Source organism: Ambystoma mexicanum, chromosome 5q, assembly GCF_040938575.1.
Source record: "Ambystoma mexicanum isolate Mex_15411 chromosome 5q, UKY_AmexF1_1, whole genome shotgun sequence".
NCBI classification, from domain to species: Eukaryota; Metazoa; Chordata; class Amphibia; order Caudata; family Ambystomatidae; genus Ambystoma; species Ambystoma mexicanum.
In genome coordinates this window covers 1207663338-1207735426 of record NC_090933.1, presented here as the reverse complement: position 1 = coordinate 1207735426, position 72089 = coordinate 1207663338, and positions in this window count along the sequence as shown.

Sequence of the window (72089 nt, the reverse complement as noted above, 5' to 3'; positions counted from 1 at the left end):
TTGACAGTGACAGTGATGACAATACAACACCAGACAGGATTTCCACCCGGCATGGGGGGAACTTCCTGGTGCACACTTCCTGCCCTTATGGTAAGGAAGATGTGACTTGTGACTTCAGGAGGGATGAGGTGATTTTCCAGGTCCATGAGGGCTGCCTTTCCCACCTGAAGCCTCCAGTCCAAATAAGCACTCTGACCAGGGACTTCTCCACCCAGCTGGAGGAGGTCACTGAGATAGCTAAACCAGAAGTCTTTCCAGGCTTCAGGCAGATGGTGGAAGAGAGAGTCAACCTAGCTGATGCCTGCGTGACTCTGGAACAGAAGCAAAAGTTGAAACAAGTTTTCTTGGATTTCCAAGATCTCTTTGCGGTAGACTCATACAACTGTGGTCGCACCGACATCCACACAACAATTTACACAGACCCTGGCATGACTCCAGTGTTTGTGAAGCAATATCGTTTGCCTCTCGCATCCATGGAGTCCCTTACTGAAATAATTAAGAACCTTGAGTCCCGGGGAATAATCCGTCCAGTACACAGCACCTTCAATAATCCGATGCTGGGAATATTGAAGCCAAACGGCCAGTCGAGACTATGTACCGACCTTAGGGAGCTCAACAAATGGGTCCATACTTCCCGATGGCCTCTGCCCTACATTGACCAAGGGCTGGCCCAGATTCAGAGGTCACAGGTATTCACAGCAATAGACCTGACCAACGGATACTGGACCGTGCCTGTCAGTAGGGAGGACCAATACAAACTGGCTTTTACCTTTGGAGGCCGGCAGTACACATGGACCCGGACTCCCTTCGGATACCTCAACTCCGGCAATGAATTCAACATTTTCCTACATAAGGCCATGCCTGACCTGGGTGCGAGGGGTAACCTGGCTTATGTAGATGATGTCCTCATCAAAAGTTCATCTGTGGAGGAACACATAGCGGAGATCCGTTATGTTCTGACACAGTTGAGGGCCGCCGGAGCAAAACTTTCCTTTCAGAAAGCACAGTGGTGTAGAACACGTGTTAATTTCTTGGGGCATGAGATTACTCCTCAGGGTCTCTGTCCCCAAGAAAAGAAAGTGGAAGCACTCCAGAAATTGAAGGATCCCACAACTCTGCGAGAACTAAGGAGCCTCCTTGGACTGACTAATTACAGCAGAAAGTTCATTGAGGGCTACGCAGAGATCACCAGACCCCTGATTGATCTTTTGAATGGGGGGGGTCAAGTGGGAATGGGGTCCAGAACAATCCGAGGCAGTAAGACAACTCAAAAGAAGCCTCTTACAAGCGCCTTGCCTAGCTTACCCTCTCAGAAACAAGGAGTTCTTCCTGGTGACAGGGTTCTCTAAAACGTGCTTGATGGCAGTATTATACCAAAAGCATGACAAGGGCAATAAAGTAATCTCCTATGCAAGCAAAACTTTATCCTCTGTGGAGGAAAAATTCAACGATTGTGAGAAGGCACTCCTGGCAACGGTGTGGGCATTGAAGAATTACCGCCCGTTTATCCAGGGGGAACACATCATAGTGGAGACTCCACACCAGCCTCTGCAATATCTCCAAAGTGACAGAATCCGGGCCGGAAATGTGAGTGATTCCCGAATTACTTCCTGGATTCTGTCAATGCAAGGCTTTCCTGTGGAGGTCGGATATGGCCAAAACTAGAAGAGTCCCCTCGCGCAAGACCTGGCTGACTTGCATGATTGTGCCAGAGAAAACTGTCTCGAGGACGAAAGTCTAAAAATCAAGGACAACATGGAGGCATACCTTAATTCCTCACACAAAGTCTTTGAAGAAGACAAGTGTGAGGGAATGCCCACTGTCTATGTTGATGGATGCTCGTACCATGTTGACAACAACGGGGAGAAAGAACTGGTGGCCGGCGTAGGGAATGCATGGGTGAAGGAGTTTCCAGAACCCTCCGCTGGGTACAAAATTGGTCACCAAAATAGTCAGGTGGCACAATTGATGGCTGTGCATCAGGCCATCCTCACTGCCGTCCAACATCAACTCCACGAATTGGTCATAATCAGAGATTCAGATTATGTACGGAACGGGTTCGTGGAGCACCTGGTTAACAGGAAAACAAGAGGCATGCTATGTGCTAATAACAAACCTTTGAAACATGGGAAGTTAATTCAAAACATTGATGATCTGGTCACCTCGAATGGGATGACCATCTACTGGAAGAAGATCAAGGGTCATTCCAAAGTAGAGGGACCAGACAAAACTGCAAATGACTTAGCTGATCAGCTGGCCAAAACCTGGGCCATCCAAGGGGATCTAATAGAGATTGAGTCCCTGTTGGGGGAAATCCAGGTCACTGCTATCACTAGGTCCCAGACAAATGCTCACAATGATATTTCAACAGCACAATGGAGTAAGGAGACCCCTGAGGCTGATTTGATTACAGCTCAGAAGGGGGTCCCAATAATTGGTAAGTTTTACCAACACATTGAGGACCCTGAGAACTTTCCCCTGACGGATACCGATTACATTGGGAAAGAGGACCTAAGAGTGTTGATGAAATGTCCAAAAAGCTTCTGAATCCAAGACGGTTTGTTGGTAAGGAAATCCCAAGCTGGCCATGATCAGTGGGTGGTTCCTACCTCATTCCGAAGCCTGATGTTAAGTCACGCCCATGATGCGGCCACCGCCGGTCATAGGGGGTTTCACACAACACTTGAGATCTTAAGAGAGGTTGCATACTGGCCACACATGGGGCAGGACCTCGACCAATATTTGAAGGGGTGTCTGGTGTGTGCACAATTTCATCCAACATCCCTCACACACAGGGCGAATCTCCAAAAGAGGGGGATGACACTGCCATGGTCAGATTTGCAAATCGACTTCGTAGGCCCTGTAATTCGCTCGTCTAGAGGAAACAAGTACATGTTGACCGTCACATGCTTGTTTACCAAGTGGGTGGAATGTCCCCCGGCCCCAAATTGCAAGGCAGATACAGAAGCTGCCCTGATGATTAACCACATCTTTTCCCGTTTTGGTCTACCTCAAAGGATTGAGTCAGACAGAGGTAGCCGTTTCACCAGCGAGGTAATGACAAAGATGTGGGAGATACTGGGGGTTAAAAAGAAGCTATACATTGCTTACAGGCCAGCTTCTTCTGGAGCAGTAGAACGCTACAACCAAACCATTGTGAGCATCTTAAAAAAGTTTGTGGCAGATTCAGGGCCAAGTTGGGATATCCGATTACCTCTGGTCCTAATGGCCATCAGATCTACCCCTTCATCTGCAACTAAAATGTCACCATTTGAGTTGATGACCGGACGCAAGATGGTGCTTCCCCAGCATTTGCTCTACAGGACCCAAGAGAAGACACTGATAAATGCCTCCACATCTCATGAGTAGGTGGAGAATTTAAGGAAACACCTTCAGCAAGCTTTTGCCTATGCTCAGCGGAATCTAGAAAGATCAGCTGATAGCATGAAAACCCACTACGACCTGAAGACCACCAGGAAGGAATATACTGTGGGAGACCGGGTCTATCTATTCAATTTCCAAAGGAACCAGGCCAAACAGCGAACATTTTTGCCTACATGGAAGGGACCATTTGAAATTATAGATAAGATCTCCCCTGTAGCCTATAAGATCCGCATCCCCAAAGGTAGTCTGGCAGAAGGGGAAGACAATTGGGTACATATAAATCAGCTAAAGTGTTGCCATCCCAGGCACACTCTGCAGCAACTGGAGGAGTCCTCTGCAATACCAGAGGGGGCCGCTCCAGATTAATTCAGTTCCACCCTAAAATATCCCACATATAGTCTCTAAAATATTATGATTCTTGTATGCAACTATCTTTGAATTATATCTTGTTTTTAAAAATAAGAATGCTATGTCTCTTGATTTATAAAATGTACATGCCGCCCCACTAGATCAATAGTGGGGGAGAAATGTCTACGAATAGGTATTGCCGCTTTTGCTTTCTCATCCTAGGAGAGATGAAACCATGGAGACTGACCAAGGAGGACGACCGGGGACCGGGAACAGGGATCTGAGTGGCCCGGGGTACTGCCCAATATTCCCATCAGGACCGGCAAGAAGAAACGATCGATCCAACCGGATGAAGGAAAAGATGCTGAACTGTGCCATCTACGGAATTGGAAGAAGATGATGTGGACATACCAGCGTGTGGATCAAAAACATCCTTTGCACCCGACTCCCCCTCGACTCCAATTCAAAGCGCAGTCGGGCGGGGGGGCTTGTCAAGGGTTTTGACCCATGTTTAATCAATAGACTGGGTAGATGTGGGGATGAGCTGTCGCCGCCCATTATTCTATCCCAGAACAAACTAAATCAATAGACTGGGTAGATGTGGGAATGAGCTGTCGCCGCCCACATTCACGCCAGAATCCAGGAGAACCGCGCAGTTTGCGCACACCAAAATGGTCACCTAATCTGCCACCCACCAGTGCAAAGAAAGATGGTTCTGTTCAAAATCCGTTTTTATTGATGTCAAAAAGTTGCTAAAATCATGGGCACAAGACCACTATAAAGATAAAACCTTCTTTTGGGGGGTTCCACATCACCACTCTACTGTAAGGATGCCATCAAAACAATGTTAAGCAAAGATCCTATACTATCAAGCAAGAGACCACTCTATTGAAATGCATTCATTCAAGACAGATCCCAAAAATGGGTGTAGTATCAGCTTTGTCCACAAACCGGCACTAGCGGTCTAAACTCTGACAGAAGAACTGCTACTTCAGAAGCTAATCAGCCTCCTGAGACAGCTGGAAACTTCAAAGACCCGCTGGTTAATTAAAACTCTTAACCACCTGCTGTTCCCAGAGACAATCTGATTGCATTAACAGGCCAAGAGGCTGGGAAACCTTCTCACCTCAGAGACCCACACAACATCCCAGGTGATCACATGGACATGCTAACCAAATGCAGAGTGGCCCCCTGTCCTGCTGACCTCATCTGACACATTAGACCCCTATAATTGAATGGGGTATGTTGATTTTCAGTGTGGACTGTAAACAGAACCCTGCCTGGGAGAGGAGTGACATGTGGTACCCCCAAGTTTCTGGGGGCGGACCCAGACAGTTTTGTGGAATCATATTGCAGCAAATATATGTGTAAGTTAAATGCTTCTAAAATATTGTATTAAGCTCGCAAAATATGCAATTTGGAGAACCTTAATCCAAGAAATGTACCCACAATTCAAGACTTGATTCAAACCCCGCTATTTATTGATATTACAGACACCGGGTTTATGCTAGAAACCTAGTAAATTACCGGAATGTGTGTAGAAGGAGGGTGTACATTTGTGTAATTTTTTTATACAGATTTAACATTGGTAAACCAACTAAAAACGAAATTAAGTTGCCATTTGTGAATGCAAGCCCCCAGGAAGATCAGAATTGAACAAGCATGGACCATGGGTAATCTGTAATATGTACATGTAATTTCAACAAATTGTGTATCTAGGAAATATGTATTTGGATCAGAAATAGATTTGTGTGCACATTGACAAGGGTAGTGTCTGTATGTCATAAAGATGACACCTCATGACTCACTCTGACACACAACTCTGTTCTCCAGTGAGAGCACAGAAAATTCTTCAACCTATCAGAACCCTTTGTGGGTTGGGCATGCAGAATTAGCCGACCCACCCACTTTCTAAACACATAAAAAGAGCCAGATAGGATTTTTCTTTTTCACTTTCTGCAGAGCATTTTGACTTCAGACTTCACATCCAGAGATCCAGACTTCAAATCCATCAATATCCAGAGACCAGAAATTAACTCCAGAATTTGTAGCAGAGAGACCTGAATCCACAAGCTGAATCCTTTTCAGCAGGCCTCCAAATCATTTGCAAACTATTCAACAGTCGGGCGAGCTGTTTGAATTTTTGCCAAGAACTTTTTTCAGAACCAGAGACCAGACCGCCGTGCAGTGCCGAGAACTTTTGTCAGAACCAGAGGTCCAGACCGCTGTGCAGTGCCGCTAGCAGAGCTGACCCAGAAGGTAGAATTATCCAGTGAGCAGAACCAGGCCGAGACCGTCCGTGGCGAGGGAACCGCAGTCCAATCCTGACCTGATCCATGGCAAAGTCGCATTCCTGTCCAAAATATAGTGTGCGTACCGCCAGAACTGTGCAAAACCCAATCTCTTCGTTTAAAATAATCTAATCCAAACTATTTTAACCTATTAGAACTGCCTCCTAGAATCGTGTCATTCTGTCATCTTTAAACCTGAAAACTGTCTTCTGTCATTCTGAGCTTTAAAATTTAAAATCCGAAAAACTACCTTTACTAAATCAGCCGTATCTAAACCCACTTGCTACTCCTCATACTCCCTCGTAATTGTGCTCGACGCATGCGACTAAATTGCCGCGATTTGACATTTTGCACAATTTCAGCCACGTGTAAAAATATTTGTCCTTGCTTTCCTTTGCTGAAATTCGTTTGCAACCTGACAATCATTCATAGAGCATTGCTAAAGTGATCCTGAACTAATACAAAGTATCTATCACCTACCCTGAACCTCCTATAGGGAATTGAAAGCAATTTTAGCAAATTCCCCACTTCATTGTCATCACATTCAAAGCATTTTGGGCCTGTGTTTAAAACTTCTACCTGTTTTCCTCTAAGCTTGCTAGGGGGGAACTGAATTATATTTGATTGCATTCCTGAGAACTGTGTGCTTCCCTCCCATCTCTTTACCTTGCATAAAGGGGGGGGGGTGAATTGTCAAAGAAAAGTGATTACATTGTCTTTTGTTGAAGTCATATCAAGTTTATTTTCTGTACTGCATTTTCATTCATCATTGCATTGTCCTTGAAGCCATAAAATCATTCTCAGCTACTTTATCCTCTCTATATCACTTCTAAGCCATCAAAAAGAATGTACCACTGTAACATTATCCGTTGTTGATCACTATCATCTTCACAAGTGTGCTATCAAATATTAAGTTATTATAAAAGTGTGATCCATATATACATTGTTTAATTTTCAAATAAACCTTTTAATTTACAAAACAAACTTAGTTCTTGGCTCAGTGGGGTCAGGGGGATTCTAAGAGAGGGGTGTTATACAAGGGTTGTCATCCAGAGTAAGCAAACTGGACATAAAAATACATCAATTAGGGCTTCCATCAGCATCCCAGACTAGGCATTGACTTAGCTGTAGTGTTGAATTGAAGTCACTTAAATGTAGTTCATTACCCCATTGGTCAAGCTATCTAAATACAACATTTTACAACATGACCTAATTGTGCTTTCAGCAGAACAGACTGTGATGTGATTGGTCCACTACATTCAGGTACATTGTTGAAACAATGGACTCTGCTTATTGGTCAAGTTTACTTTGGCCAACTCATCATGTGCATACCCCTGTCATGACCCAATCAGAGAGTGAATGGAACCAAGGAGGTAAGCCCAACCTGGAAATGCAATGGCTTCCACGTGAGACCAGACACATTGGCCCTCAATAGCTTCCTCAACCTTGCAGCTTTACTCTTTGGCATCACTGTTTGCTACTCCCGTCTGATAAGGCGTTACTTCCCCAGCACGTCACCTGCCTTATCTTTCTTGGTAACCAGGTGCTTTATCAAAAACACAGTCAAGACAACGCACTTCAGAATTAATTTCTCATATTTATTTGCTCTATTTTCTCAAAAGCCTGTAGTTTAAATAGACTGGCTACATGATTACTACACATCAGGAAATTGCAAATCCAAAAAGATTGAATCGCATAATCCTGTTGTGTAGTGATCACATAAATCTCCACTCCTATGAGTTGCTCGGCCTGGCAGAATTAATGGCTATCTTTGCTGCACGCCCCCTTCTTATATAACCTTGTCTTTCTGTACCCTCGCTGGGGGAAGGATGCATAAACTCTAATTAAATAAGCAGAGAAAAACCTGCAAACTGTGGCCTAATTCTCTAACTACCAGAAGCTCCTATTCCCAACAAGGCCTAATCCAACATGGTGGAACAATTGCTCACGCGGCAAACAGCCCTCAAGTTCCTAGAGCCAACCTGTACCCTGTCTCACTGCTTAAAACCAACACATTCTAAGCTCCCCCTGCTACAACCAGAACACCACTTAAATCACTACTACTACCTACAAAACTATTAAACACACCTCTAAATATATATGCAATGTTATTACATGTGCTGCTACTTCTTTCATTGTGCAAGGCTCTGCGATGCTCTCTAAAAGTGTGTCACCGCCAACTACAAATAACACGTGTTCAGAACTGCCCGGCCACATGCAAAATATTAACACTAAATAGCCAGCTCTTCTTACTAATACAATTTACACAGCCTAAACCTCTTTCTACAATTGGCGCGTTGCATTTGCATCTCGGCAAACCTCTTATTTTATTAATCCCCCCTATATGTCAGAGATTGAAGTGCTGTAGCCAGTGACTTGCGAAATAAATTGATTGGCTTTAAGAAATGAAATACCAGAGCCAGTACTTATCGAAAATAGTTCATCAATTTTTCCACGATGAACAATACTTTACTTGGTGTCCAATATTCCTTTTCTAACAAGTGCACTCACTTTCATCTTCCCACAAGGCTCCAAGTTTCAAAAGAAGCATTACTGTAACCCATACAGGAATGCAGAGGATTTACCCCTGCTCTATATTACACTCTGCACCAAGTTCAGGCCCCAAGCATCATAATCGGCCCAAGTCTACTGCATGCATTTTGACATTCAGTTAGCGGCTACGTTTTAAGTGCAGGCATGAGAGATGTTGTGGACAAAGACTGTGCTTACTGGAAGTTCTCCAGGAACCCCGGTCACCCATGTGTCTTTATTCACACAGCCCACTAATGCCTTCCATACAATTCATATTATTAAATTCAGTACCACAGGTTGTGGGGTTCACCAGATCCTCCACCAAGTGCCTCAGCCTTGCCTAAAAAAGTCAGAGACTGTCGTAAACCTCTGCAATGTATGTGCTTTAGGCACCTCTACAATCAAAAGACATCCTACTCTTGCTTCATTTGGCTCCACCACAGTCCTAGGTACTTCTCTTCTCAACCAATTGGTCCCGCCAGAAGACAGTGACTGCACAACACTTCCACACTTGCACCATGAGTTTGTCCCAAAGATTACAAATCTTCCTCTTGCCCTTTCTCCCAATCTACTTGTCTCATCTGCAGTCAAAAGGCACCACTCACTACATGTAGACAGTAGAGGCAGCTGCCAGTGAATGCAGCACACTTCTGCACTTCCATTTTAATTTCACAAACTCAAAATGCACGCCTCATTCAGAGAGCTTTTGGGGATTTTCACTCAAAGAAGGGTGATGAGGGATATTCTCTATATTCCATGAAAAATAAACTAAAAGAAATTCAGAACCCATACACAGCCAAACAGTTGCAGGTTGACTCAGGATTACCCAGGTCAGTGGAACCATGTTAAACCATTGTTTGAACTTGGAAAACGTTCATCCACTGGACTAGAATGGTGGCCTACACATACCTCTCAACAAGTGTGCATCCCTAAGGAACAGACAGATTAATTTCAAGATTGCAAGTTACAGGCAGCCAAGTTTATAAAAATAAGACTACATATCAGGGTTTCATAACTATTATTATTATTATTATTATTATTGGGGTATTGTTTAACGCAACAGAGAGATTTACAATCATAGGGCAAAGAATACAGCGAAGGAAGCTGAGAAAAATGGAGCAGGTGCATCAATAGCAGAGGGTGGGCAATTGGCAACAAGGGATCTATATGCAACCAGGGGAGGAGACAGTGGGAGCAGATCACTGAGTCTCAGGTAAGGTGGGGAGTGCAGAGTGTATGGATCTCTGTATTAGTGAGGAGCCATTCCTTGAAGAGTAATGTCTTGAGTTCTTTCCTGATCTGTAGAAGTTTGATGTTCAACGTGAGCTGGCTCCAGATTCTTGGAACGTTGACAGAGGAGGCCTGTCTGCTGGTTCTTTCCTTCCTGCAGCTTCAGAGTTCGACTCTGCCCATTTTCTTAATTCTGATGGTTCACAAGCTTCTGGGGATGCTGAGTTTCTCAGTAAGGTTGCTTGGACACAACAGGGTGACAACCTTGTTGATGATGCAACAGGATTTGAAGATGTTAGGGGATTGTAGCGGGAGCCAGTGCAGTTCGATGAGGGTCGGGCGATGTGGTCAAACATGCAGGTTCCTTTAATGAGTCTTCCTACAGCTTGCAGGACACATCTCAGTGTTGTCAGGGTGGTTGTTGGACAGCATTCTAAAAGGGAATTGCCACCATCCAGGTGGGAGAGGACCAAGGATTGTACATCCGATCTGATGTTGCTTTCTAGAAAGGCTTGATTTTCCGCAGGTGAGAAAGTTGGTACCAAGCTGTTTGTGTCTTCCGTGCTATGTCCTGTTTAACTGTGAGGTGTCTGTCATTGTGTAACAAAAGGGACTTGGCACAGGTGGCCAGCAGGGTGTGAAGTCCTTGATGTTCATAGCAGAGAGTCAGGCCTGGATGTTAGGGTGCTCGGTGTTGTTGGTCCTTATTAGGAATTTAGTCTTGAAGGGGTTGCACATCAGGTAAGCACTCGCTACCCAGGACTGGATCAATATGAAGCAGGCCTTGCGCCTGTGGATGCATTTAATGGAGGATAACTTGAGGTAGATCTGCATGACATCTGTGAATTTTTGTATGTGGATTTTGTGCAGAGCGAGAAGGGTTCAGAGGGGTTCCATGTAAAGCTTGAAGATCACAGTGGATAGGATGGATCCTTGTGGGACTCCACATATGATGGGTCGATTTGGTGATCTGGAAGAATCTATTTGCAAGAACTGTTGGTGATTAGCAAGGTAAGATCTGAACCAGCTGAGGACTATGCAGATTGTCGGTGAGTGTCTGGTGGCCTACTGCATCAAATGCTGCTGAGAGGTCAAGGAGAAATAGGCATCATTGATCACCTTGATGGTAGCTGTTTCTGTGCTAATTCTGGTCTGAGGCCAAATTGGTAGGACTGAAGGGGGTTATTGTGTTTGATGTGTTAGAAGAGTTGTGCGGCCACTGCCTTCTCAAGGAATTTACCTAGGAAGGAAAGATGGGTGATGGGGGTTGTAGTTACTGAGATAGTCAGGGTACAGTGTTGGTTTCTCAAGAAGTGGGAGGATTTGTCCAGTCTTGAGGGTCGAGGGGAAGGTGACTTGAGTTAGGGAGCTGTGGATGAGTTTCAGGAAAGGGAAGAGGGCTTCAGTCGGAAGGGTCTTGATTATGAAGGCAGGTAGGATGTCATCTGCATACGATGTGGTCTTGAGGGATGCTAAAATGGCAGTGAAATCTTCCATACTTAGTGGTTTGACAGTTGTCCAAATAGTTTTGGTTTTGTGAGATGAGATGTGTAGTGTGCTGTCAGTTGTGGAGTTGATGTCCCGATGTTGGTAGATCATGTTGATCTTGTTGATGAAGAAAGAGTTGATGGCTGTGGCTTTTTCAATTGTGTGTTCTAAGTGTGGGTTAGGCAGAGGGTTAATGCAGTGCCAGAAGGCTTTGAAGAGGGATCAGCTTTCATTGTTGGCCTTGGCAATGATGTTTTCATAGTAGTTGGCCTTGAAAGTGTTTATCAATCCTCTGCGTGTAGCATGGAGTTCATTGAGCAAGGTGAGATTGAATGCGCTGCCCAATGTTTGCCAATTCTTTTCTTGTTTTCTTGTAGTTCGTTGCATTGAAATAGTCCAGACAGCAAATTTATAATGAACCCCTGGAAATATCACAACAAACCTGACAGTGTAAATATGTTATTAATTGATTAATATGATATATCGCACTTAATACCAGAGACAAGTCTCTAAGCGTGGGACTGGGATTCAAACCTTTGCTGTTCTGCGTGGTCTTTCTTCCAAGACAAATGTTTTCCCCAGAGCTGTCCTCCTAGCGCCTCCTATTGTGTTATGGCACAGAAAGACAAACCATGTGTGCATAATTCTGTAGATTGCATATATCAGAGAAAAATACATTAAATGCATGTGGACTTACATGTGGGAACAGGAAGGGAACAAGGGAGACAGCATTGAGTAGGCTGCTGGACCAGACCGTGCCAATCAGTTGTTCCACCCACCTCCAGTATTCACACCTTCCAAGCCTCTACTAAAGGACTGTAGGCCAGTTCCTGGCAGACAGAATTGAGTAGGCTGCTGGTCACGTGCCCGGGCCCTGCCACTCAGTTGATCAGCAAACTACAGCTATCACGCCTTCAAAGCCTCTACTTAAAGACTTCAGGCCAGCTCCTGGCAGACACCATTGAGTAGGCTGCTGGTCACCTGACCAGACCCTGCCATTGTGTTGCTCTGACCACCTCCAGTTTTCGCACCTTTCAAACCTCTACTGAAGGACTGTAGGCCAGTTTCAGGCAGGCATTACTAGGAAGACTGCTGGTCACGTGACCAGGCCCTGCCACTCAGTTACTCCACCCATCTCCAGTATTCGCACCTTCCAAGCCTCTACAAAAGGACTGTAGGCCAGCTCCAGGTAGACAGCATTGCGTAAGTTGCTAGTCACGTGACCAGGCCCTGCCACTCTGTTGTTCCGCCCACCACCAGTTTTCATGCCTTACAAGCCTCTACTTGGGGACTTTAGGCCGGTTCCAGGCAGACTGCATTAAGTAGGCTGCTGGTCACCTGACCTGACCCTGCCATTTTGTTGCACTGCCCACCTCCAGTTTTCGAAACCTTTCTAACCTCTACTTAAGGACTGTAGGCTGGTTTCAGGCAGGCTTTACTAACTAGACTGCTGGTAACGTGACCAGGCCCAGCCACTCAGTTGCTCCACCCATCTCCAGTATTCGTGCCTCCCAACCCTCTACTTAACCACTGTAGGCCATCTCCAGGTAGAGCATTGAGTATACTGCTAGTAACGTGAGCGGGCCCTGCCCCTCTCTTGTTCCGCCCACCGCCAGTTTTTGCACCTTACAAGCCTCTACTTGAGGACTTTAGGCCAGTTCCAGGCAGACAGCATTAAGTAGGCTGCTGGTCACCTGACCAGACCCTGCTATTTTGTTGCTCTTCCCACCTCCAGTTTTCGCACCTTTCAACCCTCTACTTAAGGACTGTAGGCCATATCCAGGCAAACAGCATTAAGAAGGATGCTGGTCATGTGACCAGGCCCTACCAATCAGTTTCTCAGCCCACCTCCACTTTTCACACCTTACAAGCCTGTACAGACAGCATGGAGTAGGTTGCTGGTCATGTGACCAGGCCCTGCCACTGAGTTACCTTGTGCACCTCCAGTATTTGCACCTTCCAAGCATCTACTTAAGGACTGTAGGCCAGTTACAGGCAAACAGCATTGAGTAGGCTGCTAGTCACATGACCAAGACATTCCACTCTGTTCCTCCACGCACCTCAAATCTTCACGGCTTCCAAACCTCTACTCAAGGACTGTAGGCCAGTTCCAGGCAGATAGCATTGAGTAGATAGCCCTGCCACATGCACAAGCCCTCTCATTTGGATTAATGCCCACTCAGCTGTCGCTCACGCTACAGAGATCGCTGATCCTCATCTCATACAACAACCTTGTTTTCTCTTTCCTCCCCACATGTTTTTGACATCCTCCTACCCCAAGGCTACAGCATCGAATATGCCGACCACCCAGGAAGGGCAGGAGTCGGAGTGGCAATCATCCACAGGAGAGACTGGCCATGCTCCATCATCACCTCTCCCAGAACAAGTTCATTTGAATCACTTGCCGGATCCCTCATCGCACAAGGAATCCATCACCCTGAACCTCATCTACAGACCACCTCACAGGAGTGACTCTTTCATCTCCAACTTACTCTCCTCTGGCAAATTAACACATTAAAATGATGTCTTTCTCTGTGATTTCAATGTCAATGAGTCACAGGCTGACAACCACACTCCAAACACGGTTTTTGCACTGAACACTTCCATGGACCTTAAGTGAATGAAGCTCTCCCCCATGCACATCAAAGGTAACACCCTAGACTTAGTCTTCACATCATCCCCCTGCATCACCTGTGCAGACCCTGTCCCACTTGACTAGTAAGACCACACCACCATTCCATTATCAGTCACCCACTCAACTACGGCTCATTAAGGTCAGGATAAATGCCCCTCACTCAACCTCTTCAAAACCTTCCTGGTCAATGACCCAGAAGCAAACTTTGCAGACTTCACCGCCACAGGAAATGCCTCGGGCCTCCTGGAATTATTCAGCAACTCGGCTATGAACCTGGTGGACACCCATGCCCCCCTAAAATCCAGCCAGACTAACACCACACCATCCGCCCTCGTGTTACACTCCTGAGCTAGTATCCAACGAATGCTCAATCAGAACCCTAGAGAAACGGTGGTGCAAAAACCATAACTCAGGAGACCTCACTAACCTCAACTCTCTGTGTGTAAACCATAGGATTACAGAGGCCAAAGCTGCTTACTACTCCACCTCCATTGCAGCTGCTTATAACAGTAGTAAAGCATTGTACCACACCCTCACCGAAACACGAAGTAGAAACTCCGGAAAATTCTGACAGAATCAACAAACTTTTTATTGAAAAAATAGGCTAAATCCAAGAGACCATCGAATCAACCTCTCACAGCATTAGCATCACCTGCACCCCGGCACGCACACTGCCCCTGCGGACTGAATTCTCTCCTCTCTTTCCCCCAGATCTCCTAAAGATGATTGCCTCCCTCAAACCTACTTCTTACTCTAACGATATAATTTCCGGTCTCCATCATTAAACAATTGATGGGCCAGGCACTCAATGCGTTCCTCAGCATCATTAATGCCTCCCTCACAGAAGGATCCTTCACAGACACCCTAAAGACTGGTCTGATACACCCTCTTTTGAAAAAAAACACAACCCTAGATACAGACCACCTGGCCAACTACAGTCCCATTATGAACCTCCCATTTATTGACAAAATCTTGGCAAAAGTAGTTGTTACACAACTATTCCCCAGAATAAAACAACTTCACCTCTTAAATGTTAGGGTTCTTCCCAAAGTGCAGCATCAAGATCGATACAGCCACCATCCAGGTGGTGGATGATGCTCTGCAAATCCTGGATATGTATGACTCATGACTCTTTATCCTCTTTGACCTCTCGGTTGCATTCAGCACTGTCAACCACTTCATCATTCTCTCCCTCCTTGCTGAAGGGTTGGGATTCTCTGGCATTGTCCTGAATTGGTTTACCTTCTACCTCTCAGGCAGACACCAGGCTGTCCAGATTAACTTGTTGCATTCTAATCAACTCCCGTTTTCCTGGGGAGTCCCCCAAGGCTCCATCCTCTCACCAATCCTTCTTCATCTTTACATGCAGCCTCTAGACACTCTCCTCAGAGATCCCAAGTCATTCACCAATACGCAGACAATACTCAATTGTATATGAGAGCAAATAGTGCATAGGACATAATTCCTCTCCATGATTACCTAGCCATCATCCAGTTGACTGCCTACATCAAAATAAGACCATCCGAGACTGAATTCGTCCTCATCGGGTCACCACCTAAAACCAACCTCTCCAATAATGGCTCAATGATATGCGCCTAGAAGGATTTGATCCACAACTCTCAGACTCAGCCAAATCCTTAGATTTCACCATTGACAGAAATCAGTCCTTCCAGAAACACATAGCCAAGAAGACCCAAATAGCCTCTACCATTTGAAAAATCAAAAAAATCAAATCCTTCATCCCACTGCAGGACTTCAGGACCGTAGTGCAGGCCCTTGTGGTTTCACACATCAATGGAGGAAATGCTCTCCTGAAAGAGCTCCCAGCTGGCTACCCCAAAATCAGTCCACAACTCTGCAGCACACTTTATTACAGGAGCACAGACATTTGACCGAATAACCCCCATCCTACGCAATTCCACTACAATCCAGATACTGCTTGTGGGATGTATTGACCCACTTTTGCTCTGCTACGCTGCATCACTCTGTTATGATGGGGCCAGAAACAGCAAAATGGCCGCAAAACCCTTGTGCGTGCCAAAACCCCTGAAAATCACGCTTTTCAGCGCACAAAAAGATGGCTTCCCAATCTGCCACGCATGTTGTCAGTGTTGGAACAGAGCTCTCACTACTGAAATGTGTCACTGGGCTCCACAACAATGGAAAGTGGAGTGCAGAAGGAAAAAGCAGTGCTTTGCTAAATGAAACTGCAAGATTGCTTGAAATCACCTTTTCTTAGCTGCTGAAACTTCAGAATGCTGGTACAGAACATCTTTCAAATGTTCAAAATTCTCGCTGGATACTACAATTCACTTAGTTTAAGGAATCACTATGAGCTTACAAGGTCCTGAAAGGCTATGAGCATAAAGAGATGTTCACAGCAAAACTGGCCTGTCTGTGGATCTGTAAAAAAATCTCTGTGCAGCAGAGGGCTACTGTGATGACAGCTGTCAGGGGCCTTCCTGCTTATACTTTAACATGTTATAAACTGAAAGTCAAATGTTGCATAATAAGAGGCCTGTTACTGATAGCAACCCATATTATAGTTGTTTTTGATCCCACAGGTTTAAAATCTTGAATGAGAATGCTATTTGTTATTTGATACAAGTTTGTTGTGTTCTAAGGAACAGCCAAAAGAATTTAACAATTAAACTAAACCTGGCTGAAGCTGCAAAACTGGAATAGCAGGTTTTTCTCACAGAAGGTAGGCCTTCCCTCAGCAGGAACTCACGGGGATGTGTTAATTGCTAGGTTGGGACAGAATTTGGTCTACAGAAGGAAAAGGAACAATGACAAGCTGCAACTCAGGAAACTTGAAGTGTGAACAGGGTCGTAAATGGCCTCTGCACGGAACAAACAAGGAGGAGACTGCTCCTGGACTGCAGGGAGACAAAAAATGGCGGACACAAGCAACCATCTATGGCTGAACATTAACAAACACCTTTTAAAAGAATTATAACTTGCTAGTCAAAATGGTGAAAAATACAAAAATTACAGAGTTGTTCATTTAACTTCTTGCTGCACGTTTTAAGAGGCGGCAAAACAGTGTTACATGTTCTGGAAAGCAATGGCAAGAAATGTGATTTTATGCAAAATGCATGACTGTTAGAATTGTGAAAATGTACACACATGTCACCTGATTAAACAAGCATATTTGTGGAAAATTGCAGAAAAATTGGAAAGTGTGTTCATAGTGAAAAGGACGAAATTCTGTGGAAAGCTGAGACAAGATCCCACAGCTACGGGGTTTTGAGGAATAGCTGCTATATAAAATATGGCATCTGTAGGTGTAATTTGTATAAAAGTGACTAATGTAGAAATGTGTGTTTAAGGTAAATCCGATTTTGAGACCAGTGGCTAAAGGGAGGTCTCTGGGGATTGTAAAAGAAAATCATAAACCTGACATCATCCAGCCTTGAGCCAATCACTCAAATTGCAAGGCGGAGATGAAGTATTGACCTTATCCCGGCACAAAGGGGCAAGCTTAGATAAGCCGGCCCACACACCCTCTGTATGATGTCATTTTATAGCATAGATAGAGACAGCTCACCAGACATAGGGAAAGACAGATCCACTCACCATCCTGATGCTGGTGGAGCACCCTGCTGCTGAAATCTACATCTTCCTGTTCCAGATTCCAGAAACTTGGCAAAGCAAGGGCCAATTGCATAGCTAAACCATTCTCAGCTAGGCCCAAATTCTAGGCAGGCCCAAATTTGCCTCCTGAATTGAAAGATCCTCAGAACCAAGAAGGGCAGGTCCCGTCCAGTACTATGCCATGCTGTGACCAGAGCGCCTTGCAGGCCCTGTCCAGTCCTGTGCCGTGCTGTGACCAGAGCGCCTTGCTGACCCTGTCGAGTCCGATGTGCCCAGCCGTCAGTTCCTGATAGGTCCAGAATCCTGATGGTCCCATTTAAAAACGTATCCAGTGAGTATAAATAGGAAGAACTGTGTCATATAGCGTATGTACTTTGCATAGTCTTGTCCCTAGCTTATAACCCTCCTATCTTTCAATTAGAGCCAGTATTGTCAGAACAATTTTTGCATGGACTCTTCTCTCACATGTGTTCCCAAACTCTAACTTCCCATTAATTGATGAAGAAAGTAATTCCCAAACCAAACAGAAAGCAGAGTATCACACCTGAACTGTTATAATCGGCATAAATTACCTTCCGGTGTGGCATTCTACTTTTTGGTAGTCTTTAATATAGTGTAAGCAAACCCATTTGTAATTTTTAAAAGTGCATTTCTGTTTTCAATTCTCGCGCCTATTTCGCAAAAACGACCTCTGTAACTCCCTCCGTTTTTGTGATAGAAACACAATTTCAACTCCTACTTGTATCTAACATCTGTACCTATCCATAAACCCTATGCTTGTGTTTGTATGCAACTATTCAAAGCGGCTCCCATACAAATTTAGAGCAATTTAAGTATTTTAGACCATATTTGGTGTTTTTGCCCAGTCTATTCTAAAGATTTTAAAAGTCATACTGACCGTTGAAAAGCCCACTTTGTTTTCCTCTTTCTGTGTAAAGGGGGAAGGGGGGAGTGAGACACTGTTTGACCTGTACATTCCTGAATACCTGCTCTCCCCTTCTATCTCTTTACATTTACAGAACTGCTAACCATTGTGCCATCTGATCTGAAACCAACACAAAGGTATTATTTTCTGTGCTGCATTTGTTTTGCTTATTACCTATTCCGATTGTACTAAATATATTATTCTGTGTTCTGTCACCCCATTGGTGATTGTTGTGTATCTATTAAAATATAAATTGTGATTCTGATCTTAACTAATTAAATAAATAATACCTTTTACAAACCAGCCTGATTTCTGGTCCAACGTGACCCGGGGTATTCTTAAATAAGGGGTGTGATACAGTGGTACCTCTTTCAAATAATTGAATCTATATCTTAAAAAAAGGTTTTCCATTGTGCTGTACACTAGGCCGGGAGCAGAGTGTATCGCCTGATTGAAATACTTAACATGCTGAAGACTGCATGTATTATCTACAAAGAAGTCAGAAGTAGCATACCAGCTCGCCACATATCTGGTGGCACATGCTCCTCAGTGAATCAACCAAACACCTTGACTCACAACTCTTCCGCAAAGAGAGGACCCGCAAACAATCCTTCTCTTGACATGCACCCATCCTCCGGAACTCGATCCCGGTGTCGGCTTGGAATGCCCCCACATTTCTCCAATTTTTCAAATCTGTCCAAACATGGCTCTTTCAACAACACGTGATAAAGGACTAATTCCAATGGACGCACATACCGACGCACGGTAATGTGCACAGTAATGTGCTACTGTTCAAAGATGTCAGCCCAAATGCTGGCTTCCGAGTTAGGTCCGCGCTTTAAACAATAAAATAAAACAATAACAAAACAAGGGTTCATTCTCCAGTCTGGTTGATGCAGAACATGTCTGACTGCTGTATTTCAGAATAATGTTTGATTTTAAGGATTCAGATAAAAAGTGACATTACTAGAATTCAGTTTTAAAATAAATAAAGACAATTCTGAATAAAGAATGCATGGCTTTATATTTTCATCTGTTTTTATGTGGCATAAACATTGCAAATTAATTAACCATAATTACCCATTCATATGAGGCAGCTGGGTCTGTCAAGTCCAGTTTCGCAAGATGACACTCATGATAAATAGCGTTCCAGTTTGATTGTGTGCAAACTAAAGACGATGCATGAACAGTACCATTGATTTAAAGCTTTTAGACAATTGTGGGTCAACAGTGATGAAGTGCTAAGCGCCGAGATGTCCTATTATTGAAAACATTGGGAATAGTCTTTGGAACACAATAGTTTAAAAAAAAAATGTATGTGTATTAGTTCTGGGAAAATCGATTTAAACACATTACCTCTTTTAAGTTTGTTGTTTTCAGAAATGTCCTTGTAAGTAAGTGTTAGGAAGAAAATATCAAGCAACACAAAAGATCCATGGTGCTGCGACGGTAGCTCTTGCCATAGGGTCACAATACCCAGTTATTCTTCGGATACGCTGCAGGGGAGAAGGTTAAGGAGGTGCTTGTGGACATCACTATATCCCATAGCCACCCACCGATGTGGTAGTAAAACAGAATAGCTCCTCTACACGTCCTCGGCTAGCAACTCGCCCTATAAGTGAAACAGCTGGCACTGAAGTGGTAAACTAATGCATAAGATCACTGCATTTTTCTGAGTCAGACTAATAACAATTATTCAAAAGCCCAAAGGCCAAGATGTAACCTTTTAAAGGTTTTGTAAATAAAGCGGTATTCCCCCATACGGAGATTGACAATAATAAATCATGCAAAAAATACAGATAATGAATGTATTTCCAATCATCCAGTGCCAGAAATGAAATGTATTATTTTTTCCCCTTCCACAATTGTTCATAATCTATGAACATACACAACTTTTATGGCCTGTCCACTTAGCTCATTATCTACAGGAACAGATGGGGTGTGGGGGTGTTGTACAGCTCATTATAATTAGAAAGCTATAAGCTGTGCAACATCCATGGCCAGACCCCCTGCACGTGACGTTGTTAGGCAGAATCACATGCAGTACCCTTTGGGAACACTACATCCAATTAAGACTACAAGTGTCAGTACAATGTCACCATTGGTACAAGCCTGTACTACACAGTAATGTAGTAGCAGTGGCTGAGCAGCCAGACCTATCTCAAGAGTAAAGTGAGCAGTAGAACAAGTTACATTTATTTACAGTACAAGATGTTACACAAAGGGGTAGCAATCACATTGGTTCAAACAAACACTTACTCAAGGCTTCTTGGTAAAAGAATATACATTTATTTACACAGTCAGTTGGAAAACATGCCACTAGCAAGAGCAGCTCAATATCACACACTAGTATACTACAATACACAACCAATAAGTTACTGAACAAGTTCGGCTCCCCTGAAGTGGGACCAAAATGGCAGTTCAGTTACTTTAAAAAGGGGCAAAAAGACAAGGTAATACGAAATGAAACACAAATACTTTCATAGGCAGGGCAAAGGGTTTCAGTTAACTACAACCAGCAATTCAATTCATAGGCCTAGGACAAAGGCAATGGTTCAGAGTCTTTGTATAGCATAGCCCCGTTCTGGTAGTAAAAGGATAAGTCTTTGCCACGGTTTTTAGAAGAATTTGGTCAGGTGAAAAGTTAGACAAATGTTTAGGTAAGGACAAGCCTTCAAAGGGGGGAACATTTCACAAACTTTCACCTTGGCCGAAAAGATTTCCGGACCGCGTTTGCACAATACCTTTAAAATGAAGAAGAGCTGTAGCTGAGGCAGTTGTTTCTGGCAGTTCGAGCAGACCTCGCTGTTCCTGAGCTTCAGTCGTGGGGACAAGAAGGAGGATGTCGGAGGTTCTTGCAATGACCAGGGAAGAGGCCACAAGCTTGGCAAAACGTCGGTTTAAGGTGTGAGTGCCTCAAAGAACACAAACTGGTATCCTTCCCACTGGCTATCCGGTTTTCCACAGGACTCTGCAGAAAATTCGACCAGGAGGGGACGGTGTCCAGGCAGCTTGCGAGTTGGTTGTTCCCACCAAACTCAAAGGAAGAAGTTAACCTTGAAGGGCTTCTCTGTCGATGGAGTTTCAGGCAATTCGGACCCGCAGCTAAGCTTCACCGGTCGTCCAGGAGTTGCAGCAGTCCTCTCCCTTCAGCTCATCTTCGGTTCTTTCGTTCCAGTGGTCGACTCTGCTTTCCAAGTCCCATAGACCTGCTTTTAAACAGTTTTCCCCCATTCATTCCAGCCTGGCTGTACTCACACATAGGTGTGGCTGTCCTTGCTGGACATTCAGCCGGCCAATCACATCAAAGTTCATTCAGGTCTCCTAAGAGACTAAGCACAGGGAGTTTCGGGCACCTCCCTCACATGTTGTCCACCCCAGACACTCAGGCACCAGAGGAATGCTTCAGCACTGAAGCAGGCCAAAGGCCAATGAACAAAGGGACCAAACTTGGTTTGGCACCCAGAGTTAAACACAAGAAGGACCTTTCCTAAAAGAAACGGCAAAAAAAGTCGATCGGAGTCTGCTTTTACCGATAGGTCTAGGGCGCCATATTGAAAAACATGTCTGACACGATTTTTAGCTACCGTTGTTCGCGGTCGGGAAAAATCATGGTAGTTTGATCTAAACCACTGCCACCAGCCATTTAAAGTAGGAAAGGGTAACATTGGACTGTTACATGAGTGTTTTGACTTAGGGGATGCTAGGCAACCCCTCAAGCACTCTATAGGAAGATAGTGTGTGCTGGGTCTGTACATTTAAAGAGGTTAGTAAAATCAATTTAACTTTATATGCTCTGGGAGACAGTAGTCAGTCACAGAGAAGGTATTTAAACCTTCGGAAGTCTGAAAGACACCCCGGTGCCACTTGAAAATGATGATGCCTATGGAGTTGTTTTAAAACTCCATAACCAAAGAACACAAAAATACATGGACGAGTGGGAAAAAAAAGGCTCAGACTCTTCCCAGGTAAGAAATCACATCCTAGAAATCCAGAAAAGTTACTGGGGGTCTCAAAAGGTGAGGGAAATTAGCACATTTTGAGAATTCTCCCTAACAGACGTCATAACATATTTTCATACTTCCAGCCCCAACTGCATTGCATCTTTGAGGCATACAAATAGAGTAACCGCACAGTCAGAGAAGTCTGTCCCTAAAAATCCAAAGGCCAGCACTCAAAGAAATGCCACAAATCCACAGTGTGACCTGAACACCAACATGGAGCAGAACACCAACTTGGCTCCAAACAGGCCCATGACGAAACAGCACTATCTGAGGACTCCTTACCTTTATAAACATTTAGACTTGGTAATGTGAGACACAAGGCAGACAAGACTAATGTCTTCTGCGCTGCCCATATTCTAGCATGACACTCTAGTCTGCATGCAGATTTTTGATGTATAATTCGTTATCCTTCACTTGTTCCAACAACTCTGTACAATACTTGTATATCCTGTCTTTTTCTCTTCATTTAACTGGCTCTCCCCCATTTCATAATTACAGGGTCCTGCTATTTATTGCCCTGATGAAGGCGGAGATACGCAGATCATTATTCTTTTGAAGTCTGTACCGCCGAAACGCATTGTTAACCAGAGGGGATACAAGATCCATCACACAATACTGTGTCATCTAGGATCCTTTCTCATTTGCAACCACCAATTGAAGGACAAGGATACTTTCTCCATAAAGCTCCTTTCATGTCAATCTGTTTTCCTTACTTCATCCTCCTGATGCGTAGGCAGACCCAATCCCAATATATAATAATTTTTTGACTTTGGGATATAAAAACAACTAATTCATTTGTTTTATTACAACTGTACAACAATAAGGGGCATTTGTTTTGCTTATGATTAACTAGCAAGAACACAGTTTACCAGTAATACAATTGTCTTTTCAATTCTATACTTTCACTTTTTAAGACTTTATTTGTAATCCAAAAAGTGACGAAGAACACATTTATGTTAATGTTCCCCACTAAGTGTTCTCATTTTGTTAATGAATCTACACCAAATAATTGTATGTACCATTTATATCACTGATTTTATATGTTTTACATGTTAGACCTCACTATGTATGTTATTTTTGGTTTTCTTTCGACATAAAAGCTTTTACTTTGCATTTTCCATAATGTTTATGTCTCATTTGTGAAGGAATGACTTCTACTTTTTACTGCATGTAATATGTATAAATTACACTAGCTATACAGGTTTTGGACCAGATAAATAATTCTAATTCATTTATACCCTATATGGGCCAACCTTTTGATACACCAGGACCTTGTTTTGTTGTAACCTACAGATGTTCTTTGGCCCCCCTGGTGTGTCACTCCTGGGTCAGACCACTGCTGGTACATGGTGGCACTCTTCTATGTATATCCATGACGAAACAGGCCCATGACGAATAAGTAACATACGATGAGTGAGTATTTGGAAAAGGTCAAATACAATGGGCAGTCTATTCCGGAAAGGAATCTGATTTGATACAGGAAGAGACAGACACAGAGAGATTCTACATTTGGCCACTTGTGCAAATACAATTTGCATGGCCTATAAAAATGCCACATGCATTTAAAGCCACAGTATATGTTCTCCTTCTCCCTACCAAGAAAAGGAAGACCATTTTCAGCAACTAACATTTGTTAGTGACACTGAAAATACACCACAACCATTTGCAAACAATAAATATGATCCCTTCTTCCCTATCACCATTTATTATATGTTTTCCATGCAACCAGTATTTGGCATTGCCATTAAAAATCATCGCACTCAATTACAAACAATGCATATAATGTCCTCCATCCTACCAACAAATAGAAGATGCTTCACTGAAACAACTTTTTTAAATGGCCAATAAAATATATTCACTCATTTATCGCCACTGAAAATACGCTCCTTCTGCCTACTAAGAAATATAGGACTTTTTTCCTGTAAATAGTATTTGGAATTGCCACTAAAAGACACCTCAATAAATTACAGGCAACACATACAATCTCCTCCTCCTGCATAGTTAGCAATAGAAGACTTTTTCACTTCAGCTATTATGTTATGTGGCATAGGCAATAAATTAGGCCATGCTCATCATTTACAGTTACTGAAAATAATCTCCTTCTTCCTAGCAACACATATATGTTAATGTAAGTGGTCTTGTATTGTTCATGTCCGTCACTATTGGTCACTATTGGTGCCACAGCTGTCTGTAAGAGAAAAGGGTGTTTGGGTTCATTAGTGGGACAGTGGGAAAGGCAGATGCAAGAACTGTGCTGTTTATGGGTGTAGGTCAGCAGTACCTGTTTCCTGAGTACCAATCTCCTTTCTATTGGTTTTTCAGAAGAAACTCGGAAGTATGTTATGCATAGAGATCTGATAGACTATAGAATGTAGGGTGTAGTTAGCCGCTGATGTGGGAGAGTGTGACAGGGCTAAAGAGAGCTCTAGTTCTGGTTCAGTTAATGTTAATGTGCTGACAGTTAGGCCTGCAGTGGCCTTCTGTAGGGTTTTTTTTGTCTGTAGTGTAAGGTGCTGGGAGATCTTAGACGGATGCCGGTTAGTCAGGGGAAGGCAGGTGTAGGCCTTACAGTGCAAAAACAACCTGCAAGCCTGCACTCCTACCGCGGCCATTTGCAGACAGGTCCTATTTCTCTAGCACTCAATGTCACCTCTCTCTGCCTCTGACTGTGTCTCAAAAAGATACATTGTACTCTATGAGGAATAAAACAAATATCTATGACTTGGCAGATTAGGGACAGGTTGGTATGGAAACTCAGAAATTACCATAACCTGAGGCTTATGGGAGGCTGGGATGCAAGGTTTAATGGAAAGCAGCTTAAAATGTGAGAACCACAGTCACCCATTTCACCTATCTTAGTATGTTGGTTAGCAGGCTGAGAGATGCCTCAAACCTTAACATAGGCAAGTGGTATGCTATGTGATTTGCTCCGACTTTTGTCATCCAGAACAGGGCCCGTCGAGGCAGGGCAATGTGTTTGTCAGGCGTTCATCAAGGGAATCTTGGCAGGGTCCAGAATCCCTGTTCCTTTTGCCCAGAGGTACTGTCTCACCCATTAATAGCTGTTTACACTACAGAAGAGATGAATGTCAAATATTCATAAATTAATAAATACAAATGTATACAGCATAAGAATTCATTTCATTTCCTTCCATATGGATATTTAACTCTGGTATATTTTTCAGAAATCGAATAGTGCCAATCCTCAGAGGTAAGGATAACCCAGACATAATCATTAACCACAGAATATCCGTGGTTACATCGCTGTGTTCTTTCAGTGGAGGTTTTAAATGAAGTAATCTTTCATTACATAAGGGTTCACATTCTACTAATATATGTCTTAAAGTTTCCACTTGTCTTTCATTTTTACATAATCAGCAGAATGTTCCTTGTGATGGGATGGATGATTCGTATGAACACAAAAATACAACACACTCAGTTGCAGCCACTGAATGCTTTTCCTTGCCAAAAAGGAATTCTAAGATTTTTTAGCAACTTTGCAACGAATTCCTGTTTGGCCTAGCAACAAAAAGATAGCTCACTGGTTTGCAGAAACTGAATGTAATCTTATCTGCTTGCTACATTCAAAGTAGTTTTGGGTGTTTGTATCATTCAAACTCACAAGAAATTTTATTTATGATATGTAAAGCTGTCAATGGCATATGGTAGTCATTAAAATTGACAACAGATGGCGTATGCTGTATTAGTTTTCAATGTATCCTTCAGAGAAATCCTACTTTAATTTTCTACCTGCCCCTGAAAGATGGGTGTTCTGAATAGCATATTTAGTATTCAGCTGAATAGTAAATGTGTTCCCATGTTCTTTATTTCTCTGCCTTTTCATCAACAAATCATATCCTTTAAAGCAGCAAGAAAAGAATAGGTACACAGAAAACGAGATCAGATGTAACAAAGGACATTGCAGAGGTAAAGCCAGAGCAACTCACAGTTGCAGACTTCACAAATGAAAAGTCACAGGATGACAAAAACAACATGGTTATTGTGATGTGTAATCGTCAGTGAGGACTGCACGCATGGCAACCTCTTCCAAGTTTCAAGGTAGTTCACATCATGAGGAAATATGTTAATGTTTTCAGGAGGACGCTTGTGCGCCTCAAAGCATTCAACAGTAACTGTCTGTCCAGAGCAGAAGGCTGGGCCTGCTAGCATTGCAGCCATTATGCCAGTCCATACATCTGTTCCCAGACGGGCTCTCTGATAGTACATACAGAGTACACTTAAGCAATAAGCCCCAAGTGGGGGGGCGAGGGGTGGCATTAACGCTTCAGGTAATGCCCCGGGGCTCATAGTACCAGGCCCGAGCGAAGCTTGATCGGGAGCGGACGCGCTGGGAACTGAAGTGTTCCCAGTGCGTCCGCTCCCGAAAAGGAATCAAAAAGAAGGTAAGTGGGGGAAGAGGGAGGGAAGTAACTGACCTTTACCAAGCCAAAATGGTCTCATCTATCAACCTGTTCTGAAAGCAAGTATCCACGTAGGACTTTCCCATAGGCAATGGTGCCGGTGCTTCCATGTCCCCATTCCCGTGGAGGCCTATGGGCCACGGGAATGGGGACTTACAGTTCCCGCCGCTTGACATCCCAGCCCGCCGCGACTTGTCATCCCCCAGTGGCACCGGGATATCAGCTGGCGGAACTGGTGTTATGAGGTTGGTGGCAACCCACTGGTGGCAGCAGCGGGTTACTGCCTACCTGGTAATGAGGCCCATAAACGTGCGCTCTTTATTTGCGTATTGCTGCATGGAATTCAAATTAGTAGAAGTAGTATTTGGCTGTGGTTGAATACCAAAACACATTATAAGCGCCTAGATGCCTCCGGGTTTGGTGCGCTATATAAGTGTCAAAATAAATAAATAAACAAATAAATAAATAAATACATAATATGGCCATAAACTAATTGTTTTTATCAGCAGGAATTAGATGAATACCTAGTTGAAAATGAAGGGTCTTATTCAAGGAACGAACACGTTCAAATGGGCTTATTTCACAGAGCAGTGCAAAGTGTATTTTGTGGTACAAAAGTACAATAGTACTGTTTGCACCATGCTAAATGGGCCTAAATAAAATAAAACACTAAGTAGCATGAACGTAGTGCTTTTATTATGAATTAGGCCATTTAGAGTCGTGCAAAGAGTACTTTTGCATTGCAAGGTCACTTTGCAGCGCATGATAAAATTTGCACCGCTGTGTAAATTAGGCCCATTCCAACGTGTGTGTTGGCATTGCAAAGTCACTCTGGTGTTTGTTGGTTGGCATTGCAAAGTCACACTGCACCGCACTAAGGCGCTGATTCATGGAACTTTTTGCACTGCCAACCAACAAACTCCCATATTCACGGAGTGATGTAAACTGCGGTGTAAACTGTATTTTTGCAGTGCAACGTCACTGACTGTAAAGAGGTGGATCGGTCTCACACAGGATCATGCACTCATATCGATGGGCTTCTCCAAAGAAAGGGACAGACACTACTGCGGTTCGATCAACACGTCTTTATTCAAACACAACTACTCAGGAACTGCCTGAGTGAGCGTACTTCCCGTCCCTCCCCTTCCCGTTGCCCCGTGTCCTTTCTCACGTGACAAGGGAACAAATGACAACATCACACTGACCTTGCACTGTTAAAACACACTTTTCACCGCTCTGTGAATTAGAGTGTTTTTTGGCAGTGCAAATTGACTTAACCTCGCTAAATATTTCAGTTTTCAACCTGCCCCTTAACTGAAGCTATCTCAATGTTCTACCTCTCCCTCGCCTCAAACCTACTCATTCCCACCACTCCCTTAGCTAAAGCATATTTCCCCTACTGCTCGAGCAATCTCCTGCTTCACCACTCCTAAGAAAGCTGAGGCATGCATGCCTATTTACACTGCTTTCTCCAACACAATTTGAACCACTGTTAATGTTCAGAACAACTTGATTTCTTAAAAAAGGCAACATTTTTGGTTGTTTCGTTTTATGTGCAAATAATTATCTCAAGGCTTGGACACGAGCACAGGAGGAAGTGAGAAACAAATTCCTTGAAGAGGAAAAGCAGTTACAGTAAGAGGCTGAAAGTGTCATGCTGAGTCTCGTCTCTCCTCATTAGTGAATGACGATCAAACAAAACAACGTGCTGCCATTCGAAGGGAAGCAAAGACGTTAAATATTCCACCAGGCAAAGGCAAGCATTATTCTTTGGTAGAAACTCTGCATGAACCAAGAACAATAACCCTAATGGAGCAGTTTAGGAGACAGCTCTCAGTTGCTCGCTACTGCCGCATCCTTACGTTAGTTAGCTTGCAATTGATAAGGAGCTGTCCTTTCCCGAATTATTACCATATAATACTGAAAGGACATCCATAATCCATGTCCAGTATAGACTCAGCAACTACATAACAATTGAGAACACCTGAATTAACATCAGAGGCCGAGACTGATTGCTTACGTAAATAAATATACACAGGAAGGCAGCCAATACAGCTTCATATAATATTGAATGGTCAACGCTGTGTCACTCCTTGTGGGATATGAATGTTCCCAATGGATTAAATTGAAACTCCCAGCGGACTTCCAGGCACAGGCCACAGTACAAGAAGGCACACTTCTGTCATCAAGTAACGTCATCAAGTGAAGCGTTGCTACACCTGAGATGGAAGGCAACCAATGGAACAGTGATGGCAATATATTCCTGGCTTTCTCAATAGAGATTCAGGCATGGAATTTGATGGGGAGCATCTGTTCGGCCCACAGGTAGACTCGGCCCTGGAAATACATTAAAAGGAAAACATGAGAGTTTGATCGCTGGGAGTACATGGGCAACGCACATTGTGCTTGTTTAGGTAATCCAAAAAGTAAGGAGAGTGTATAGAAAACAACCTTCCTCATTGGCCCAGCAGTCTTACACATGCTATTGCCTTCCTGCCAGTAGTTTCCACAACAATCCCAGCAATGCAGACCCATTGAGCGGTAAAGGCAAAGGACAGTTGATCCATCCAGAAACTCGGCCTACACTTATCAGATATTGCTGTTTGTAGACCGGTGACAAGGGACATATTATGAATTTGCTGTTTGATGGAGAGAACATCTTCTGCAACCCACTGGCACGCAAGTCCCTCAAAAGATCTAAAAGGGTAATTGAGACAGTGTGACCTAAGTAGCACAGCATTTGGTAGTGGAGGTCTGCCAACTCTAAGAGACTATAGAAGACAACCTTCTTCAGCTTAGTAACAATCTTTCAGATAATTGCGTAACTGGCATTAGTTTCCCGATCGAATACCAGCAACGCAGGCCCTATAGATTTAGGGGCAGATGATGAGGAGGAAAATGTCCCTCCAGATATTCTGCCTCACTAATGAGCTACTGTCCCTTCCAGCCATCCACACAGAACCCCATAGCTTGCCCACAAATGGTAGAAGACACCATTAGGTTCGGTTGCACACTTCATTACCCAGCATCCCTTAGTGTCGTGAAGAAGAGTATCATTCTGAAGTGGCTGACTTGTGTTATTGCAAGTGTGCTCAGCAAGTGTGTGATAAGGTACAGTGAGCTGAAATGTGGCTGTGGACTCTCCTGAGTGGGAACCATCCGATAGAACAAGCTATTTGGCCATGTCCGTTTTCAGTCCAAGGGCTCCCATATGTTTGCATATTACAGAAATCAGGCTGTTCACAATACCACAGCGGACAAACTCACATGACACTTTCCAAAGACATCACCAATTAAATCCTTCTTACTCAGTTGCCACCTTTGACTGGGACCCAAAGATCCACCAGAACAGCACAGATGAATTGGGACACACCCAACTCCCACAGACTGTACCATTTGGAAGTTTACAATGTAGTGCTCAACACACATTACAATGCAAAATACCACTCAAACTTTGACTCAAGGATTCACTAGAGCATCATCTGCACAAATAAGTAGTAAATAGAGATGAGACTCACACTGGTTAGCCTCACCACGGTGATGCAGATATACAGGCACCTAATGTCTCAAGAACATCAGTTGGGTCGATACCCCAGACTTCCCCCAATCAGACACGAGGCATCAACTCCACTACTACATTCATTATAAAATGGAAGGTGAAGAAGCAGGACCCTCTCATCCTAGTGAATAACATGAAAGTCCCGCCTCTTTCTGCATGATGGCCGATTGAAATCTACTGGCTGAGCGGCGAATATGTGCACACAAACACATATCATCACGTTCGCGAGCAACCTGCACATATGCATATGAACACTTAAAAAAAGAAACAATGTTATCTTTCGAGGGAGTGATCTGCTTCAGTTTTCTCTCCGTTCTCAGGGAGCAGGATGCAGGAAGCCAGGCTGGTTCCAGGGGGCAGATGTAGAAACATGCGCGGGGATGGTCGGGATATGAATTGATTTGCATAGCCGCACATGGGCTCCTGCAAGCAGAGACTGTAATGCGCCACTCTGCTTGCTGGCTCCACCACCTTATGTTAATATGTTAGAAACAAAGCTCGGCATGCAGGGTACGGGGGGTGGGAGGGGCGGAGCACGAGGACATGGAGGAAAGGGCCAAGGGGAACAGCCACCCATGCACTCATTGTGGCTATGTGATTGTCGGTGGCAAATCGTTCTTGTCCTAAACACACAGAATGTGTATGGGTCCATTTTGTTCACCTGCCCAACCCTTTAATTCCATGCATATCTACTTGCACGTGACAGTGCACGTGACAGTGTACTTAGAAAAAGAAACGGTGACCCCTAAATGAATGCATTTTCCTCACTGTACATTTCATCTGTGTTTCACTGACCTTACATCTTATGTGTCGCAAGATGATAAAAAAAGTACTAAAAATTAAACATGAATTGCATGAATGAGAAAGATTTGGCACACATGTTTGTAGTATGGTAGCAATCATCAGACCTCAGCCTTCCCAAAAGGGAGCACATTGCTAGCGCCAGACAAAATGCACATTGGCATCCGGTCAAAGAACAATTCTCTTTAAGACAATATCCATAACACACAAATGCCTGGCACTCACAGCACCCCCTTATCTTGCAGAAGAAAATAACCAGAGCTACATCCTCCAGACCCAGGAGGTCGCACCATGCCGACCAGCTTAAAATTCCCACCTTCAAAAGGGCCAAAGCAGGAGGATCCAGCATCACTTTCCTTGCTCCCAAACATTGGAATTCCCTCCCACAACCCTCCGAAATGAGGCATCTCACCTAGCATTCCGCAAATCTCTCAAAAGTGAGCCGTTCAAATAGCTCACCTGGCCCTTTCCACCCAAACCCTTTGGCTCCTCGGAGAAGATCCTCTGCCTCTCTGGCCTTCTGTTGTTCTCTGAACTATTTTTGACTGTATCTCCTACACTCTGTCGTTGTCAATGTAACTTCACCTGTCTGGTATCTGGCTCAATGTAACTAAGAACCACAGACAGGTGCCTATGTCTTCTCTCTGTAACCAAGTAACTGCGCCACGTTGCCCCAGGGCCGCCTTGCGCGCTATACAAATGTTAAAAAAATATATATATATATATCTGCACTTGTCATTGGGCAATGGTGTTCTAATATGTCGCAGTGTTTTTAGAAATAGGGCAAACTTTTCCCTAGTACTAATACCATACAAGTTTGCACTTGCACCAGTGTAAAGGTTCTGTAATCTGGCCACATGTTTTTTTCACTCCAAGGAATACACTTGTGCCTAACCAGCCTAACCAGCATTGAGCTGGATACAGAAGCAGTGAACGGTATGGATTTGCTAAGAGTCAGAGCGGGCTGCAGGGACTCAAAGAGATCTTCTGTAGTGAAAGCCACCATTGTGTGCTTAAGAGTGATGTCAGTCTTTTTTCTCCATGGTACCCTCGGTTTGCGTGCCTAACACTGCCTATTTGGTTAAATGTCAAGAATCACTTGGAAGGAGCCAGATTGTGTAAGCAAACATGGATGGCTCTTATAGACTGGAAATGGAGGTCATAGAGAATGGGCAAGTATCTGGAACTGTGTCTGCAACCTGCGGTTCCCCACACGTTTGGGACTATGAGTCCCACGATTCTGCAGCATTGACTATGCTTGCTAGGGATGATGGAAGCTGTAGTCCAAAACATCCGGTGAGTTAAAGGTTGCAACTCCCTGCCCCTTCACAGTTACAATGTGGGCATTGTTTTGAGTTAAGGTCCATCATAGGTAAAACTAGAGATTTGTACCGGGGTGTTTATTTGTGTGTGCAATGGAGACAAGCATGTGGATGGCATCCCAGTCATTTGTCACCTCCTAATATTAATGCTGAACTTTACAGTACATTTAACTGCGCTACTGGGCTGTAACCTTTAAAGTGCCCATCTGTTCTTTCCCTTAATGATCACTAGAGATTTTGATGCAGCTATTTAGCAGTTTTTAGGATGGAAAGTGTGTAATTTTCCAATTTGGCACGGTTTGAGGACACCAAGATATTCCAGGCAATGAATGTAATGAATTCTCTTTTTAACAAGACCCAATGACAATTCTGATCCAAATGCATTGCCCTAAATGGCATTGGCATGGCATGCTTTAATTATTTACATAATCATGAAGCAGTTTATAGGCCAAGCTGTATCCCAGCCAAAGTCATTCTGCATTATTCATCATAGTTTTCACTCACTCCCAGCAGGCTTTATTCAGCATTTTTGAGGAATGAACCTGTACCTTTATAGCTGAACATGTGCACATGTCTTTATGATGTAGGTAAACATATTGGCTTAAGAATTTGGCAGGAGCCTGAGAATTACATCTACATATTTACCTGTTACAAACAAACATGTTTTTTTTTTTTTTTTTTAATACAAATGGAAATAATGAATGATATTTATAAAATGCGGTATCGGCATTTTGCTTTTCTCCAACTGTTTTGCATTTCTGATGCATTTGCAGCTTGTCACCTTCATATAATACCCAGTAAAACAAAGGCATCCCTCTCAATATAAAGGTGTGCCTGATTTTGTAACACAGATAAGGCATGTGTGCTAGGTATGTTGCTGTTTGATTATATAAGTGCTACTGTTTGCCTCCTTCGCTGCAGTAGGAACATGTATATATATATATGTCCTAATCAAAGTCTACGATTGTGCCACATACTATGTATATATGCGTCCTAATAGAGAAAGATATGTTACACATTCAGGAAACATTTATATTTCAATTTTTTTACATTGACTTCCCTTGGGACTCCAGAAGCTAAAAGGTTACATTCTGTGAACGAGAAGTGCCACTGGATGTAAGATTCAGCCATCTCACCTGCAAATTGTGTACTTAAAGGAGTGATGACCTATCAGGTTTATGGTCATAAAACCGAAATTAGAAATCTCCAAAAAAAAATCACGAAAAAAAAGCTTGAAAAAAAAAATATCTAATTTTTTTTTATGACTTTTTTTTCGAAATGGGGGGATCCCCCCTCAACCTCCCTTTTTCATTTTTTTTATTTTAACCATTTTTTTTACTTACCTGACCCAAAAAATACATATATATAAAAAAATAATAAATTCAATATTTTTTTTTTCAAGATTTTTGTTATTCGGGATTTTTTTTTCGGCCTTTTGACCGACCATCGACCTTATCACTCATATTAATGATGTCCACCTACCCCGGTATAGTATGGGGGCTAACGCAACTTGAAATGGGCACCTATAGAATAGCATGTTGAAAGCGGATAGTCAAAAATTGGTGGGGCAAGGGAAATTGAGACAGGAGCTGGAAGATATTGTGTGAAAATAAATTGCAAGTTTTGCACAGGTGTTGCAGACTTCTTTGTGATGTCAGGAGCTTGGGGACCGGTAGTGTCAAAAAGACACATGCAGGAATGTCATTGTTTTCAGAAGTGTTAAACTGTAATGTGTTTTGTGCAATAGATCAGGCTATCCCCCAAGCGATCCCTGTAAAAAGGATCAGACTCTTTCCCTGTAAAAAGGATCAGACTCTTAAACGATCCTGTGGGCATAAGTACATGAAAGGTTCCCAAGGCAGACAAAGTCATGAAGCTATAATCAATGATTTACTGCATGTTGGTCACTAGTGATTCTACACTGCCTCAATTACGAATGTGTTCCCTGACAGCTTAATCAGGAAGTGATTCTTGGGACGAACCAAGATTCCACTAATTTATTTACCTACTTTGTGGGCATTTTTAAAAGATCCTCTGGACAGATTAACACCAAATTTGCAAGAGCATGCTTTCACGACCAGGTCACCACTCCTTGCAAATGATTGGAGCAAACATGTCCAGCGGTTCGGGCTGGAACTCTGAACAAATTACTTTCCCATTCAAGTTTTACCTGATTTCAAAAATATTGGGATCTTCTCTAGAACTTTGCCCCCCCCCTTGTGAAATCGCACCAAACTGTCCAGAAGAATTCAGAATGGGCTCTATATTCAATTTGCAAAGTTTCACCCAGATTCGTTGACCGACCCCCAAAGTTATGAGCTGCCAAAAAAGGGCTCTTCCGATGTGAAAACCAACGTATACATAAGTACTGGTTCACTATCAGTGATCCTGAAATATATATGGGCTAGGCATTAGATAATTGTCTTGAAACTGTTAAGTATTGTATACGAAAAATGTAAGTGCTTACTGAAAAAAGGAAAACAGTCCATGATTTCAAAATGTGTGCAAATTCTACTTTGCTACGCTAAGCCCTCTTTCAATCAAGACCAGATATGTGTTGGTATGAATTATTAGTATGTAAATAGATTCCCTGTGAAGGTGAGTATGGATATAATATTGACGGGCCTCATTAAGGGAGTGCAATGATACCATTGAAGTGTTCCAAAGACTCTACCCTCCCTCTTCTCCTTACTTGCAACGATGCACGCCATTCTTCCACTATTGCCCTAGTCTCTGCCAATTTATCTGTTCCTCCATACTCCAAGCCATGCTCACTGCTCCTCGCTCCTGTGCTATCTTCTTTACACTTTCAGCTAATGACTCTCCATACTACGTCCCTTACAATATTTCTAAAATATGGGATATTCTAACCCGCCCATGCTTCTTTTCCTGCATCCTTATGCCCCTTCCTATATATGATCCTACCCTACATCATCTCCACCTGAAATGGTGCCGATCATAAAGTCTGCAAAACCTTCTTGCTCCCTTGTTGACTTGCTTTTTCTGGTGACAGCAACGAAACTTGCCTCTCTTGCCTCCTCTGATACATTTTCTCTCTTTAATTGCTCCCTTTCTCTTGGGATCCATCTGTCCAAATGTATCCTACAGATCCTAAAACAGTCATTGACTGACCCTCACAATGCCACTCACTATCAGCCTGCATCTCTCCTTCCAGAAGGCCTTGTCTTAAATAGGATGTTGACCTGTCATGATACTATTGACCTCTCTGAGCCTCTCCAGTCTGGTTTCTACAGCTATCATTCTACTCAGAAAGCTCTTGTCGATGTCTCCAATTGTCTGATCTCTGCTCACCTTCATACACTCTGTTCAATACTAATCCTTCTAAACGTCTCTGCCACCTCTAACACAGAGGACCAGCCCTCTCTCAGTTGGACCCTCACTGACCTTGTGATGCAATATATCACTCTTGATTGGGCTGCCTCCAAGCTCTCCGTTGTACCTCCACCTCCTTATGGACACTGTCACCTCTTATCTGACCTCCTTCCTCATCAAGCTGTCCCAAAGCTCTATCCTCACCCTTTATTCTTCAACTGTGACAGCTCCTTCCGTAGACAACTCATCTTGCTTTGGACTCTCCTTTTATATCTTTGTGGAGAATATTCTTATGTTTTTTCTTTACTACTCTCACTCATGATCTCTACACACTTGTTTGTTATTGCCTCTAAGCCAACTGTCACTGGATGATATGCTGATCTCTCATGCTAATCACTTATAGATTGAAACTCATCGTCCCGGAAGCCCCCAATGGCCCTATCTATTTCCCTGATCCATCACATAACTCCAACCTGCTCTCCCATTCCACAAGGAATGCAACCTGGGGTTCTTTTTGAAAGTGATATTATTCTCCACCATTTTAATACTATTTCCTGACTGCTGCCATTATAAGCCAACGTAATATCTGAAAGGTAACTATAGGACTCTGGAAAGGAATTGGTTACTCATAGAGAGACAGCTAGCATGTGCACAGTGTTTGAGAGTAGGAGAAGAAGTGGGACATTACATTTTGGTATTTTGTCGTGTAGGGAAGCAGTGGATGGAAGGCCAAAGAAAAGAATAGTGCAGAAGTTAATCTGTACAAGTAGCAGAGATTGCTTTCGAGTTTTGACTGAGAGATAGGTGAGGAGACTGCCAGGCTTTCTGGCATTATTCTGGCTAATTCTGGGAGCAATACAGGAATGGTAGTAACATGGTGGATAATAAGATAACTTTCAAAAAGTGGTGTTCCGCATCGGAAAGGGGGCGATTTAGCCACTGAATTCCACCAGGCACAGGATCCCACCGTGACACTGGGGCGCCAGACAGCATTGGGCAGACAGGGATTTAACCCTTTTACAATTCGACACACCCACTAGACAGTTTGGATTGCTAATTCTACCTATATGAACAGTTCTTATAAGTGCCCAGTTTGAAAAAGACCAGCGTTTAGGTCGAAACATGTTTTACACTAAGGGGCACATCTAATATAAAAACACTTTTTGGATTCACTCAGTCTCAAATTATACCCTTTTGGCTTGGCGGTCCAACCGGTGCCACTTATCACATTTTTGCAAGTTCAAGGTTTGGATGTACTCTTAATGCACCCAGAGCAGTGAAAGGCTATACTGTTACCACAATGGGTATCACAAAGAGGGGCAGAACTACCCCACTTCTACTTCATATTTCAGCTTTCTAAAAGGAACACAAGGTTGCATGCCTAATGGACATTGGCATTCTCCAGATTCTCTGCAGGCTATCAGAGACCTTTTATTTGGGATTGCCAATGCTCCCAGTGAGGTTTTTATCTTGGCTTTTATGGAAGGATATCCCACCTTTTAATCAGGGTCCTTTTCAATCAAATGATATGTATGGCTCTCCAGCCAGGGGTCACCTTTCTCTCTCTCAAGTTCTCCAGAGGGCTTAGTTGGAGGGGTTGACATTCAGGTCCTCCTCTGGTGGCTCAGTGAAGGTGTAGCCAGAATGTCTTTCCATGGTGGGTCTACACATTGTACATGTGGGCCCAGGGAATGGGACCCTGCAACTAAAGGTTGTATTTAATTTTTGGAGTTGTTTCTTTAGCATGCACCCACGATCCAAACCAAACCTGACATTATTCTAGGCCATTGAATACCTTTATCTGGAAAAAAGACACAATTCAACCACATGCTAACGTCCATTGCCCTATAACTTAGTTTAAAATGAGCCTAAATAAATAATCTTGTCTTCCTTCTATAAAGTCACAAGTTTGTAATAAGTGTACCTGCTAGTAGGCATTACTTGATGCGGACATGCAGCTCATTGTTGTATGTGATGAAACATGGCAACTGCTACAAAAAAAGGTAAGGGAGTATACTTTGTGATTTAGTTTGTTGTTTTGGAAGATTAGATTACTCGAAAGGTTGTGTGGGAGCTTTGAGACCCGATGCACCCATTGCACTTTGAATGGCATAAACATTCACACTTAAATAAAAGGAGTGAAGTTCACTGCATTCAAGTGGGCACCAGAAGCCTCACATTTCTTTAAATAACACAATGTAATATTACTAAATTAAACAGTATTCATTTTATCAACTGTGTAAAGATTTTTTTTTAAAATGGTCATGGCAGAATAAGATCAGAGGTATGTGTTTTCTTCCAGTACAGAACAGTGAAATGCATGCAAATTAACATGTCAAATAAGAAAATCCATAAGCCGGCCAAATGTAGAAATGCATGAAAAGCATAATCCAATTTTTTCACCTACCATCATTACTTCATTCCCAGTTCTGTTTCTGAAATATATGCCAGACAGATTCCTCAAATCATGTTCAATGTCATGTTCTATGAGCCCTGGAATGTGCATTGCATGGCATTCTGCATACCTGCACTTATTATAAATGTAGGAGTACATGTTATATATACCAGATTGTAATATGAAGTAACCCTAAAACTCATAACTATTTCACACCTGATTTAGCACAACTTGGGATCTTTTCAAACTACCATACACATGGATGTACTTCCATGAGTCTTACACACAATCTAGAAGTGTCTGTGTGACTGTCACCTGTGTGTAGTCACAGTTTTATACATGTGATTATCTTGGTACTATGAATGATATTCATGCAATTTGTAAGCCTGCAATCAAATGTGATAAATCCCTTGCAACAGATGACCAATCAAGGCCTCTTGTTTTGGTTGGTGATGGGGATATTATAGATGCTACTTTGCTTTAATCTTGTTTACTTTACCAGCAGGGTCTTTCCTTTATTATAGAGGTCTCCATGTGGGCAAACATTTAATATGAATGTGCAGCACCTATGCACACCTGTATATTTTAACATGAACACCCACCACCTTCAGTCAGAGAAAAGACATTTGATTAGGGATTCCGGAGTTCGGTGAATTCCGAACAACTCCAGTAGATTATCCTGTGATTCTTGTTATATATTCCTCAGGGGACTCTGACAATCTCTGTTTGTATATAATGTATTAATTGCCAAGCAGGAGCGGGAATCGAAAATCTTATGTGTTGTCTTGTTTACAAGATGGACGCATTGTGAATGAGCTATCCTTCTAGCCCTGGTTGTGCTGTCTCTATTGGAACTGACATTACTATAACTATAGGAGTATCACATTATTATTATCCACTATTGTCACTGTATGGCAGATGGTCAAATTAACCATATAATCCATCACATCACTGGTGACAGCAGAATTACATGTAGAGGAGGCCCAGTAAAACTTGAGGGCAATTTACACATGTATTTCTCTTTGAAACTGCAATACTATATTCATGCCCCCTTGTTAAAAACATGTTCATGTTCCCCAACAACAGTTTATTTCACAGACAATGCAGTTAATTAGTTAAAACATGACAGATTACATGACTGCACACAATAATAATTACAATAAAAATAATAATAATAATAACCAAAAAGAAAAAGAGTCAAAGGAAAAAAAAACCAAAATCATAAAAACACAGCAACATTATTTCATACTTGATACAATGCACACCAATAAAACTCTTCTAATAAAAGTTCTAACAATATGTCATTGAATGATAGTCACCACATCGGTTGATTAGCCTAGGCGCGTCCATCCATTTTGTGTTTGAATCTAGACCTTATGAGCTTGTGAAAAAGGAATTGCATATGTTAACTGAAATATAACTAACAATTATTGAGAACAGAGGAGGGCAGAAGAATAGTCTCCAAACTGAGACAATGTTTATTGTTCAGACAAAGACACGTGCAACATGATCGAGTACTGTCAAAAGGCCAAAATGCAGCATCATGAGTTCCCTTCTAGTGCATGGTATGACAGCCAGGAGTCTGCAACCTAGACTTTCCATATGTTCTGGACTACAGCTCCTTTCTGCCCTTGCCAGCATAGTCAATGGTGGGGAATCCATAGACTGTCATCTGGAGCCCCTCAAGTTGCAGACCCTTTTTAGAGTCAATTGATCATTTGTTGGATTCACAAGCGCTTAAATGGGAAGGTATAGATAAAATTACCTTTATCCTTTTACTTTACTCACATTATGTTCATAATGTTTGACATTCTCAGCATTTGGGGGGAACGGTGCACAGTTCAGTTTGGTTGTCCAAATGGCAAATGCTATTAAATAGTGGGTTGAAATAGTGGGTTTTCCAGTGTATATTTTTGACAAATTGTGTACAAAAAGCTGCACACTCTATATCAGTTTTGTAGGGGAAAATATGAAATATATTCCCATAGTTGCCAGTTCACCATAGTACACCGGAGCATTTTAAAAACACGCTTTCATGGCTCTTTAAAACGAAAACACATGAGACCTGTCTAAATTCTCTCCAGCAACGTTCCGTGAGACAAACACATTGTCATGGTAGCAGCACCCAAACAATACATTCATATGTGTGTGTTTACACTTGAAAAACAGTTATCTGCGATGTTTTGAAGGGGGCAAACAGGAAAACGCAGCATTTTTGAAAATACTGGAACAACACCTCCCTGAGGAACAAAAAAATAACCCCCTTAAACAGGAAACCATAAATATGACCCATCAGGATTTGTGCTTACCACTGTATCCCGGCTCCATTTGCATTTATGGAAGGCAAAGAAATGGCCAAATTATGTTTTAAAGCCCTGCTGTTGCTGAGTCTATGGTTTTCTCATGATTGTCTGTCTTCTGTTCCCTTTAAGATTATGTCTTACTCTTTGAACTCAGGACCATATGTTGTCTTTTGTATTTGTGGCCTGTGACGCAGACAATTTAGGGACCTCAAAACAAGACTCATCGCAGCCACCTTCACCTCTTTGTTGTAATCACAACCCAGCTTGATATGTTTCCCTAGTGGCAAAAAAATAAGCATGGACGTTCCCTCAAAAGCCACTTACCACTTCATCAATAATGGAATGAAAATAATAAACATTGATTAATTCAGAGTCGACATTAACTGCCCACTATGAGGGTTTGTGTGTTCTAGCATGTGCACAGAAAGACATTTAACAATATCAGACACACAGAAAATATACCAAGTTTAGTATAGATGCAGGACAAAGATCAGTAGCTTTAAGTCAACAGTACATATAACACAGCATGGGTGGAAAACCTGGACTACTAGATTTACAGATTGTGCAATTGCTGAGGCATCGACAAAGGGGACAAGCAGCAACGTTAGGGGCTACAGATTAGAATTACCAGGAAGGCGTGAATAACCAGACATGAACTGAGATTAGAAGACGGGCCATGGTTTTTGAAATAGTGTTGCCATAAGTGTGCCAAGAAACAAATGGTGGTGAAATATTTCAGTGTAAATAATATTACATAGGAAGCATCACTGTAATCAATTAAACTATGAGTTTTGATTATCTGAAGAGGTCACACTGAAAACTAAATAACATTTAGAATTTGGCGTATATTAAGGCACAGCAATTTTGACAATGTGGGCACTGTGATATCAAATTAGTTTCTAGGATCACACGTTTGGCCCAATCTGCAATGTTGGCACTTGACCACACTATTTCCCAATTGTCATACAGCAGGGTGGAATTATTTGCACATTTTTTACTTTCATTGATTAACAATTGATTGATTGATTGATTGATTATTTATAATGTGCATATACACAATATGTTTCGGGGCACAAACAATAACAGTCTGTTTTGTAGAGATGACTTGGAAAGTACACAAATCACATGTTCAAACCAGGACAATATCTGTTTTAATACTCATGTGTAGAAATAGAATCTATGTGATCACTGCACAGCTCATAACTGCACCGATGAAAATGTTGACTCCATTTACGGCACAGTGCAGTGATCAAATTGATCACTTTACCCATCTTCCTGCCCCACATACCCTACCTCACCCGCACCCCACTTAACCTTCACGGAAGCACACTTCAGTGTGCACCGCCAACTCCCTGCTATCGCTGTGGCGTTGGTCCTCCCACTTGCATGGGTCGGAGCTGACATTGCAGGCGCTTTTTCTTTTTTTTTTGTTTACTTTGTAGCCCCCCTTCTTACCACAATGATAAGCGGGAGACACCACTGCAGCTTCCAACTCCCGTTACTGCCCCCAAGGAGAGCATGGGTGGTAGGCAGAATTATATGCAGTACCCTTTGGGAACACCACACACAATTAAGACTACAAGTGACAGTACAAATTCACCTTTAGTACAAGCCTGTACTACAGAGTAAAGTGGTACAATGACTGAGCAGCCAGACTTATCTCAAGAGCAAGTGAGCAGTATCAATAGTTACTCAAAGGTCAGCAATTACTATGATTCAAACAAACACTGACTCAAGGTTTCTGAGTAAATGAATATACATTTATTTACACATCAGTTATTAAACATTTCACTATTATCAAACAGTAGAAAAATCAAGTTACTAATACACTACACCACACCCAATAGATTCTGGACAAGTTAGGCTCAAAATGAAATGTGAGCAAAATGGCACTCCAGCAATTTAAAAGGGAGGGAAAGGTAAAGGTTAGGAAGAAACTGAACAGCACCAACAAGTTAATAGAGCAGGGCAATCTAGAAAAAGGAACTACAATGAGGAAATCAAATTTAAGGGATCTGGCCCAAAGTCAATGGAACAGAGTCTTTGCTCAACATCATATGGTTCAAGGTAGTTTGCGGTTAAGTCTTTGCCAAGATTTCAGAACGAAGTTGGTCACATGAAAAGTGACTTTAAAGAATGGGGAAGGACAAGCCCTCGGATTGGCAAAAGGATTCACACGCTTTCACCGCGGCTGGACGAAACAAACAACCGGATTTGAACAGTACCTTAAATGGAGAAGAAGGCTGTAGCTGAGGCAGACTTTCCTGGAAGGTCCTGAAGGCTCACAGTTCTTTAAGCGACTGTCGGACTGACACAAATTAGTAGGAAGACTGGAGGGTTCTGCATTGCCCGGGGAAGAAACCAGCAGCAGAGCAAAGCAACAAATAAAAGGTGCGCTCCTTAAAACGCAAGCTGGGTCCGCTCCTCCTGGCTATCTGGTTCACTGTAGCTCTGTACAGCAAATTTGACCAGAGAAGGGAGACCTGATGAGCAGTTTGGTGAACTGGTTGTTCCCATCAGCTCAAGGGGAGAAGATTCTTGGAAGATCTTCCCTGTCATTGGATTATGAAGATTTAGACCTGCAGCAGGCCTCACCGGATGGTTCAGTCGTTGTAGGGGTCCTCTTCTGTCAGCTCCTCTTTGATTCTTTCGTTCCAGTGGCGACTCTGACTTCCAATCTCAAGAGACCTGCTTTTTATGCAGTTTTCCCCCATTCACACAACCTGGATGTCAGTCACACAGCAGGGAGGCTGTCCCGTTGGTCACAGCTGGCAAGATCATATTCAAGGGAGAAGCTATGGTCCCATAGTTCTCTATGAAATTCCTGTAATACCCAGTGAGACCTAGGAAGGCTCTCACTTGGGTTTGAGTACTAGGGGTGGCCCAGTTTTGTACAGCTTGTACTTTGCTAGGCAATGGCCTTATTTCACCTCCTCCTACCTCATGACCAAGGTGGACCACTTTGCTCTGACCAATTTGACATTTGCTTTCCTTTATGGTCAGATGGGCCTGTTCAAGAGCCTGCAAAATATACCCTAAGTGATCAATATGTTCTTTCCATGTAGGGCTGAACACTGCAATGTCATCCACGTATGCATTACATAAGTCCTCCATCCCATTCAGAACTTGATTGACCATCCTTTGGAATGTAGCAGGTGCATTTTTTAGTCCAAAAGGCATAGCCTTAAACTGGTAGAGGCCTGCTGAGGTGGAAAATGCAGTTCTCTCCTTGGCATGGTCTGTCATGGCTATTTGCCAATAACCTGACGTCAGATGGTTACCTGAGGTACTTGGCTGAACCAAGTATATCCACCAGTTAATCTGTCCTGGGCAAAGGATGGGCATCAGTCTTAGTGACTGCATTTAGAGCTCTATAGTCCACAGAGAATCTCAACTCCTTGGATCCTGCCTTTGGTACTAAAACAACTGGACTAGACCATGGATTTGTAGATGGCTCTATAACCCCGAGATCAAGCATCTTGTTGACCTCTCCTTTGATGTGGGATCCCACATGTTCTGACATTCTGTAACCACTGCTTTTCACAGGTAGACAGTCACCAGTGAGTATATCATGCTGACCCCAAGGGCTCAAGCCTGGTGCAAGTGAAAACCGGGAGGCCAACTTATTTAACAGAACTTTGCACTCCTCCTGCTGTTCAGATGTCAGTTGAGAAGAGAGATTGACTCCTTCTATTTTCTCATCCAAAGGTTGGCCTCTGAGGAGGTCAGGTAGAGGTTCACTCTCCTCCTCCTCTTGAGCTGAAGCTAGAAGCACAGCTCCCACTTCTGGTGTCGAGACATATGCCTTCAAACGGTTGGTGTGAAAGACTCTGGGAGCCTCCTTAGGTCTGCCTAAGTCCACCAAATAGTTTACATCTCCAAGTTTGCCCACAACCTTGAAGGGTCCTATCCATTTGTCCTGCAAGGCCCTCTGTCTTGTTGGCACCATAACTAGTACAAGCTGGTCTTGAGTAAACTCAACCATGCTGGCCTTCTGGTCATGCCAATGTTTGACCAGAGCCTGACCTGCTTTTAAGTTATCACTTGCATCTGCCATCATGTGGGACATTCTCCTCCGGAGACCTATCACATAATCAGTCACTCTGACTGGCTTGGGGGAAGGACAACTCTCCAACCCCTCCGTAATCAGGGCCAATGGACCTCTGACTGGATGGCCATAGAGAAGTTCAAAGGGACTGTAACCAACTCCCTCCTGAGGGACTTCCCTATAAGCAAAGAGAAGGCATGGCAGTAGAAGGCCCCACTTTCTTTTAAGGGGTTCCTCTAAAGCACCTATAATGCTCTTCATAGTATGATTACAACTCTCTACCAGTCCATTTTTTTGTGGATGGTAGACTGTAGAGAACTTGTAAGTGACACCACAGTTTTTCCACATGGCTTGCATGTAGTGGGACATAAAATTGGATCCCCTGTCGGATATCACTTCCTTAGGAAACCCTACTCTGGTAAAAATATCAAGTAGAGCCTTAGCCACTGCCTGGGCCATAACAGTTCTCACAGGTATGGCTTCTGGGATTCTTGTAGCATGGCCTACTACAACCAGGATAAACCTGTTCCCTGAAGATGTGGGAGGGTTGAGCGAACCATCAACGTCGATGCCCACCCTCTCAAAAGGAACTCCCACCACTGGGAGAGGCACAAGTGGTTCCACATTCTTGGCTCCACTCTTGCCAGAGGTTTGGCAAGTGTGACAGCTCCTACTGAATTTGTCAACTTCTGAACCCATTTTAGGCCAGTAGAAGTATAAGGAGAGCCTTCCCTTGGTTTTTTTGAAACTCAAAAAACCAGCCAAAGGTATCTCGTGGGCCAACTGTAGGAACTGGAGTCTGTTGGCAAGGGGCACTACAATTCTTTTGAATTCTCCAGGGATAGACTCAGTCTGTTCACTGTAGAAGAGGCCATCTTCCCAGCTCAATCTATGCTTTCTAACTTCCTGCCCATCAAGTTGAGAAGCAGTCTGTTGTTGAAGGCTTTCGTGAGTAGGACACTCTCTTTGTCCTCTGCTGAAGTCTGCCCTGTTGGGTCCACCTTCTGCCAGTAAATACTGCAGCTCAGGATGGTCAACATGGTCAAGATCTCCAACCAAAACAGTGTCTTCCTCCAGATCTGATTCTTCAGAAACTGGATAAACCACACAAGGTTATACCTCACACTCTGCCTCAGCAGGTGGAGGAGTCACAGGTGTGACTTTGGACAATCTTGGGGATATGTTTGTTGGTAGCACAGGCATGCCATCTGTCTTTTTCCTTGCGTTCTGGGGTTACCCCTTTGCCTCTTTCTTTCCAGAAATAGAAGTGAGCAACTCCTGTGGAGTGGGAGTGATAGCTTCCTCTATCAACTGCCCTGGAGAGCCTCTGAAGGTCCTCTCCATTGCAGGCCTAGTGAGCTCCTGTCTCCTTTTACTGGGAGGCCTGGGGTGCTTCACACAACTCCAGGAGTTTTCAGGGCATTACCCAACAGGACTCTCCTTAGAATCAGCCAAGTGCTATCTGAGCTCAGGAGAGCAGGCATCATAAATTGACTCCAACATAACAAGATTTCTCATACCTTCATAAGTGTTCACTCTGTAACCCTTAATCCAACCATCTAAGTTTTTCAAACAGTCACATACCCAGGTAGCCCATGGTGTACCATCATGCTTTTTGAGGGTCCTACACCTCTTAAGGTACTGGGAAGGGGTCTTCCCAAATCTAGCAATTAAAGCTAGCTTCACACACTCATAATCCATCCTATCCACCTCCCCCAACTCCATCACAACATCAGATGCAACCGTGGGTAGCCTAGAGAAGAGCCAAGGAAGCAGCTGATTCCCTGTAATGTCTTGAATTCCATGGTCATATTCAAACATTGCCAACCAATCCAAAATATTAAGCTTAACCTCATACATAACCACAATGTCTTTAGGCATATGGGGTCTCTTAGGACTGGATGACCTAGAAGACTCTGGTAGAGAAGCATTCTCAAGAGACAACTTTTTTTAATTTCTAGTGCATGGTTCATCTCCATTTCTCTGAGCTTAAGATCTTGATGCTTTTGTTCAGTTTGAGCATTTAAATGCTTAAATTCCAATTCAAGGCTCATCTTTTCTAGAGCAATGAATTCAGGACTGAGTTTAGGACCTGTAGGGGTCCCAGTGGACAAAGGTTGACGTTGCTGAGCAGGCAGAGGAACAGTGAGGCCTACATTCTGAGACACATCTTCCTCATCTGACTCAACAATAACAGATACATTAACATCCTCATTATTTTCCACATTTGCTGAGGGGTCAGGCATTTCAGACCCACCCTCCAGACTTTGTTTCTCTAACAACCTTTCAGTCAATTCATACTTTTTGCCTTTAACAGAGAGATTCCTTTCTCTACACAGATTTTTCAGATAATCCACAGTGTAATTTAGGAGGGTCTTCTGACTGTAGCTTTCCATATCAGACATGATTATTATTGCTTTTTAGTGATGTTTAGCCTCGTGGTTAGTTGAACAAAGGTAATAGCAGCACTCTAAGTGTAATCGCTGTACTTGATCCTCGCCGCTGTAGACCAGTGTTAGGCAGACTTATATGCAGTACCCTTTGGGAACACCACACACGATTTAGGCTACAAGTGACAGTAGAAATTCACCTTTGGTACAAGCCTGTAGTACACAGTTAAGTGGTAGCGATGGCTGAGAACCAGACTTTTCTCAAGAGCAAGTGAGCAGTATCAATAGTTACACAAAGGACAGCAATTACTATGATTCAAACTAACACTGACTCAAGGTTTCTGAGTAAAAGAATATACATTTACTTACATATCAGTTAAGTAACATTTCACTATTATCAAACAGTAGAAAAATCACGTTACTAATACACTACACCGCACCCAATAGATTCTGGACAAGTTAGGCTCAAAATGAAGTGTGAGCAAAATGGCACTCCAGCAATTTAAAAGGGAGGGAAAGACAAAGGTTAGGCAGAAATTGAGCAGGACCAACAAGTTAACAGAGCAGTGCACTCTAGAAAAAGGAACTACAATGAGAAAATCCAATTCAAGGGGTCTGGCCCAAAGTCAATGGAACATAGTCTTTGCTCAAGATCACACGGTTCAGGGTAGTTTGCGGTTAAGTCTTAGACAAGAGTTCAGAACGAAGTTGGTCAGATGAAAAGTTGCTTTAAAGAATGTAGAAGGACAAGCCCTTGGATTGGCAAAAGGTTTCACACACTTTCACCACGGCTGGACGAAACGAACAACCGGATTTGAAAAGTACCTTAAATGGAGAAGAAGGCTGTAGCTGAGGCGGACGTTCCTGGCAGGTCCTGCAGGCTCACGGTTCCTGAAGCGACTGTCGGACTGACATGAAGTAGGAAGACTGGAGGGTCCTACACTGCCCAGGGAAGAAACCAGCAGCAGAGCAAAGCAACAAATAAAAGGTGCACTCTTTAAAACGCAAGTAGGGTCCGCTCCTCCTGGCTATCTGGTTCACAGTAGCTCTGTACAGCAAATTTGACCAGAGAAGGGAGACCTGGCGAGCAGTTTGGTGAACTGGTTGTTCCCACCAGCTCAAGGGAGAAGATTCTTGGAAGATCTTCCCTGTCATTGGAGTATGAAGATTCGGACCTGCAGCAGGGCTTCACCGGGCGGTACAGTCTTTGTAAGGGTCCTCTTCTGTCAGCTCCTCTTTGGTTCTTTCGTTCCAGAACCATACAGAAATCCATATGGACATGTGGGTTTAAGTTTGAGGCTGCTAAAATATCCTAAAACCCTATCAGGGCTATTTAAGATAACCGCAGTAGGAGATATAGGGTAGTTACCACTGCCGCCAGTCAAGTCTTAATGAAAAGGGAATGAAACAATGTTCCATGAGAAACAGACAAAAAGGGATAACTATTAACCCTTTCCAGGAGTCTATGTAAGATAGCTTATACTGGGTCTGTGAGATTAAAAACTAATAAAGTCAATGGCAACTTTACATGTTTCTGGGAGACAGGAGTCAGGCCCAGAAAATGGAGTCGGAGTTGGGTAGTCTGAACAAGACAACCCTGTGTCACTGCACTGAAAGTGCTGTGTAACACACAGAAAAAAGATGATGCCTATGGAGTAGGTGAAGCTCCACAGTCCGAGAACACATAAAAAATGTAAAACACACACTGCAAAACACATGTAAGAGTGGGAAAAAGGCTCACACTCTTACCAGGTGAAAAAAATAAATCCTAGAAATCCAGAAAAGCTGCTGAGGGACTCAGTAGGTAATGAAAATTAGCCATTCTGGAGAATTCTCCCTAACAAGGAGACACCACTGCAACTCCCGCTCTGCTTGGGAGCAGTATTGGGAGTCAGTATTTTGTGCACCCGCAATTTCGCAGTAACTGCTGGGGCACACAAATGAGGGCGACACTATGGTGTATTTCCCTAGAAAGATGCTCTGAAAAAGGCAACTGACTCCATTTGACCTGTAACTAATGGTTTCTACCTCCATGCATGGCCTGGGACTTTGACGTGACCATTCAAGTTAGTGTGTATTTAGTTTAGTTAGTAGTTTTATTTCACCAGTGTCATTTCTATTGTTGTGAATTCAAAAATACAAATCCATGCGTTGCTACTGGATCCAGTGGAAAACACTTGTAACTGGATTTTCCACGACAAGACCTTGGTTACGAAGGGCTCTTAATGTGCTTGCCACCACCTAGGCACACGCAATAATTCCACACCCATCTGCCCGCCATGTCAACCCCCTGCTGTTGCACCCAAAATGTAGCACATCTCTAGCTCTATCACCGCTATGCTGCGTGACTGTCCCCTGTACATCCTAGTGTTCCACTGCTGCCACAGTATCATGTTGCATCACTCAGTGGGATCTCTGTAAATCCACCACTCCCTCCCCTTATGACCCTTTGCCATTCTGCTGCTGCATGAGCCCATGCCTGATCAACTTTGGAACAGCCGACTCATTTCTCCACTTACTGAATAGATAGTGCCAAGAGGCATGCACTTGTGTGGTAGGTCCTGTACAAATCCTAGCTATAAACAACAATCTTACATCCATAAAGCTCAAGTCTAAACAATGACGTACAAAGGCTCCATGAGTATATTATATATACAAGATACATGTTGACTATGTGAATCATAGTAAGCTACAATGGCTGGATGAGCTCTGGCAATGATCTTATGTGAAGGGCCCTGGCTGGTGCTCAGTTCCTGCTTTTGGGATCTCCCAGCAATGATGTTATGATGAGGGTGCATGCTGGTACTTAGAAGGTGACTTTGGGATCCCCCTGGCAATGTTGTTATGATGAGGGTGCTTGCTGGTGTTTAGAAGGTGACATTGGGATCTACCTGCAATGTTGTTATGATGAGGGTTCTTGTTGGTGCTCAGTACCTGCCTTTGGGATCTCCATGCAATGATGTTATGATGAGGGTCCTTACTGGGGCTCAGAAGGTGACTTTGGGATCTCCCTGCAATGATGTTATGATGAGGGTGCATGCTGGTACATAGAAGGTGTGACTTTGGGATCTCCCTGGCAATGATGTTATGATGAGGGTGCTTGCTGGTGCTCAGAAGGTGACATTGGGATCTACCTGCAATGTAGTTATGATGAGGGCGAATGCCGGTGCTCAGAAGGTGACATTGGGATCTACCTGCAATGTTGTTATGATGAGGGTGCTTGCTGGTGCTCAGAAGGTGACATTGGGATCTACCTGCAATGTAGTTATGATGAGGGCGAATGCCGGTGCTCAGAAGGTGACATTGGGATCTATCTGCAATGTTGTTATGATGAGGGTGAATGCTGGTGCTCAGAAGGTGACATTGGGATCTACCTGCAATGTTGTTATGATGAGGGTGCTTGCTGGTGCTCAAAAGGTGACATTGGGATCTACCTGCAATGTTGTTATGATGAGGGTGAATGCTGGTGCTCAGAAGGTGACTGGGATCTACCTGCAATGTTGTTTTGATGAGGGTGAATGCTGGTGCTCAGAAGGTGACATTGGGATCTACCTGCAATGTTGTTATGATGAAGGTGAATGCTGGTGCTCAGAAGGTGACATTGGGATCTACCTGCAATGTTGTTATGATGAGGGTGAATTCTGGTGCTCAGAAGGTGACATTGGGATCTACCTGCAATGTTGTTATGATGAGGGTGAATGCTGGTGCTCAGAAGGTGACATTGGGATCTACCTGCAATGTTGTTATGATGAGGGTCGTTGCTGGTGCTTAGAAGGTGACTTGCGGATCTCCCTGGCAATTATTTTATGATGGGGCTCCTTGCTGGGGCTCAGTACCTGCCTTTCAGATCTCCCTGTAATGTTGTTATAATGAGGGTGCTTGCAGAGGCTCAGAAGCTGCCTTTGGGATCTCCCAAAGCACAGTGAATAAACAACACTGCATGACAGCAATGATTGCAGGCAGGGTAACAACATTTGCAATAATGTTTCCCAGGTTTCACATTTTCATTAAAGCTATATCAGAACGGTGTGCTTTATGGATCACGAAGCAGGAGATGGAAGAAAAATATTGCTTCAGGGGCGCAAAGGATTCCACAGAGTTCCCATATTTGAAGGGGTTGCATTCCAGCTGCATTACATTAAATCATCCTCCAAACCAGAGGGACATACATGTATGAGCTGTGCTGCCTCCCATGTTCAGCTGAAAACAAACTGCCCCAACTTTCAGTGCTATGTGGATGACACTCAGCTCATTTTCAGGCATCCCTCTGCCACCTCTTCCCCTTCTCTCATCTCAGACTGTCCGTTTGCTACCCAGGAGAGGTGTGCCGCCAACGATCTCTGCCTTAATGCCAGTAAGACAGAGATTCTCCTCATCGGCACACCTGCACCATCCTTTCCTGCCACTCTCTGGCCGGTCTCCCTTATCCCTCTTCCTGCTCCCACCTGTGAGGTTAAGAAACTTAGGGTCATCTTTGACTCTGCACTCTCCCTTTCTCCACACATCTCTGACATATCTAAGAAATCAAACTACCAACTGCACCTCCTCAGAGGTTTTCTTACGTTCCTCTCCTTCCCCCAGAAGCTCACTGTCTCTGGAGCTCTGGTTCTTTCTAGGCTGGACTAATGCAACAGCCTCTTTCTAAATCTGCCTGCTTCTACTCCACGCCCTCTGCAACTCATCCAAAATAGGACTGCAAGACTTGTCCTTGGCCTCAAGCCCTGGGATCGCATTTCTCCAGCCCTGAAATCTCTTTATTGGCTCCCAGTGGCTACACGGATTAAATTCAAGGCCCTTTGCATTGGCCACAAGGCTTTCTGTGGCCTGGGTCAACAATACCTACAGCTCTCCCTCCGTAAATACCTTTCTACTCAAGCTCTTCGCTCCTCCACCTCCAAGTCCCTCGGGGTCAGTTGCTTCTCCAAGCAATGAGTTGGGGTAGATCTTTTTCCTCGGCTGAGGCCTCATTCTAGAACAGCCTCCCTGCCTCTCTGACACTTGAGGTGAACCATTTCCATTTCCGGAAGCTCCTTAAGACCTTCCTCTTTGCTTCTGTCATTGCTCTTCCTCTCCCATGCTGATCTGTTCTGCTTCGGCACTGGGCACCTGATTACCCTCTGATTTTTGGGCCCATGTCCCTGCGCACCCAGCCATACACCCGCACTGCCTCCTGGCAACCCTGCACTGGGGTCTGTATCTGTAACCCCAAAGTCCCCTTACCTGCACTTATCAGACACCCCTTGTTTGCGCCTTAACCTTGCACTTGCCACCTCACTGGCTGCACTACCAGTTGTTGTTTTATCCTTTGCTCAGCACTTTCCACTTCTCCCCTCTCGCTTGATCTTTCCCTCCTTCCCCCCTCACCTGCACTTGTACGTTCTCAATGTCACTGGGCCTAGTAAGATCACTGTTTTGTCCTCCCTTGTTCCCCTCCCTTGCCTCGTCGCACTTTGAAACACTTGCGTATGCGCGCAATACAAATAAAATATCACATCATATCACATGCTTTGTTTTTTCAAGACTGCTGAAGGTTGCATGAAAAAATGATTTGCGCCCATCGAATGTGAAGAATAATCAACATCTATAGGGCCTCATCACGAGTTTGGCAGTAACCCTGAAATGTGGCGGTAACGCTATTAACACCGCATTTAAGGATCCGCCAAGTCACGGGCTTGGTGGATTTACCCCCAGCTGGGGGCCAATCTGCAGCGATTTTGCCAATTTTCGGCGCTATTACCGCCGGTGGTAATACTGCTGGCAGTAATAGCGCCGAGCATTCCCCATTGGGCCCAATGGGGAATGGGAAATTCCCGATTGGGCCCAACGGGGAATGTGGACTTAACGTTCTGCCAAACCCGTGATCTGGCGCTAATAGCGCCGGGGGGTTTGGCGGCAGGGCTAATAGCCTTGGCGTTAATACCACCGGTGTTAGTGCCAAACTCGTGATGAGGCCCTTAGTGTTTACTAACTCATACCCATATGTGATGCAACTAGCTCTTCTTGTAAAGACAAGAGGCAATCTGTGGTCACAACAGCAATCTTAATGAATTATGGCCTCTGCCATCTCTCAAACCAGTACTGGACAAAACGCCCACTCCATTTAAAGGCCAAATTCTAGTTTGTGAAGGGCAGGATAAGCGTGTGCATGATGACGACTGTGGTTACTGCAGTTCTCATAAGCATAATGTTGCAATGTTGCAGTGTGTCTGGTGTTTGTTCGTGTGTGCATGCTACACCAGTGTACAATATTCCCCAATGAACATTAAGAAAAGATCTGGTAGAGAAACTGTGAAGAACCATGCAAAGCAAACCAAAAGGCATGCAGACGGGATGTAGCCACTACAAAAGTGGGAGCACTGACACTGAACACAGAAATCTGTGTGCCACAAAAGAGTAAAGTGTGCACTTAACAGAGCATTCTGAAAAGCTGATTTCAATTTGTAAAACATCCCCAGGCAGGTGCAAGCTGTTCCGATTCCGAGCAGGTGTCAACCTGAAAGGAATGGGCTCACAGGCAACTCCTGCAATTGCATGACCCTGGTAATCCAAGCAGCTGTGAATCTGCACATGCGTCGGGGAAATAGCTTCAAGAAATGGTTTCAAAGTAGCAATGATGATGTATTGGGGGAATCAGCACCCTGAGTGTGATTTAAAATGGCAATCATACTGTTGGCACCAGAATCATGAACATGTTTTAAAGTGGCTATGATGATGTATTAGTCTCATTAGTATCACCAGCATGACTTAAAGGGACAATGTGCCAAATACTGTGGGCATTGATGACATATAGTGTGGCCATCAGCATTAGGACACAGGAAATCAATTTAAGGAGTCAATGTTGGCATATCGACGGCATCAGCAGCATGACTGCAGGATGTAAAGTGGCAATGATGCCATGTACTATGGGTAGAGTATGGCAACCCTTCTCACACCGCGTTTCCTCAGTTCTCAAGATAGTAAAACGAAAAAAAGTAAAATGATAATGATGAGATGATGAAACACAGAAACATTCAAATTAGTTGGAAAGTACTTGATGCCATGGCATTACCACAGAATTAGGTGTGGTGGTCTGGTGGTGTAAAACCACAGCCGGCTCCATGGGGGAATTTTGGGAGATTTACTGCGAGCAGTAACACTCAATGGTAAATCTGCTTATTTTTGGTGTTAAAGATTAGGGAAATGCTCGAGAGAAATCATCATCTTTAACTTAAAACCCAGAATTTGGCAATACAATTGGTGGTAATTTTGCTACCACCAATAATGGTGCAATAACATAATTACATCCAACTTTTCATCAGGCTGCCAAATGCGCAATGAGGCTCTTTGTTTCTTCATCTGGACAACATGTCTATAAAATACTAAACAATACAAATTAAATTATTTACAAAGTATGCTCTATTATAGACTGTATTGTTAAGCAAAAATGCAACAGCAGCCTTTCCGGCCAAGAAAACCAATTTAAGAATCCCCTGCAAGACTGCTCATGTATGTTATTTATCTATATGGAGGTGTTATACGTTGGGCATATGTTGGCTGCACTGGTTCATTTGAAGCAGCGTGACCTTTGACAGCTTGAAAAATTCCCTTCCAGGCAGGCCATTTCTGAAACATGTCGAATGACACTGATTTCAGTGCCAGCCGTGTGCCTGCAAAGACACTGAGCTTCTGATTTAACATCGCATTCCACTGTGTGACATCTTCCTTTTTGTGAAGTCACAAATAATCAAGCACATTTAATGGGATTCCATTCTTTTTCTCGTGCATCTCATCATACACTCTTTGTTTTTCTACAGAGGGAATAAGCACCGTAACAAAACCGTGAACGCAGTCTAATGTATCTCACTCGGTATTAACAGAAGCCACATCCATCGGGAAGGCTTTGCTTTTATTATGAAAATGATCAGAAATACATGCGCTGAAATAGTCTTTGGGGGCGTGAAAAAGACTTGAGAATAACTAACAGAGAATTGCTTTGGTTAGAAATAAGGAGGTCCTGTCTGAAATCAAAGTTCATAAAACTTGAAGAATCCTTACCTGGAAATGGGATTATAGAAACTGACACAGACGATAATGAGCAGTAAAACTGATTTATTCCACTGAGAATTCCCATATGGCAGAACACATTACCATATTAATAAGGGAAACTATTCTCCACAACCCAGAAGTGCATGAATGCTAATGTACATTCTTACAAGTACCAGGGACATAACACGCTGATACATATGGAGATAAGACAGAGAGGCAGACAGGCAAAAAGTCAAAGAGACAGGTGGATTGGGGGAGGGGCAGGCTCTCTAGTAAGACTAAAGATGGCTTGATTTATGGATGGATGGCACTGGTCCAAAAGGTAGGTGGGCACTTTAGGAAGAGCAGGCAAAAAAGATGCATAGGTCTAAAAGAATATAAATTACAATACACAGTAGGTGACATGCATACAAACAAGGGCAAGTTACAGGGGGTGAGCAATACTGTCTTAATGGGTATAAGAAAATAAGAAATAAGGCAGTCGAATTGGAGATGTCAGAATCAATGTTTCGAGTGCGGGTTCAGATCAGATTGGGGTACAGAGACAAGTCAGAGGGGTTGAAATAATGTCCAAAAGGTGATGGGATTATTAGGTGAGAGCCGATTGATACTAACTATGTCAACGTATGTCCCAATGTCTTCATTTGATCACCATCCATGACTTGGGCATGGTCTGGTGTGACACACCTCTTTTCTGCACCGTGAAACTTTCACTGTGGACAGTGAGAATTAAAATACAAGAAAAGGTAGCAGGTGCCCCTCTCTAGATAGAACTGGCATGATAACCTGTTCTCTGTTTTTTCCCCACTTTTTGAGTGTGCAGCCATTGCTTTTTGCTCACTGTACTTTTCACAAAGGAGGAATAGCCATTTGCATATCAGTCTTTGTCCCACCCACAAGGGCAGTCCAGCACCGAAATGCCAGGCAAACCTCCTTTGGGTTAAAATTGTATAGCCATCCATGTGTTTTCTATTGCTTCATTCATTCATGGATGCCATTATTTAGTCAGTCATCCATTCATCCATTAGTTCAAGGGATCACATATCTTTTGTTTAGTCATGCACACCGACATATATGCATTCATTGTTCGCAGTGAGCCATTCACAATGCATTAATTTCTGCAATGCATCCATTTTCATAATTATTTATTATTTAGTAGGCATTTTTATGAAGTGCGAACAAGTCAAGAGCATCAAAGCGCTGTACATCATCCACAGGTAATACAATCAGTTACAATAAAATCAACAATTAATACAAATGTTCAATTAAAGGGATACTAAGGATACGAATAAAATCAAGGTAGGGGTTATCCAATCATGAGTCATCCAATCATGGGTAGGTATGTAGATGGGTGCGTACGATGGGCAGTGGAGCTAAGCTGTTACAGTAACTGGGTTGATAGTACAACAGAAATACATATGGACAGTAAACTGGGCAAACATGTTCAGACATAAATTGAAAGGCCTGAGTAAGTCTCAACCCCCTTCTGTCCTCGATCAGATTCCCTCACTTCATGCTTCCTAGGATTCTCTCCTCCTCGCTGCTAAAAAAAAAGGCAATGGCAATGATTCATGGAATTGTTTGCGTGGGAAATCGGGGATTTGCCTGCCATTCTGCGTGCAAAACCCTGTTTGTCAATTGATGGAATCGGCTGCGCGACACAGTTTCCTAACTTGGGTGGACCTTGACAGGCTCAGCACACCTCTACGAATAGTCGAGTGCCTTGCGCAAGACACCACGCAGAGCGTGGGTGAGGCCTACGCAGGGGGCGGTGTAGGGGGGCGGAACCTGAAAAATGAGGAGAACAAGGGACAAATTAGAGCCTTTCGAGGGACGGGCTGCAGGCAGTCCATAGCACACCCACAAACACGCACGACAAAGCGTAATCATGGATGTGACCGTGCAACCCTGTGACTGAGAAATGCCCACACAAATCCCTCCATGTCTCCACCAACCGAAGGCAGGTGTAAATACACTTGCAAATAGCAATCGCAGCGCGGAGGTGAGTTTACATGGCATATTTAGCGGGCTTGTATGCAGCCGGGGATCTGATTGGATTACGTTGTGTGCATACACAGTGTGGTGTGGAGCATGAACGGTTTATGGGGGTTTGCACATAGAATTTCTGAGTTTTGCCTGAGTTACGATCCATCATATGCATGCTTTTGGGATGCCAATAGTAGTAACAGTGTACCCCCGTGCAGCTTCCTCGAGATGCAGACCCGATTGCGTGGAACCCCACCTACTGTTTGAAGGGTGCATGTATTCGCACCCGGGGAGCACGCGAAGGTAGCTGTACTGGCTGTTTTTGCTTTGCGTGGGGACATGTCGGGGGTGTTCCATCTGCGAATTAAGTATACAGTTACTTTGCGCAAAAGAAATTCCATGAATACGCAGGGCATGCATTTTTTTGTCTCCACACTGTCTTGCTCTCGATGCACGACCCTTGCGGCATGTATGTGCCCTTTTACATGAATCAGGCAGAATATTTTTTTACAAACTCACTCTTTCCTTACACCACCATCCACACGGTCTCTTTCAACTTAATAATGTTCTTTCTCCACATCTTCTCTGGATCCTTCACTCTCCTCCTCCCTATCTTCTTCCAGATTTGCTGACTACATTACATATAAAGTGTCTTCTCTACATTCTGCCTTTCATCCCATCCCCCACCCTCTCCAGTCCCATTGCCCCTCTCCCTTTCCTCTCCATTTCTTCTTCTTTCTGCAGTTTCTCCCGTAATTGATCTAGATACTGCACAATATATTTTGAGTGCCCATACTTCTGCTTCACCTGATGACCCTATCCCATCTTTTCTCATGTCTTCTATCTATCCCATCTCCTTCCCTAACTCGCTTTCCTCTTTCTTCTATCTTTGCTTCAACCTTTAAACATGCCACTGTTATCCTCTGTTGAAAATACCCTCTCTTGACCCCTCACTCCCTTTTAAATTCTGCCCAATTTCCTTTCTTCTGTTTCCTTTTTCATTTTGTTTAAATAATATATATGGTTTACAAAACCTTTATACGTATTATATAAGATCCAACATCGTATTTCATCACAATTCTTATCAAAATACATATCCAAATGTCAGCTATGAAGCCAGACTGATGGTCATGAAGACAACCAACAGATCGGACTTGTCTAGAAACCTTGTCTGTGGAAAACTGGGGAAAGGCATAGAAGGAGGGAGGAGAGGTGGCTGCAGAGGGGCCAGAGGAAGAGCAGGGAGCAGAGGGAGGGAGGGGGTAGGAGGAGAGTGAGGACAGGATGTTCTGAGTTTTAGAGATGAAGTGAGAAGCCAGTGCCATGCAAAGGGCCTGGGAAGGGACAGGGGAGGTAAAGACTGCAGCATGATTGGCTAGTTCCTTGTTGGTTTTAAAGATTTCAGTTGAGTTGTTAGATGCCAAAGAGATGTGGGCTTGGATATGGGCTCTCTTCTTGGTTAGGACAGAGAGCCCCTATTGCCTTTGGAGCAGGCGGCAGACCAGTTTGTCAGAGGATGTACATGAAGCACGCCATTTCCCCTTGGCCACCCAGCACTTGCGTTTTAGGGTGACGAGGTCTGAGTCATACCAGTAGGGCTTCATGTGGATTCTCATGACAGGGACAAGGATACCAACAGTATCAGATATAGCAGAGTGGAGCGTGGAAAGGGCTTTGTCAGGATGAGATTCAGCCAAACGGGGGGGGGGGCTGAGAAGGTGGCGGCGAATGCCTCAACTGATACGCGCTTCATGAGTCGGATGACCGAGAAGGTGGGTGGCAGTGATGGAAGTGGCTTGGCCTGAGGCGTAGGGAGGGTGAGGTGGGATGAGAGGAGAAAGGGATCACTCCAGGAGAGAGGAGTGATGAGAGGCACAGAAAGAGGAAGGTGTGAGGAGACCAGAACATCCAGAGTGTGCCCTGCAGAGTGAGTCGGGCCAGAGGGCAGAATAGTGAGGGAGAGAGAGTCGCAGAGGTCGCAAAAGAGTCCAGAGGGAGGACAGGAGGCATCCAGGTGGATGTTGAAGTCTCCAAGAAGGAGGAGTTGAGTGGTTGAGGCCAGGAGTGAGGAGCGGAGGTCCGCCCACTCAGAGAGGAAGGAGGCGATCTGACCACGTGGCCTATAGATAGTAGCCGCTGTAAGGGAATGGCTAGGGGAGAGAGAGAGCCTGCATGTGAGGCATTTAAAAGAGGAGTAGGCCTGCGTAGGAGTGACAGAGGCAGGAATCCACTCGGGGCAGAAGATCAGAGCTACACCCCCTCCAGAGCAGTTGGACCTGGGTATGGAGAGGATCTTGTAGCCGACAGGTAGGAACGTGTCAAAGCTAGTGACAGAGCTGGCCATGAACCATGTCTCGATGAGACCGAGGACATCGAGGTCAAGTTCTTCCAGAAGGCGGAAGATGTCTGAGGAGTGTTTGACAGCAGAGCGAGAGTTAAGAGTGGCAATATGGAGAAGGTTGCCATCCTTGAAGGACTTCCGGGGATGCAAGAACAGGCACAGATGTATTTCATTTTGCCTTCTTGTACATCTTCTGAGAGACAAACCATGTCATCTGCACTTGTTGCTCTCCTTTTACATGTACATGTAGCTACAGCATCTGAACCTTCTCCTCATGCGTCTCAAAGTAACACAGCACCTTGTATGTGCCCACAATGTGCATTATCACAATCTGGTCTCCAACCCCAAAGTTGATATACCCATTGCTCAGAAACAATCTAGTGCATAATGTTCTCCTCCTGTATCAAGTCACCTTTTTCCCACCAGTCTTATCCAGAGAGATACTCTAGCCCTCGCAAAAGCACTCCATGAACAGGCCCTTCTTCCTCTACATCCACCCCACTGTCTGCTCCTGTCGGGATGGCAAACACGCCCTTGTCTGGCTGCCTACTACTTTGCCTCATTTTTCTATAAAAGTGATATACCATTTATTTTCAGCCCTGACTCCTACATTCTTCAAGAGTTTCTTAGAGAGAGTAAAGATTCCCCAGCAATAAAACAGCATTGCAAGCAGCAGGCAGCCAAAACACTTGCAAACACTTTCCCTTGCGAGGATAGTGATTTCTCTGCTATTTTGTCTGTATTTCCATTTTGCCTATTGGACTTTTGATTATTAAATTTCATGTTGTCCTGAAGGTTATATACAGATGTATTGCCTTTCTGTTTATTTGCCAATGCCACTTCTCTGCCCCTCGTGGTCAGAGCTAACCACTAAGCACAAACTGTTACATACTTGTATTCTCTAGTTACACGTGTGAATTCCACGCTCACCAATGCCAATCGAGGCAAATTGCTCTTATGCTTATTACAAGTCAAAACCGCTTCCACATACCTCCATTTCTCGTTGTTTCACACTTGATGCTTCACAGCTTCCGACACGCTGACCTGCTGTACTCGCCTGGTGCACTCTGTTAGGGGCGTGCACGCAGGTGCACGTGTCTCCACTCTTAATTGCAAATCAGGTGTTGCAGGCAGGGTGGGCAGAACACAATGTCTGAAGCTGCCAAGAAAAGTCCTTCTCTTCTGTGGGAACAGCTGAACAGCACTCGACAGATGCATTATGCTAGGGACTCTGCAAGTAGCGTATGATATCATATGCGTGTGTTTGGGTGGCCTTGACTGTGATTATTTTCCAATGACATGGATACGTACCCAGAGTCCTGGGTGGTTTCTTGTTTCATTGACTTAGTGCAGTTCCTTTCCTGTAGTCTGGTGAAGTTTTTTTTCTAGGTTACTCAGTACATTCTTTGAGGTCCTCATAGATGCCCCCACTTATCTGGCAGGGGGTGCAATACCACGACGGGAGAGATGGGTTTGTCAGGATGCAGTCGGGAAGAGCCAGTTCTGGAGGGCCTTCCGCGAGGCAAGATGATCCTCTAAGTAGCGGATGATAAGGGGGATTGTGTTCCAGATTAGCCCCGTCACCACCTCAGGGGTGTTATCCCATGCAAGCAGCTGCAGTTTACACTAATCCTGAGTATGTGCCACAGACAGCCACGAGACATAGGCCCCCCGCAACCTTTGAATACAAATACAACCCCCAGCAGAAGACACTGCACGTAAACCTATTAGTCATGGAAATGGTGAGCATCGCACAGAGACACTTAGAAACAGTGCTGCAAAGGACAGAGGCAGAGCTTGCATGAGTAAAGCTAGGAAGGGTGGAGGGGCAAAGCGCCAATAGGAACCGATGAATGGAAAGCGGGTGACATCTTATTTAGGATTGATAGCACAGCGATTAGGGATGGGCATGTTGAAAAGAAGGATGACGGATATAAGGATGACGGTATTGAGAGGGATTCTGACAGGTGGGTAGCTTTGATTATGAGTCAATCAAATCAGACGTTGATGTAGGAGCAGCAGAGAAGGAGGAATGGGGCACAAATGATGAGCAGTGAGATGAGATGCCGCCTAGAGTGACACTGAGAGTAGAGAGTTCGTGGGGTCCAAGATTGAGAGAGCAATCAGGTTGTGTGGTGGTGGTGAAGGGGAAGCATGGGGGAAAATGGCACTAGCTAAGCAGGTGGGGACACAGTTTCCGTTGTTAAATAAAGGTCCCGGCAGATCACTGTACATGCCCTGACCACACATGGAACAAAAACATTTGATGAAGGCATTGCCATTGCTTGCAGTAGCAGGCAAAAGGATATATGCACTTGAAAAATAGACAGCTGAAACATGAAAAGCCAATTTGCAGCATTATTAGAAAACCAAGCAGACGATATTTGGAAAACGGCGGGATATCCTGTGATACAAATAGGTGATGACAACCATGATGGGAATCAATTTAACGATTGTTGGGCTAACATATGGGCTGCCTTAGAGCAGCATATCGTGATACACCTGACATACATTTGATATTGGCACAGACTATAAGAGAGGACAAAGACCCAGCACAATATATAATACAGATTCAAGAGATGTGAAGGGCTGGGACATGGAACCATGGAATACGACTATAGCAATATTTCATCTCATGCTAAAGAAGGGAATCCCCAAGGAGGTGGACACAGATTTGGATAAGGTTTTGGGGATGAAAGTTAAGGGATGGGCATAGAATCAGGCAATTATAGTACAAAATTGCAGGCAAAGTCAGGAAAAACAGAAAGAAGTGTGCATAATGCACAGAAGGCTAAAGAGAAGTTAGTACAGAAAAAAATAGCAAAGTTGAGCATTGGAGGAGTGTGATTACCGGCACGCTGGTTGGGCAGGTAGAACCGTGAATGAAACTGGTGAAAATGAGGAGTGGACAGGAGGGTTTGAAGGTTATCCAGACAATGAAGGGTACCAGTTTGGGTATCAGGGATGATATGCAAGAATGAGAGGGGGATTCTGTAAAGGGAGAGTAGGATTTGGAGGAATAGGGTCGAGATTTGTTGGACCAGTACTGTGTTGGTCATGTGGGAGAATGGACTACTATGTGCGAGAGTGTAAGAGCAGACAAATGGCTGTGTATGATCCCTGTGCTGATTCAAGAGGCCCCAGGGCCCCAGTTATATATCAGCAGCCATATGTAATGATGCCTCCAAGTGACCCATATGGCATGGCGCCCACGCAGGTGCCCCAGTAGGTTCAACAGTCCCAGTATCAATATCAAGTGCCAGTACACAACAGATGCAACTTCCAGCGCCCAATACTACGCACGTGTATGCGCAGCAACAGCTGAAAAAGCCTGCATCACATCAGCCAGCACCACAAGTATGAGACAAAAATGCTTTGCTGCATGGCACAGTGGGCCTCATTCCAAGTTGGCTGCTGCGGTATTAACATGCCAGTGATACTATTTCCTGACACGTTACCATACCAGCCAACTATGAATTTGCCAGTAAAGGGAATGATTTACCTCTAGCTAAGTGTTGGAGGTAAGGCAAGCCCCTAACCATCAAAAACTGCCAGTAATACGGGCACTGGTATTACCAGTGCCAGTCATACTGGCAAAATCCCCATGGAGTCCTAATGGACTCAAAGGAATGGGGATGTACCACCCATACTGGCACTTGTAACCTGATGTTAATTCCACCAGAACAAGTGTCTGTACTAGAAATACCATTTGGTGGTATCCCACCAGATTTATCAGCGAGATACCATCAAAAATGCACTGAGGCCCACTGATACTGTATTTAGGGGCAAGTGTGGTGGGTGGTAATACCTTTGTATTCTCAGGGTCGAAGAAATACCCAGATTAGGACAGACCACAGAGAGCTTTGTCATGCCCAGTCCTATCAGTTACTGGCGACTAGGATAATAGTATAAAGTTAGGCAACACATAATTTGATTTTATGGTTGGCACAGATGCAACAAAATCATGCAGAAAGAAGGGTGCTTCCTCTTCTCAGGGAATGTAATGGACATGCAAGGATTCTCTCGGACGATACATTCAGTTTCATTTACAGAACACTTACCCATCAATGTAAGTAACCAAAAGGTGCTAGCACTGTTACTATTTTCAACTGCAACACCAGTGAACTTGTTAGGCAGGGACCTGTTAAGCAAGCTGAATATGACCCATTCTCAGAAGAAGGGGTGGTGTGCTCTATACCAGGTCTTTGTTATGCTAGATTCCTGGCAATAAAACAAGCATTTTACAGTGATTTTGCCATTAGAGGAATACATTTGCACCCGGGAATGTTTATGTATGGAGTCATTGTGTTGTTGTGTTGGGTTCCAGGGATCAGGAACAAAACATGGATCGTGCCCTCTGAATTTTTGTTTAGGCAAGCAGTGCTTCAAGATCATGCTCTGAGTACCATTATTGCACTCGATTTGGAGGGGGTGTTGATTTCAGACTATAAGGTAGTGTTGATAGGGACTGATGAAGAGGGAGATGAGTGGCATATAGTTTTATTTATTGACACGGCTCAACAACTGAGTGCGGTGTCGGATGGGCCATTGTTTGAGGGTGCTGAAAACGAGGGTGATATGATATTGGAGGTTTGTATCCCATGTCAAATAATGATCCAGCACAGGAATGTCCTTTGTCCTATAGTTATTGCTAAATGTATGCCTGCACTGCGACAGGAGGACTTGTTAAAGGTCCCAAGCCCTCTGGACAGAAAACCCCCATGATGTAGGGCTCTTGAGGAGCATAGGAGCAGTGCACATCAAGCTGAAGAAAGAAGCAGTGTTACCCAAAGTGTGACAGAATCCATTGTAATATGCTAATTGAGGACACACATTTTAATGTAATTGATTTGAAAAATGTGTTTTTCTCCATCCCATTGCACTCTGATTCTCAATATCTCACTGGTTTTACCTATTGCTGTAAAGGGTTCCAACATACTAGACTTCCTTAGGGGTACTGTGAGTCCCTCACTACTTTTAACAGAGTATTACACATGGATTTGTCAATATGCATTACCGACTACAGTCATTCAGTATCTAGAGAAACTCTCACTGTGCAGAACAACAGAAGAATCATGTACAGCAGATTCAATTAGACTGCTGACATTGCTTGCGGACAAAGGATACAATGTACATAAGGACAACATGCCTGAAGGAGGTAATATACTTGGGACAAATAATATCATCTGAAGGGAGAAGAGTAACACCAGAAAGAGCAGCCTCAGTACAGGACACACCACAGCCCGCTACGGTGAAAGAAATTCTGCACTTCTTGTGTTTGTGTAATTATTGTAGAGCATGGATTTTGGACTATTCTACTTATATAAAGCCTCTACTGCAGGGACTAAAAGAAGCACAGAAAAGGAAATAGTCACTTACATAGACAGGAGAAATGATAACATGTTTTCAGGAACTAAACATTGACATAAGTAATGCACCAGTGCTGGCCCTGATTACACCAAAGAATTGCATTTGTTCTCAAACTCCAATGGACATGTAATGACTGCTGTGTTGACCCAGCAAACACCACAAAGACACAAACCACTGGCATATTAAAATAGCATATTAGATTCTGCAATGCAGGGTGAATTCCCATGTGAACAGGCACTGGCCGTTGCAGTCTTTGCCATTGAAAAATCTGCAACAATTGCTATGGGTTGCTCAGTAACATTATATGCAGAGCACACAGTGTTCGAATTTCTTGAGAGATCCATATCCACTTTGACCACACAAAGGGCCACTCCATATGCAGTCATCCTGTCAAGCTCATCAATTCACCTTGTATGATGCTGTACAGTGAACCTCACCACGTTTATTGCAATACCAGTTGAGGAAGGTGAGGAAGTGCATGATTGTGTCACTTATGAAGGCCCTGAAGATGATTTAATACAAGCAAAGAAAGACTCACTTGAGTAAGGGGAGATCCTCTTTGTTGATGGGTCATTGATAATTGATTAGGAGACTAGCCAGAGACACACAGGTGCAGTAGTGGTGTACCTTGTAGATGGGGAATATGAGGTTGTATTTCAAAAATGATTACCAACACACAATTTGGCTCAGGCAGCAGAACTGATTGCATTAATTGAAGAATTAGAGGCATCCCAAAGGTATTCAGTAACCATTTATCCAGACTTGGCTTACATGAATGCCACCGTACATTCAGGGTTGTTCAACATTAGTAGTGGTGGTTAAATGCTCCGCCCACACCCAAAATACAATGTGTTTACTGGACCGGGAAGCTACGAGTTCTGCTCGCGGGTGCCTTACTGCCCGCCAGGTCTGATGTGACAGGCGGACTGACAGCCAGATGCACCCACACCATTCCAGAATGACTGATATTAAAGTGTACCTTGCAGCACGTTTCCTTATGATACTGCAGTTCATCAATCCCCTTATGAAGCAGAAGAGTCTGCATTTGTCTGCATGGTTGTCTGTTTTTTGTCTCCCTCTGCAGACCCATTCTACAAGTGTTGTGCAATATATATGTTATGTTGTATATGGGGTAGGTGTGGTGTTTTGTGTTTATTCTATGTATTTGGGGCATATAAAAGGGGTGTATGAGAATGGAACAGATGTATCTTTGGGGATAACATGAACGGGGAGGGAAACTGAGGAACAGAAGAGTACAATGAATATAAAGGAGTGATCTTTGACAGTGGCTGATGTGCACCCCCTTAAATTGGATAACATCTGGTATAATCACAAGCATGAATTGGGTCAGAAGAGGTCAAACAGGGTCTGCTATGTAAGGTCTCTGATATCTCATGCGACAGATGCACCCAAATTGTTTATACCTCAGGAAATGCTGCCAGTTATAGCCCACTGTTTGGTACACTAGGCCCTGTGTAGAGTACAAAGTATTTTCTAAGAGTACACTGTCCAAACAGTAATAATCGACGGAGATGATGACAAAAATACTAAGAAGAAAGAAAAAGCCTGTTGCTGAAGAAAGAAGGAACATTTTTTTTTTCAACATTGGATGGGTGGAGGGAGTAGTGAGCTGTGCAATGGGTGGATTTTTCGGAAGATGTAGTGGTGCACATGAATCAGAACAGTGGCAGGAAATGGGTAAATGATGTGTCAAAATTGTCATTTTATGAGTTAACTGAAACACCAGCAAAAGTACAGAGGCTAGTAGATTATTCCTTTTGCTTTCGTGGGAATGGCACTTCACTGATAGGAAGTAACAGTTGTGTTAATAAGACGCTTTTCATCCCAGACCTGACCGAAGGCATAGCTGCATTGATGGATGTCTACTGGGTGTGTCAGTAATCCACATATCTACACCCCCCACCATCTTGGAGGGGCGTATGCTCACTGACCACCCTGCACTCAGCAGTTTTGGTAGTTCCTGAATCCCATCTGTCAGTTATAAATGACATATACATACTTGTATCTTGTATCTTGGATAGGGTGTGAAGGATTAACAGATTTATTTATTTTTGTGTTTGTTTTTGGGGTTTTATGATTATGATAACCCATATAATTGTTTAATCTATTTTTGATGAGATCTTGAGTGAATGTGTATGTATGGTGGAATGAATCAGGTGATGTTGAAAATTGAAATGTATATGGTTTTTTTATGAGAAAATAAATTTGATGCATTTGATTATGTTATTTTTGTAATAAAATAGATTTTTGTGAAAACAAAATTGCGTAAGAAGTGACTTATATGCGAGTGAAATTGATATGTCAATTGGGAGTGTTGACTTTCTTGAGGATGCGAACCTCGCTAGAATTCGGGATTGTGACTCAAGGTTACTGGAGAGGGATCTGACTTTAGATGAGATTAAGAAAGCTATTGGCAAATTAAGTGTTGGGAAATCGCCTGGGCCTGACGGCTTTCCGGTAGAATTCTACAAGATATTGCCAGATTCGGTTCTGAAACTACTAAAGGACATGTATGTGTCCTCTTTGGCTAATGGGTTGTTACCGGCTTCGACTAGACATGCCATGCTATCTGTTTTTCCGAAAAAGGGAAAGGATGAGACGCTCCCTGGGAGTTATCGACCGATTAGTCTCATTAACACAGACAACAAAATTTTGGCCAAGGTCTTGGCTGGTCGACTTGAGGATCTTCTGCCGAAATTGATCGATGTAAATCAGTCGGGTTTTGTGAAAGGGAGGAAAACATCCAGCAACATCAGAAGGTTATACCATACTATTAATAAGGCTAATGACGGATCAGAGGATGCAGCAGTTTTTTCATTGGACGCGGAAAAGGCTTTTGACCGGGTCAAATGGGATTTCTTATTTATGGTCCTCGAGAAATTTGGATTTGGAGTGAATTTTAGGTCATGGATTAAGCTCTTATATTCGGAACCTACAGCTGATGTTAACACCAATGGGATTTGTTCTATGCCTTTTAGACTGGAGAGAGGAACGCAACAAGGTTGCCCCCTCTCGCCTTTGTGATTTGTGCTGGTGATTGAGCCTCTAGCGGCTATCATACACAATAATTTGGACATAGTGGGTGTTTTGTGTTGGGGTTTGCAACAGAAGATTTGGTTGTTTGCTGATGATATACTTTTGGTCCTGCGGGACTTGAATCGGTCATTATCGGCTTTAATGGAGGTCTTGACTTCATTCCAGGGGATTTCTGGATATAAAGTGAATTGGACAAATCGGAAGTGATGCCGCTGGTCCCCGGGTGTAGCAAAAGATATGTCACTGATCTAGGGTTTCGTTGGTGTCCGGATAAGATGTCATATTTGGGAATTTGGATCACTCCGAGGATTTGTGACTTGGCAAGGGTGAACATGAATGTGATTGTTGGGGCTCTTAACACTGATTTGGAACAATGGGGGCTACTAAAACTCTCCCTCTGGGGGAAGGTCAATGCGTTAAAAATGATGTCGGCCCCTAAAATCAATTATGTTTTAAGTATGGTCGCATTGAAAATTGAAACATCTTATTGGAAAGAATTGGACCGGCTTATACAAGGGTTCTTGTGGGACAGAAAACCGGCAAGATTGAGCTTGTGGAAGCTCCAGTTAACTTTGGAGAAAGGTGGATTGGGTGTACCGAATTTCAGGGCCTATCATTTGGCCTTCAGTTGTGCTTTCATGGTTGATTTCTTGGGAACAAATCCTGGTGTATGGGAGGTGGCCGAGGCTAGTGCTAATGGTCCGTTGTCGCCTAGGGCATTGTTGACCACAGTATCGAAAGGGGTGAAGGATGTATTGACAACGTCGTTGAGAGATTCTTGGAAGAATTTGAATGCCTTGTTAGGTACGGATGCGTGCAGAGATCCCAATGCGTCGCTATGGATGAACCCATCTGTTAAATTGAATGGCAAAACATTCTTCTGGCCTGATTGGTTTTTAGGTGGTATCAACTGGATTGGTGACCTCTTCTCTGGGGGTGAATGGAAAAGTGCTGGAGATCTACAAAGGGAGTTTTGCATTGATGGTTTCAGATTATCAGATTACAGGAAACTGAAGTTGGCTGTCGGTGTGATTGATTTTCAAAGTAGTCTGAATCTGGAATTTCTGACTAGGAATGTGAGAATGATCTGAGTGAGATTAAAGCTTCGATAATCGCATTAAACGATACAATAGTTTCACAATTACTTAATAAAACACAGCCTTGTGATACGCTGCGTAGTCCTATTGCCAAAGTTCCGATTTTAGATCTGCCTGATAGCCCTTCTGTCTTGTTGGACGAAATTGAAAACCAAAAAAAGGCAGAGATTGAAAATATTCACACCGAAGTAACCCCAACCTTTATGTCTCACCGGGCTAAAAGGATGCTTATGCGTGCTGTGAAAAGACTTGCGAAAAGAAGGAGGGAGGAGAAGGTCATAAAATCAACTTCTATCTTAGAAAATGCAGATGAGGAGCACATTGACTTGGACCAGTTGTCCAAAGAGAGTCAGGATGCCCTCACACCTGCAACTGAAGTAAGAGTGGAAAAAGGAGGTGGAGGCCGTGGCACCTCTTCGCTATTGAAGGAAGACGTGCATACCAATACCGGAAGGATAAAAACTAGTACTACACAAATGGCAAAATTAAACTCTCAGAAAACCTTAACTTCTAAAACTGTGTTACATCAAAAAATAGTCACGATTATTCCAAAAGATCACTTAACCCAGAAAAGTAAAATGAAAAGTCTAACACGGATTGCATTATTCAAAACTCAGCAAAAGCCACCTTAAGTGAATATTTCCCTATAGTAGGCAGATGCTGTACGTCGAAAAGTCAAATAAAGCATCAGGACGGAGGAATCAGCGTCCCCCTAAAAATACCTATGAGGAATTCCTATAGTGAGATATGTACTAATGTCTCGAATAATCGAACACATGTAAATAATGTATGTAGACTGAGTAATGAAATACAATCAGAAGTAGGAAATAGAAATAGCAATAAAATGAATGTAATATGTGATGATTCAATAAGGTTGGAAAATTGTTTATTGGACAAAAAGGAAAATGTAGTGATGGTAAATGGCCAAGGCAAAAAAGCGGAAATGGCTGAGGCACCTTTGAGGACCCAGCCTGGGAATTTATCAATAAATGAAGTAAATAATGTGGGTACCTTTTTTGCCCCGAGCCATATATCTATCCATGGTCCTCCACTAAGAAGGTCCTTATCTGAGAATCAAATTAACATGAATAACTCAAATAAGGAATACGATTTATCCGATAGCAAGTGCACATTTTCAGTTGAGTCAAATCCCCGTGTGGTTACTAGGGCATCCCCATTGGCTGTGACATTAATAAATACAGGAAAAAGCACACCTCCTACTAGGCCACAACAAAGTGAATTGGCAACACAGTACATTATTGGATTTGAGGGGGATGAAAGGATATTGGCGGATAATCGCATTAATCGATCCTACACATTCTCCGTATTCTCAAAAATACCTCAATTGAGAATAATCAAATCTGAGGATATTACAAGGGTTTCTTTGGCAACTGTAAATAATCACAGGGCTATTTGTTATCTTACTTCTGAGGCTATAATGAAATTTATCTGGTTTAATCGCGAGAGAAATAAAAAAGGAGGGTCTGACGCTGTTTACGTTTGACTGTGAGTCGGAGGCTTTAATATTTCTAGAAACACCAGGCAAGGGTATTGAAAAGATTGAAGTAGCGGGCGGACCTTGTACGCAATCTGAAGCAGGGCTGGATGGAGGAATGTTGGAAATATTGAAATTTGTAGCCAACACAAAAGGACTACCATGGTTGGAACCTATGCTTTCGGCAATCCTATGTCCAAAATTATCTATGCCTGCTAAATAGCCACGCAATAATATGAGTATGCAAATTATATCTTGGAATTCTTGCGGGTATGTACACTTGATGAAGTGGCACTCTGCTTTAACCTATATAGACCAACCAACAATAATAATGGTACAAGAAACGATGAAAACTGAGCCATTTGTGATTCCTGGGTATTTAACTTTTACTTCACCTGCAAGGAGATCTCTGCTAGGACGTCCATCTGGGGGTCTGTTGGTTGGAGTTAAGATATCCTTGCAGGCTCAAGCGGAATTAGCTTGGGAATCTGCTAGTATAATAGGGATCCATCTTGCAATACCCTCATTTAGGTATGCCTCACTCATGATAATTTCCCTATATTGGAATCCAGCTGCCTTGTCAGTCGACGAGATGTTGGACGAACTAGATGCATGCTTATTATATATATCTGGTAGATACCAGACTTGTGAAATCATTATAGGCGGTGACTTTAATTGTGACTGTAGAGATTTGACTGTAACCCATAAATTTAAATCGTCCTCTCTTTCTTATAGCAGAGGAGTTAAATTTAGAGAACTCCTCACAGAGTGGGATATGGATTTAATGGTCAGAAATGACATGAATCTTGGAAATACATGGGCAAGAGGAACGATGCATTCAACAATAGATTATATATTTGTATCTCATAATCTTATCATGCATATGGCACCCCTAGTAATAGGACAGATTGAGATAGGAGATCATGCACAACTTTCTACTTTTTTTCAACTAAAATGTCATTCGCTTATGCCAAATATAACCTTGGCAGTGGTTGAAATTGATCGTCCTCTGCATTCCATCAGATGGAACCGAAGGACCTGCAACTTTGTTGTTAAACAAATTTCCTCAGAGATTGAGAGGATTAGACAAGCAGGGGGAAATTATGAATATACATTGTGTATGCATTATCCTGATATAGTTGCAACAGCTCTTGAGCGGTTTGGCAATATACAAAGTAACGTGCAACATACAAATTCATATGATCATACATGTAAACTATTAAAAAGGGAGAAGAATAGGGCGTTGAGATATTTAAAGAAAAGCAACTTGGGCAGCGAAGATAGCAAGGCAAGGAGGAATAGAATATTATCAGCCTATAAACACAACTTGAGATCTGCTCGTATTTCAAGTTATAACGACGCGAATTGCACATTAATTCGTGCCATCTTGGCTCATGACACACGAGTAATCTGGCGTACCTTGAAACTGACAATAGATGTGTGGCATTGTTCTCGTTAAATTGTATTCCTGAGCAGACATGGCAAACATTTATAAAGGTTAAATACCAACTGCCTTGCAAATTTCGTTTTGTCCCAGATGTTTCTCTTGAATATTCTAATATCCCAAGGCTGAAGTGGGATTGCATTGACATTATGTGGGCAATTTCCAGGTTGACATATTCAAAAGCTGCAGGACCTGATGGCCTTCCCCCGTGTTGTGGGCTGGCATTATAAATTTTAAGTTCGACTCTATCATTAGGTCCGGGGAGGTT